This window comes from Pogoniulus pusillus, chromosome 40 (assembly GCF_015220805.1).
Source record: "Pogoniulus pusillus isolate bPogPus1 chromosome 40, bPogPus1.pri, whole genome shotgun sequence".
In the NCBI taxonomy this organism is placed as follows: Eukaryota; Metazoa; Chordata; class Aves; order Piciformes; family Lybiidae; genus Pogoniulus; species Pogoniulus pusillus.
Genome location: NC_087303.1, coordinates 7605398 through 7675508, shown reverse-complemented (window position 1 = coordinate 7675508; position 70111 = coordinate 7605398). Strand labels below are relative to the sequence as shown.

General features: G+C 49.3%; 3 protein-coding genes and 1 pseudogene across 3 annotated transcripts; all 4 read right to left on the bottom strand.

Moving 5' to 3' along the window:
- Nucleotides 1-2, bottom strand: part of LOC135191678 (feather keratin Cos1-2-like) — a 1027-nt pseudogene extending 1025 nt beyond the window's left edge.
- Nucleotides 3-28283: 28281 nt separating this feature from the next.
- LOC135191594 (feather keratin Cos1-1/Cos1-3/Cos2-1-like) lies at nt 28284-28904 on the bottom strand. The gene has a single exon (XM_064174023.1). It carries the CDS (start codon nt 28902-28904, stop codon nt 28596-28598), a length of 309 nt encoding a protein of 102 aa, XP_064030093.1. The 3' UTR covers nt 28284-28595.
- A 9715-nt stretch (nt 28905-38619) lies between these two features.
- On the bottom strand, nt 38620-39974 carry LOC135191813 (keratin-associated protein 5-1-like). Its single transcript, XM_064174413.1, has 3 exons — nt 39809-39974; nt 39247-39346; nt 38620-38959 (listed from the first exon to the last, which is right to left on the bottom strand). The coding sequence occupies exons 1-3, from the start codon at nt 39972-39974 to the stop codon at nt 38620-38622; spliced, it is 606 nt and encodes a 201-aa protein (XP_064030483.1).
- Nucleotides 39975-46545: 6571 nt separating this feature from the next.
- Nucleotides 46546-47900, bottom strand: LOC135191812 (keratin-associated protein 5-1-like). The gene is made up of 3 exons (XM_064174412.1): nt 47735-47900; nt 47173-47272; nt 46546-46885 (listed from the first exon to the last, which is right to left on the bottom strand). Exons 1-3 carry the CDS (start codon nt 47898-47900, stop codon nt 46546-46548), a joined length of 606 nt encoding a protein of 201 aa, XP_064030482.1.
- Nucleotides 47901-70111: the final 22211 nt, after the last annotated feature.

The window sequence follows — 70111 nt, the reverse complement described above, 5'->3', positions numbered from 1 at the left end:
ATGACAAATGCAAACCATCCCAGCTGAGGGGAGAGGCTGTGTCCTGCTTTCCTGCTATGCTGCCATTTACATTTCCTTCCTTCTGTCACATTCTTTCCCACTGGAAGCCTTCTGTAAGTGCCAAGGATTTCTGGGTCAGATACCCATGAGTGCAGTCAGGAGACTCAGCTCAAGCACTAGTGGCATCCCATGCATGCAGGTGATGTGCACCTTGGTCACTCCTGAGGGCTTCTTTGTGGACAAGGTGTCAGGAAATGGGCACTTGTCTTCCAGATGTCCAAAGACTATCCTTTGAGAGAAGACATGTCACAGCCTTGTCTCTTGTTCCCCTCCTCTTTCTATGGTGGTCATTCCTGGTTCCACACAGGTGGGCTTCTGGCAGGAGTCTGACATAACTGCAGCACCAACAGTGCTCTCAGGGCAAATTTTGGGGTTCAGTTGCATCTTGCCCTCTCTGTGAGCTCTCTGTGGGTCCTCAGGGAACACCAGGAGCAGGTCTGGGGCCTGCTTTTCCCTGTGTGTACTGTTCTGCTAGTGTGGTCCCCAGTATCTCCTCAGCAGGTTCCCTCATTGATGATATTTTCCTTGCTTTCTGTGAGCATACAGATTGTTGCTTGGTTCCATGCAAGCAGGCATAAGCACATAAGTTTCATTCTGTACTTGTGTGACTCGAATCATGAGGTCTTGTACAAGGTCATAGGAGGAAGACTCTCCAGTGACCTGGCCTTTGAACACAATGGATCAGTAGGTTGCTGTGGCCAGAAGTCCATTTCCAACTGAATGTTGGTGCCTTTCTCCTGACAATGAAGTGTTCAGAGAATAGAAATGTAGCCTCTGCCTCCTCAGCCCTTGCTTGCTTTATTTCTTTATCTCTTGCTTTATGTCCTGGGAACTGGATGATCCTTGAATTCTCTTCCAAGCTAAACCATTCTATGATTCTCTGATACTTTTTTTCAACCTCATCCTGCCTTGGCAACCTGATGCCATTGTCTCTGGTCCTATTGTGGTTTTGTTCAGTGAGCAGTCAGACCATTGCCTCGCTCCAGCCTCCTTTCAGGAGGCTGTAGATCTTACATGAGTCTCATTTCCTCCACGCTAAACAACCTCAGTTTTCTCAGCTGTTTCATAGAGATCTTCTACTCTAGGACCCTCACCAGCTTTGATGCTCTTCTTTGGACATGTTCCAGCACCTCACAGTATCACAGTAACACAGTATCACCAAGGTTGGAGGAGACCTCACAGATCATCAAGTCCAACCCTTTACCACAGAGCTCAAGGCTAGACCATGGCACCAAGTGCCACGTCCAACCTTGCCTTGAACTGCCCCAGAGACAGCGACTCCACCACCTCCCCGGGCAGCCCATTCCAGTGCCCAATGACTCTCTCAGGGAAGAACTTCCTCCCCACCTCCAGTCTAAATTTCCCCTGGCGCAGCCTGAGGCTGTGTCCTCTTGTTCTGGCGCTGGCCACCTGAGAGAAGAGAGCAACCTCCCCCTGGCCACAACCACCCTTCAGGTAGTTGTAGACACCAATAATGTCACCTCTGAGCCTCCTCTTCTCCAGGCTAACCAATCCCAGCTCACTCAGCCTCTCCTCATAGGGCTGTGCTCAAGGCCTCTCCCCAGCCTCGTCGCCCTTCTCTGGACACGCTCAAGCATCTCAATGTCCCTCCTAAACTGGGGGGCCCAGAACTGAACACAGTACTCAAGGTGTGGTCTAACCAGTGCAGAGTACAGGGGCAGAATGACCTCCCTGCTCCTGCTGGCCACACCATTGCTGATGCAGGACAGGATGCCACTGGCTCTCTTGGCCACCTGGGCACACTGCTGGCTCATGTTCAGGCGGGTATCAATCAGCACCCCCAGATCCCTCTCTGTCTGGCCGCTCTCAGCCACTCCGACCCCAGCCTGTATCTCTGCATGGGGTTGTTGTGGCCAAAGTGCAGCACCCTGCACTTGGAGCTATTGAATGCCATCCCCTTGGACTCTGCCCATCTGTCCAGGCAGTCAAGGTCCTGCTGCAGAGCCCTTCTGCCCTCCAACCCAGTCACATCTGCCCCCAGCTTAGTGTCATCTGCAAACTTGCTGAAGACTGACTCGATGCCCTCATCCAGATCATCTCTGAAGATGTTAAAGAGGATGGGGCCCAGCACAGATCCCTGAGGGACACCACTAGTGACAGCTGCCAGCTGGATGTGGCACCATTCACCACCACTCTCTGGGTCCGGCCCTCCAGCCAGTTCCTAACCCAGCACAGAGTGTTGCCATCCAAGCCATGGGCTGACAGCTTAGCCAGCAGTTTGCTGTGGGGGACAGTGTCAAAGGCCTTGCTGAAGTCCAGATAGACCACATCCACAGGCCTCCCCACAGTCACCAAGCGGGTCACCTGATCATAGAAGGAGAGCAGGTTGGAGAGGCAGGATCTGCCCTTCCTAAACCCATGCTGGCTGGACCTGAGCTCTTTGCCATCCCTCAGGTGCGCTCTTATCACCCCCAAGATAACCTGCTCCATCAGTTTCCCTGGCACTGAGGTCAGGCTGATGGGTCTGTAGTTCCCAGGTTCCTCCATCCGACCCTTCTTGTGGATGGGGATCACCTTGGCCATTTTCCAGTCTCCTGGGACCTCTCCAGTGAGCCAGGACTGCTGGAAAATGATGGAGAGCAGCTTGGCCAGCTCAGCTGCCAGCTCTCTCAGCACCCTGGGATGGATCCCATCTGGTCCCATGGACTTGTGGGTGTCCAGGTGGCTCAGCAGGTCCTGAACTAATTCTTCATGAATTTCCAGGGGAACACACTGCTCCCTGACCCCATCCCCCAGTTCAAGAGGCCACTTGCCCTGAACTCCTCCCTCCTTACTGTTGAAAATTGAGGTGAAGAAGGCATTCAGGACCTCAGCCTTTTCCTCGTCGTCAGTTATAGTGTTCCCCTCCTGGTCCAGTAAGCAGTGGAGGCTCTTCTTGCCCTTCCTTTTAGCGTTGATACATTTATAAAAGTGCTTTTTATTATCCTTCACAGAAGTGGCAGCCTAAGTTCTATCTGGGCCTTAGCCTCTCTAATTTTTCTCCTGCATAATCTGGCTACATCCTTAAACATGTCAGGAGAAGCCTTCCCCTCCTTCCAGAGGTGATACACCCTCTTTTTTTCCCCCAATTCCTTCAGGAGCTGTTTGCTCATCCAGGCTGGTCACCTTCCCTGCCAGCTCGTCCTTCGGCACATGGGAACTGCCAGCTCCTGTGCCTTCAGGAGCTCCTGTTTAAAGTAGGTCCAACCATCCTGGACCCCTTTGTTCTCAAGGACTGCTGCCCAGGGCACTTTGGAAATAAGTTTCATGAACAAATTGAAGTTTGCCCTCTGAAAGTCCAAGGTGTGGGTTTTGTTGAAGTGCCTCCCTACCTCCCTGCATATTGAAAACTCCACTAACTTGTGATCACTACACCCCAGGCAGCCTCCCACTGCCACATCTCCTACCAGCCCTTCTCTGTTGGAGAGCAGCAGATCAAGCTGAGCTTGATCCCTAGTAGGCTCACTTAACAGCTGGGTCATGAAGCTGTCCTCCATGCACTCTAGAAATCTCCTGGACTGTCTCCTCTGCTGAATTAAGTTCCCAGCAGATATCTGGCAGGTTAAAGTCACCCACAAGGACAAGATCTGATGATCTTGAGACAGCCTCCAATTGTTTGTAAAATACCTCCTCTGTTTCCTCATCCTGGTTGGGTGGTCTGTAACAGACTCCAACCAGGATGTCAGATTTGTTAGTCCTCCCTCTGATTTTAACCCACAAGCTCTCAATCCCTTCGTCCCTCACCTCAAGCTCAGTGGCATGGAGTGACTCCCTAATATACCTCAAGGTCCTTACTGAAGGGAAGTTCACAAACTTGAACTTAGATTTTGAGATGCAACTGCAAGAGTGTCCAGTACAAGAGGACAATCACTGCTCTACCCCTACCAGCCACATTATTGCTAATCCAGGTCAGGATGCCCTTCATGGCCACCTGGGCATAGTTTAGCTTCTATTCCACAGGTTGTTGACCATCACCCCAGGTCCCTTCCCTCCAGGAAGTTTCCATTCACTCTTTCTGAAACACAGAGCATTCATGGCATTGTCATGACCCAAATGCAGGACCCAGCACTTGACCTTGTTGAATCTCATCCCATTGGCTTCTGCCTTTCTCTCCAACCTGTCTAGATCCCTCTCTAGATCTTCCCTACTCTCCAAGAGATCTACTCTCCTGCTCAACTGCCATCTGCAAACTAACTGAGAGTGGCCTTGATCCTCTCATCCAGATCATTGATAAAGGTGTTACAGAGAGCAAGCCCCAATAGTGAGCCCTGGGGAACCCCACTTGTGACCAGCCACCAATTCTCCATCACTCCTTGGGTCTGGTTATCCAGCCAATTTGTATTCATGGCTTGGACAGGCAAAGAGTACTGCCAACAGCCCACAAAAGGAGCACAAAGAACCCAGAAGACGATGCCAGACTGAATGACAGTGATAGTGGCCATTGCTGTGAGAAAGGCTGAGCATGCCTCAGTCTTCCTGCAAAGGGTGTCAGGTCCCACCTTTCCTGATGTCTAGAGCTCATGGAGAGGATATTTTGGTGCTCAAACTTCAGAAATTTGAGTCTAAGATGTCTGAGATGTTCTGCACTGGTCTGTGTGGGAAACATTGAGAGTAAATGGTCTGGAAAAGAGAGAAAATAAGGAATGGGTGGTTGGGGAGAGAAATGCAAGTGAAGGGAATCTGAGAGAACCCATTAGCAGGTGGCTCTTCTCTGTCTCCATTTCTGATGCAGGACCTATGCTGGCAGAGCCAGAGTGAGCTAAGGAAAGTAGCTCACATGTACAACCTTCCTCCAACATGGCCTTTGTGGTCTGCTTGCTCATTTGACACTAGCACAGAAGGGCTGGAAGGCTGAGTTCTGCCCATGGTTGTTCCCATGGACACAAACACAAAGGCCAATTGACATCACTGCCCACAGTCCTCAGAGAGGAACAACAGTGGGAAAAGGAGGCTGCTCATGATGGCATGGAAAGAACACAGAAAAGAAGCTGCTGAGGAACCTTGCCTGGCTTCCAGACATGCACCCAGATGCTTTCTTTCTCCTCAACAGGACAGGAGAGGAAAGTAAGGTGGAAATGTCTATTGGTCAAGATAAAGACAGAAGCACTGCTTCCTGGTTTCCATACAGGCAAAATAGGCTTGACTTAGGAAGATTCTTTTAACTTATTGCCAACAAATAGTTGAGCAAGAAGAGGAGAAGCAGCTAAAACTATGAAATATCTTCACCTGCTGCTCCACCACAGTTTTTTCCTTGGGCTGCATGAGTATCTCTGCAGTGTCACCTGGAACCTCTTCATCATGTCATTCTTCTCTGTCCTTGGGGTTTATAGGACTGTTTCTCACACTCAGTTTTAGTTCATTCCCCACTTTGTGTGCAATGCTTTATCCTTTGTCAAATATGTTTTTCATGAAGGCTCTGCCAGCATTGCTAATGGACTCAGCCTCGGGCAGCAGCGAGACCATTTTGAAGCTGGCTGGCACTGGTTCTGTCAGACATGGGAGCATACCTTGGACTCTTCTTACAGAAATCATCCCTGCAATCTTCCTCCTCCCAGGTCGCACCATGTAAGTCCAATGCCAAGCCACCAGAGGAGAACGAGGCAGAAGCAGATGAATAAAGATGCTAGCAAAGTAGAACCAGTCCAGGCTTCAACAGGGGGTGGATGTAACTTTAATAATCTTTATTGTCACTGCTCACACTTAAAGATTGGAAATAAATGATTGAAAAACACATCACTGGCAGGTTCCTGGTAGGTTCTTTAGGAAGTGAAACAGCTGAAGCAGTTATGGTGATTTCTGTAAGATACCATCAGAATGTACCTACTGTTCTTAGAGCCAAGGCAGCTCTCAGCTCTAGCTGCAAGCCATCTGTATATCAGGGTCCAAACAGATATCAGTGAGGCCTATGGCCAGATAGAGGCACAGATGTGTCACAGCTGGACATGCTAATGAGGTCAGGGTCTAACACTGGAACCTAAGTTTCAAAGCCACTCCACTGGGAAAGAAAGTTGGACCTGTCTGAGGCCTCTCAGCAGTACCACAAGCAAGCTCAACAGAAGAAAGAGCTACTGAGCTACACTACTTCTAAGCTGGGCTAGTCAAGCTATCCTACATCTAACATCTAAGAAACAGGAAAACACTAAAAAATAAGGACTCTGCAGAGAAGCTGGGAAGCTGCTGACCACACTGGCATCTGTGGTGTTCATTTCCTGACAATCTGTTCACAAACAAGCCCACGTGAATGGCCAAGGAGCACATTACATGCATGTGTGGGATGCCACCAGCACTTAACCTGCATTGACACACATATGCCCTGGAAATCCCTGGAGCTCTCATTTCAGCACTTAAAGAAGCCTTCCAAAAAGGAAAGGAACGTAGCAGAAGGCAGGAAATGAAAGGGCAGTAGAGCAGGAAATAAGGACACAGCCCAGCCCATCATTTGAGAGGGTTTGCGTTTGTCATGAGCTGCTCAGATAATTCTTCCTTGCACAAAGGTGCTCTGGGCCTGAGGCACTGCAGCACTGCTATAAAAGGCAGCCCAGCTCTCTGCTCTCTCATCCACTTCTCTCACCTCCTTCTGCTTGGGAACCAGGTGAGTCTGCAGCTTCTGCTCCTCCTACAAGTTCAGGTCTCTCCTTAATGTATGTCTTATCATGACACTGGCTACCTAGCACAGGGCTGGGAGACACTTCTCCTGTGAAAGAAAAGGAAGAGAAGGTCTTCTGCAGAGAGAAGCTGGGACTTAGCTGAGGTGGTTGCTGAGCTTTGAGGTGGGCAGTGTGCACGGGGTCAGAAGGAGCTCCATTGTGGCATTCATGGCTGCTCCTCATGATTTTGTTTTCTATTTCCTGTCCATTCTCCCAGCTGAACTTCCAGCCCCAAGACATGTCCTGCTGCAAGCCATGCCAACCTTGCTGCCAGCCCTGTGGCCCAACCCCATTGGCCAACAGCTGCAATGAGCCCTGCTGCGTAAGGTGCCAGGACTCCACTGTTGTCATTGAGCCCTCCCCTGTGGTGGTGACCCTGCCCGGACCCATTCTCAGCTCCTTCCCTCAGAACACCGCTGTGGGATCCTCCACCTCTGCTGCTGTTGGCAGCATCCTCAGCTGTGACGGAGTGCCCATCAACTCTGGGGGCTTTGACCTCTCCTGCATTACCAACCGCTACTGCTGCAGACCATGCTAGAGCTGCTGGCAAAGCCTTTGCAAGATGCTGCAAATGCTCAGACCATGGTGTTGGACAAAAGCTTCAAGATATTGTATTTAAATCTTTGGACCATTCTTGCTTTCTTCAAATCTCTTCCCTTTGCTGTGCCAATGTCAGCTTGCTGGGACCCATTGGCTATCCTCCCTCTGCAGGACAGGCAGATGGTCACCCTGCTGCAGATCCACCTCATCTTAGTGGCTCCTGGCAGTCCCCATGAGCCACCTTCTTTTCTTTTCTAAACTCATTAAAGTTGTGCTGCATTGAAGCCTGGGTCTCTGAGTCTGCTATCCTTCTCTGGCAACTCTCCCAGTCCTATCAGGACATAAGGTGGAGGAAGGGGAGGATGGTTCTCCTAGTAGGGGATTTTGTCACTTTGGCAATTAATTTCCTGCCAAGAAACGTTCAGCTGAGTTGATGTCTTAGTCTAGCTTAGCTCCCTCGGGCAAAGACCTTCATCTATGGAAAACCATTACTGCAGACAGGAAATAGCAAAGAGGGACATGAACATTTGAACTTCTGGTCCAGAAGCTCAGGAGAAGGGAGAAGCCCCAAAGGCTGAATTTGCAAGTCTATATTAGACTTGTGTCTGTGGTGGCAGATGAATGTACCTGGAGCGGTGTGTTGATTATCAGTGTTTTCTCCCTGTTGCTTCTCTTGTGTGTTGAAAGGCTTCTCCCTGGCATCTATTGCCTGCGTCCAGCACAGAGAGTGGCCTTGGACCCATGCTGGGGTGGTGCCTTCCTGAGCTTAGTAGCAGTCCTCCTTCTCCCAGTGTAACTGTCCAGACTGGTCATGTGCCCTGCAGAGCCCAGTGTAAGGGAAGGCATCCTGCTGTAAGGGATCCTGCCTTTCCCTTTGGTATGTCCACCTGATTCCAGTGTCCACAGGGTCTGTTTCTGGACAGATCTCCAAGCAGCAGGGACTGCAGTGCTGGGAAGACCCTGGCCTGCTTGTGAGGAGTAGAAGTGGTATAAGCAGAGGTGGGAATGGGCCTGTCTCAGAGCACCTGGAGACCTCAGGCAGGGTCACCCTCAGTGTTTGTGTTGGGCTTCTTTTGAGGGTTAGTGCCCAGGGACTTCCCAAGCAGAAAAAGATGGTGCCTGTCCCTAAATGTGGGCATGAAGATCATGAAGGACACCTCACCTTGTCCATGGAGCACCTGCACAAGACACAGTTATGATCCCAGTGGTGTCCTCAGAATTTTATTTTGGGCATTTAGGAGACCTCAGACACCTGAGTGCTGTCAAGATCCAGAGTACTGAGTAGGGCTGAAGGCTAAGAACTCAAAGGGACTTTTCCAATGTCATTGAAAATCACACTGAATTGTTGGCAACCGGAGTGAAACCTGAAGTCCTTTTTGTGTGGAAAAAAGACCCCCAAAACAAGCCATGAGAAGGCTGAAGGTCACTGCACTGAGGAGCCCCCATGTTGCTGTGGGGATGCTCTGTGCTCCGCAGCCATCTGTCCATTTGCCATCTGCCTGTAGATGGTGGCTGGTGGTCAGAAAGTTTGTCTTTGTTCACTGGAACCTCTCCTGGAGCTGCAGCAACTCATGGATTTGTTGGGTTCACAGCCACAGATTTCAAAGGCTAAGGGCAATTCTTAGCAATCCTAACTGGTGATCGACCTCAGCCCTGCATATCTGGAGAGCTGTTGGGCCCTATCAGGACCTGAAGGACTGTAGAAAGTATCACTCTCATCTACCTCTGCTCATGAGCAGCTGCTTCAGAATGTCACAGAGGGGTATTCTGCCGCCTAAGCCGATTGTGGCGGAGGGGAGAAACTAATTGGTGTGAGATAATATTCTATAAAAATATATATTTATTAACTTCACTATTCTGAACTCTGCCACCCCCAACCACTGTGTATTTAATATTAAAATGGTTTCTACATGGTTATGAAAACATTCTAGGATAAATATCTACAGTAACTTGTTAATAACTAACAAACATTCAAACTATAAACAGAGAGAGGTTTTTTCCCTGCAGCTTAATGCCGCTTGGGGTCTATACACTATTCGCCCAGCAGAGTGGGCTGGAAACTCCGTTCTGCTCTATGGCAGGAGGCAACAGGTATTAGAGAGGCATTAAAGCATTCACTTACAATTTCTGCTTAATCAATAATCACCCTTCAGGGTTACCTAACAGTCTATTACTAGTGTCCAAACTTCAGGGGAGTCTTTGCCCATGGACTTTGAGGCTGGAATCCTCCTGGATTCTGGGGAAAGAAGAATCTTCCCAGTTTCTGGGGAAGTGATGGTCTCTGACCTTTTTCTCCTAGCAACAGATGTAATCTCTGCCTTTGTGCTGCTGGCTTCTTCTGGATGCTCTGTCCAGGGATACATAGGCAGGATCTCAGGTGCAGAAGTTGGATGTTGTGCTGTCTCAGCACGATGTACAGTTGGCCAGACAGGCTGATCACATGCAGACAATTCAGAGTCTGCTTCCTGGTAACTCGGTGGCAGCGGCGCTTACCAGGCATCGATAGGCAGCGGGTATGAAAGGTGTGCACGGCTGCTGGGAGTCTGAGCTCCGAAGGTAAAGGCAGGCAATACAGGATCTGGTCCTGATAACACAGTGGCATGAAAGTGTGCACAGCTGGCTGTGAGACTATGGGCTCCACATATATATATAGTCAGGCTTAAGTGACCTCTGCAAGTAAATATGCAGGCAGGCAATAGGGGAGTCCGAGCTGCAAGTGAGTCAGAGCTGCGCAGGGAGTCCAAGCATGTTGTTTACCTGTGTACCCCTATTTATTGAATGTGGGCTGAGAATAATGGCCCCTTGGGCCACTAGAATGACCAATCAGGTTGGCAGTCAGACAAACCTTACCATAATAGGCAAAAGCCACTTGCCTGGACTTTCCCAAATATGGGAATCACATGGGCCTACCCCAGGCAGACACGAGTTGGGCGTGTGGGGGCTTACACAACATGTTTACAACCAGGGGTCCTGGCAGCCCAGACTTTGTGGCACCAGGTCTGTTGTGTCCCTTTTATCCATTTAATGTGTTTATCTCTGGTTTGGGCAGAAAAACATGTCCAGGGCAAGGCATAAACAAGCCTATTTTCGGGCCTACAGGCCCTCCACAACACAGAAACAGTCACACCAGCAGCAGTGATGAATTTCAGTGTAAACAGAGTTCCTGTGATTTTCCCTTGATGCAGAAATTGCAGGGAAATGGAGAGACCTGCCAGCAGCTGGCAGCTCCTGTGGAACTGGCTGGCGTGGTATGGACATTGCCAGGCAATGGTGACCACATCCACAACTTTAAAATGGCCCTCAGGGACTAAGACAGGGTGTTGAGACTGCAGCCAGGCTGTGGCTGGGCCTGGTGCCACAGGTTGCATGGAAGGAAATTTGCCAAAGCTTGGCCAACTCACTTGGGTGATGGTGTCCACCTGGCAGAAGGCATCCTTGAGCTTTGCACACAACAGGTCTGAGGCCTCTTCCCAGGTGGACCTCTAGTGGGAAGACTGTCACCTGAGTGTGGGGCTGCAGAGTGTGGTCCACTCCTACACAAATGTCAGATGGCAGCAGTGAGCACACCTGAGAAGGAGACACTGCAACTGTTCTCATCTCATGGGATTCCCACACCTAGCAAGGTGAGTACATTCAGTTCATGCCTTTGGGCTCCATCTATCTAAGAGACTCTCCAGGGAGGAAGAGTGCTGCAACATCCACTGAGCTGGAAGGACAGGCTGGGGCAGTGTGACAGGGGCATGTGATGTGTGGTGCAGCAGCTGGATAGTGTCTAGCTGCAGTTCTGGTCCTAGCCCTGATGGGTTTCACTCAACTTTTCTAAATTCCTTCTTAATTCACCCAAGTGATTCTCACAGTGACACCACTGAGAGGGCACAGAGAGATGATGGGAGTGGTGACAGACAGTGGCAGGACTGCACAGCAGTCAGCATGATACGAGGCATTTATTGGTTATCCTTCTAAACCTAAAGTCTCAAGAGGAGCACATTTTACCTCCCCATCCTCCAGCATCACCCATCATGTGCACCAAGAATCCTGACCAAAAGCAATCCCAGAAATGGGTTTGTCTTTGTCCCAGACAGGACTAACCCCAACTGATTTCCACAGCACATTGATATGTAAAATGGAGACTTTGTGCAGCTTGTGAAAGTGATGAGGCAGGACTAGCTCAACTGACAGATCCTCTAGTGATGACTAACCAGCTAAATGTGTAACCTCATGTTTGGAGGTCCTACCACTCATCACTTTCTATGTAGTCTTTGACAGTTTGTTACAGAAACACAGTGTATTAGGTTTTGGAAGGGACCTCAAAAGATTGTCTGCCAGAGCAAGATCACCTAGAGCAGGTGTTGAGGTATTAATTATGATTATTAATAACCAGATGAAAAATTAATTAAAATATGTAGAAATATTTATTAAGTCTCATCAAAAAACTTATCTACAAGGTAGGAATGCAGGGTTGAGGTTACTTACACAGAGAAGTGGACATTCAAATGCTTGGGCAAAAGCCAGAAAGGCAAACATTAAACTGGAAAGTGATCAGTGGCAGTAGCTTTGCTGCTTGCTCATTAGAGCACTGTAGAGAAGTCTGTTTGCTAAAAAGCATCTCTATGTGTGTAGTGGAAATTAATAATCTTTATGAATTGTGACTATTAATTTCTGTATGAATATTATTTTTATTATGAATATTCAAAAATCACAAAAATTCTCTGAGGTTCATTGGATTTTCAGTTTACAGGAAGCAAATGCATAGAATTAAACAGTTTAAAAAATCAGAACTTGGAAAATAACAACACGAAAACAGGACAAATTCTAACTGTGCTTACGGAGTTTCAGCATTCACTGCAGCAGAGGTACTCGTGATGCTTTGGTCCCTGAGCAAGTCTCCTGTATGAAAGACACTTTCAAACTCGCACTGTGATCCCAGAGTAACACACAAATATTTCAGGCAGAGGAGGAAGGAGATGCTGCTGAGCCACTGGTGTGAGCTGCAACATGGGGCTGCCTGTTAATGAGCCACAAACGAGGAGAGATAGGATGGCTCGGTGCAGACAAAGTCTGAATGCACAAAAGCTAGTGTAGAAAGGCACATCATCCCCCTTTATACACTTGATTTTGAAATAGGCTAATAGGTACTGGCACCATTGTTCTGGCCAATGAATTCAAAGCTTCGTGCCTCCTTTGACCACACAGGCACAATGAAGGCAGCACAAGACACCTGACACGAGGCTCTAAGTCCCCTATCCCTCAAGGCTTTGCTCATCTACTCACTCCAGGACCTGCAACAGAAGGAGGAGAGGCAAGGTTAAATCCTGCCTGGCGGGATTTATGCCCTATTAGGACAAGGTGGACACCAAGGACCTTTAAGAGAGACTTTTAAGGTTAGATGTGCTGGGCTTACTCACAGCTCTGCTGCTTTGAAGGACACATCCCTTTGGCCCACTGGTGGCTGCTGGCTGTGACTTGGGCTTTGCTCCAGTGCTCCGATGCAGTGCGCACGGCTAGGCTCACAGGTATGCAGCACCTCTTGTCCCTGCAGCTTTCTGCATGGCAGCTGTTTGCTAGGAGAGGCTTTTTTTACCTGCAACCTTAACAGCAGCCCTGCTTGTTTCTGCAAGCAACACAAAGCAAGACAGCCCCAGGCTCACTGTTTTGGCCAGGATTGATATAACTTTCCTAAGACAATAATGACCAATAGCAGAAGAAAGTTAAAGGGAGAATCTCAGTACTTTCACCTATTCAGATCAAGTTTGCCCAAACATGGCCAAAGGTACACACAGTCCCTATGTGTACACCCATGTGCAACACATGCATTTGGTTTGCCTGGACCTAGGACACATCCAGTCAAGTCTCAGCCCTGTTGAGGTGTCGTGGAGGACCCGTTGGCCCAAAAATGGGCTTATTTATACCTACTCCTGCCTGGATATGTTTTTCTGCCCAAACCAGAGGTAAACACTTAATGAGCACAAAGGGGCACAACAGACCTGGTGCCATAAAGTCTGGCCTGCCCAGGGACCCCGATTGTGTAAGGTGGTTGTGTGAGCCCCCATATGCCCAGCTTGTGCCTGCTTAGTGTAATTGTGATTCCTATATTTGGAAGGTCCAGGCCTGTGGCTTTTGCCTATTATGGTAATGTTTGGCTGACTGCCAACCTGATTGGTCATTCTAGTGTCCAAAGGGCCATTAATCTCAGCCCACATTTGATAAATAGAGACACATTGGTAAACAACGTGTTCAGGCTCCCCTGCTCACTCACTCATGCATTATTAGGCTTAGACTCACCATCACTGCTTCTTGTTTATGCCTGCATGCCTATTTGCTTTGCTGTTATTACAGAGACAGAATCTCCCATGGTCTCCCAGCCAGCTGTGCACACCTTCACACCACAGTGGTGAGTTATAAGGACCAGATCCTGCATTGCCTGCCTTTACCTACGGAGCTCAGTCTCCCGTGCAGCTCGGGCACCCTATTGTATGCTTGCTGCCTTATTGTTGCCTGGTGTGCATCACTGCTGCTGAGTTAACCAGGAGAGACTCCACTTGTCTGCACATGACCGGCCTATGTAGCCAGCGTGAGACTGTGCTGACACTGCACAGGAACTTACTCCTTCTGCACCTGAGGTCCTACCTAAGAATCCCTGGACAGAGCATCCAGAAGAAGCCAGGAGACAAGGGCAGAGATTGCATCCTTTGCCAGGAGAAAAAGGTCAGACTGTCCTTTCCCCAGAAGCCGAGAAGATTCTCCTTTCCCCGAAGCTGGGAGAATTCCAGCCTTAAAGTCCATGGGCAAAGACTCCCCTGAAGTTTGGACACTAGTAATAGGCTGTGATGTAGCCCCGGAGGGTGATTGATAATTAATAAGAATTTGTAAGTAAATACTTTAATAACTCTGTAATTTCTATTGCCTCCTGCCATAGAACAGAAAGAGCTTTCAGCCTACCTTGCTGGGCAAGTAGCATATAGACCCCACGCTGTATTTGCCACAGGGAAACTCCTCTCTCTGTTTATAGTTTGAAATGCATACTAGTTATTAAGTTATGGTTTGATATTATTCCTAGAATGTCTTCATGACTGCGTAGATCCTTTTAATATTAAAATACAGTGGTTGGGGGTGGCAAGAGTTCAGAATATTGAAATTAATAAATTATATATTTTTATAGAATATTATCTTGCATCAATTTCTCCCCTCTGCCACAATCGGCGTAGGCAGCAGAATACCCCTCCTCAACATGAGGTTACCAGAATTAGAAACCAGAAAGCAGGTCACACAGGAATGCCTCCAGGACAGTTTTGAATGTCTCCAGAGAAGGAGATTCCACAACCTCTCTGGGCAGCCTGTTGAGTGCTTTGTCACCCTCACAGTGAAAGAGTTTTACTCATGTTCACATGCAACCTCCTCTGCTCCAGCTTGCACCCACTGTCCCTTGTCTTACCATAAGGCATCTCTGAGTAGAGCCTGGTTCCATCCTCCTCACACTGCCCTGCACATCTTTATCTACATGAATGAGGTCATCCCTCAGGCTCCCCCTCCCCAAGCTAAGGAGCCCCAGCTCCCCCAGTCTCTCCTTGTAAGGAAGATGTCCCACTCCCTTAATGATTTTTGTGGCTTTGCACTAGACTCTTTCAAGCAGTTTCCTGAAGTCCTTGCTGAACGAAGTGGCCCAGAACTGGGCACAATATTCTCAATGCAGTCTCACCAGGCCATAGTAGAGGGAGAGGAGAGCCTCTCTTGACCCACTAAACACAGTTCTTCTAATACACCCCAGAATGGCATTGGCCTTCTTGGCCACAAGACCACATTGCTGGCTCATGGTCAACCTTCTATCCACTAGGACACCCAAGTCCCTTTTCCCCTTCACTGCTCTCCAGAAGCTCAGTCCCCAACCTATACTGATATATGAGGTTGTTCTTTCCCAGGTGCCAGACTCCACACTCGCCCTTGTTGAACTTCATTCAATTTCTCCCTGCCCAACCCTCCTAAGTCTCACTGAGTGGCAGCACAGCCCTCCTGTGTCAGCCACTCCACCTAGTTTTGCATCAGCAGCAAACTTCCTGGCAGTGCCCTCTGTGCCCTCATCCAGGTCCTTGATGAACATAATGAATATACTGACACCTGAGGGACTCCAGTAGATACAGGCCTCCAGCTAGACTCCGTCCCACTGACCACAACTAACTTTTTTCCATCAACCAGTTCACATCCATCTCAATACCTCATCATCAATACCACACTGCCTCAGTTTAGCTGCAAGGATGCTGTGCAGAAACTGTCAAATGTTTTACTGAAGTCAAGATAAACAACATCCACAGCACTACCATCATCTATCCACTCAGTTATGTTCTCATCAAAGGCTATCAGGTTGGTCAAACATGACTTCCCCTTGATAAAGCCACGTTGACTGCTCTTAATGACCCTCTTGCTCTTGATATGCCTAAGGACAGCACCAAGAATAAGTTTGTTGTATTGTTCGGTGAATGATGTGTGTGTGAAAATATCTACTCATTGTCTACTCACTCTTTGGCCCAAGTGGACATGGGGCTATTTTACAATTATGTACAGTTTTCTGACTCAGTACTTTCAGAGGTGCCCATGTCACAGTAAAACTTTCTTTTAAGGGCCCAGAATCATGTTCCAGGTGCTGGCTTGGCGCATAGGAGATGTTCCCAGCCATCCAGTGATTGCTTCCATCACTGTAAGCACACGGCACTTGCCTTGGCAGGTCTCTGGAAGTGTGGTGTGGTCAATGTGCCAGGCCTCTCCATACTGATGTTTCACCTATCGTCCTCTCTACCACAGAGGCTTTAACCACTTACCTTGCTTGAAGGCAGCATGTTTCACGTCCATGCACATCCTGCATGCCCATGACCATGTTTGCACATACTTGGTCTTTGGACTTTGGACTCTTGGTCATGAGTCCACATGTATGTCACACCTCTTCCCTGATGTCCTGAAGTGTCATGGGCCTGCTGAGTCTGACCCACTCAAAGTCACTCACATGCTCACAGGTCCTCTCTCAAAGAGGACCTCTTGAACAGCAGTTGTCAGGATTCCTGTTCATATGATGTGCTCCAGGATCAAGAGGGGATTTCTGAGCAGAAACATAGCAACACAATGACTGATGCCTGCTGGCTGAGGAGAGACTAGGGATGTCTTCTCCAGCTTCAAGAAGCAGTGCCTGAAATAGGACCCACTGCAATGTCCTTCCCTCCAATACCCCTGGCAGTATTGAAGGGTTCCCCTGTGTGCCCACTGCTTTTCCCTGCTAAGCAATGGCTTTGTCCTTCCATAGCAGTACATCCGAAACCCCTTCCCCTCCTCATGAAGATGGGATGGGGAGAGCTAAGACAAGACAAACACAGCCCCCTCCAAGGACTGTGGGTCAGTAAGAACTCACATAAGCTCTTCCCCCAAGCCATACACCCTGCTAGGGTATGGAATGGCACAGACACCTTGTGTTGGGGCATGTCTGGGCAACAGAACTGCTGTTTGTTTGTTATTAGTGCCTACTTCTTTTGCCTGCTTTTGGACATGCTCTCTTCTGACAATCTGACAAAACTAGATTGATAAATCAGTTGTGCTGCAGAGCAAATGAGCTCTTTTCTCTGGGGTCTTTGCCCCAGCCACACACGTGGACTAAGTGGCAATAGCCATACAGGAAGAGTTGTCTAATAAAAAGGGATGGTAAGAGGAATTCCTACAATCAGCAAACAGTGCTGTGAGTATTTCATATACTCCTAAAGTCCCCAGGAAGCTCCTTCTTTTTGTTAGTGGGGTAATCTTACTGCCTTTGGACCTAACTTTTCCAATACAGAGCATATGAATACCTTTAGTCCCCCTCTAATCCATGAGGAAGAAGTAAGGGACCTGCTGAGACATTTGGATCCTCACAAGTCCATGGGACCAGATGGGATCCATCCTAGGGTGCTGAGGGAGCTGGCAGCTGAGCTGGCCAAGCCACTTTCCATCATTTATCAGCAGTCCTGGCTCACTGGAGAGGTCCTCGAAGACTGGAAGCTGCCAATGTGATCCCATCCACAAGAAGGGTCGTAAGGAGGAGCCAGAAAACTACAGACCTGTGAGCCTGAACTCAGTGCCAGGCAAGGTCATGGAACAGGTCATCTTGAGTGACATCACAAAGCACCTACAGGATGGCCAAGGGATCAGGGCCAGCCAGCATGGGTTTAGGAAGGGCAGGTCCTGCCTCACCAACCTGATCTCCTTTTATGATCAGGTTACCCGCCTGGTGAATGTGGGGAAGGCTGTGGGTGTAGGCTACCTGGACTTCAGCAAGGCCATTGACACTGTCTGTCACAACAAGCTCCTAGCCAAGCTGGCAGCTCATGGTTTGGACAGATTCACTCTGTGCTGGGTCAGGAACTGGCTAGATGGCAGAGCCCAGAGAGTGGTGGTGAATGGTGCCACATCCAGTTGGCAGCTGTCACTAGTGGTGTTCCCCAAGGATCAGTGCTGGGCCCAGTCCTGTTCAATATCTTTATTGTTGATCTGGACGAGTTGATTGAGTCCAGCATCAGTAAGTTTGCAGGTGACACCAAGCTAGGAGCAGGTATTGATCTGTTGGAAGGTAGGAGAGCCCTGCAGAGGGACCTGGACAGGCTGGATGGGTGGGCAGAGGCCAATGGGATGAGATTTAACAAGGCCAAGTGCAGGGTTCTGCACTTTGGCCACAACAACCCCAAGCAGCACTACAGGCTGGGGACTGAGTGGCTGGAGAGCAGCCAGGAGGAAAGGGACCTGGGGGTACTGGTAGATAATAGGCTGAAGCTGATCCAGAAGTGTGCCCAGGTGGCCAAGAGAGCCAAAGGCATCCTGGCCTGCATCAGGAAGAGTGTGGCCAGTAGGATGAGGGAGGTTATTCTTCCCCTGTACTCAGCACTGGTCAGGCCACACCTTGAGTGCTGTGTCCAGTTCTGGGCCCCTCAATTCAAGAGAGATGTTGAGGTGCTGGAAGGTGTCCAGAGAAGGGCAACAAAGCTGGTGAAGGGCCTGGAACACAAACCCTATGAGGAGAGACTGAGGGAGCTGGGGGTGTGCAGCCTGCAGAAGAGGAGGCTCAGGGGTGACCTCATTGCTGTCTATAACTACCTGAAGGGACATTGTGGCCAGGTGGGGGTTGGCTTCTTCTCCAGGGCAACCAGCAACAAAACAAGGGGACACAGTCTCAAGTTGTGCTGGGGTAGGTATAGGCTGGATGTTAGGAAGAAGTTCTTCCCAGAGAGAGTGATTGGCATTGGAATGGGCTGCCCAGGGAGGTGGTGGAGGCACTGTCCCTGGAGGTCTTCAAGAAATGACTGGATGAGGGACTCAGTGCCATGGTCTAGTTGACTGGATAGGGCTGGGTGCTAGGTTGGACTGGATGATCTTGGAGGTCTCTTCCAACCTGGTTGATTCTATGATTCTATGATTCTTTAACCTAGGGCTCTGTGTACAATGCATCATTGTATGATGAGACAATGAACATGGCAATCACATACAACAGTGTACCAACAACTCTTCATAGCACTCAAGTTCCCAGATGCTCCAGTGTCAGCGATGACAAACTCCTGAGTTACTTTGAATGGTTTCACTCACTAGAAGAATATTGTGTTCAGCAACTGCTTCATCATGGGTTACCAGAAGAGTTGATAGAGCAAACACCTTTGTGCTTACTTGCCGCAATGAAGGGACGGGGCAACGACTTGATGCAAGCCAAAAATCCACTTTATTAGAAAAATAGGCAGGTATATATTGTATCAGAAGGGCTAGCATGTTACTCACTGATTGGATAGAATTACAGTAAAAGTTAGTAACTACTACATGATTGGCTGATACTCTGCTCAGGCCGAAGACGCTGTTTCTACTTTCTTCTCTGCTCCTTGATATAAGTTGCTATGCAACTATCTGAGCAGTCCTGACCGCAGGATCTTACTTATCTTACTCTTCTGAGGTCTGTCTGACCCACACATTACATGCCCAAGGTCTATACTGTGTTTTGTTTCGTCTTGGGCAGCTGTTCCCTGCTAACAGGCCATTCCCCTATTCCTACATCTCCCCCTTTTTGTTATACAAAGGAGAACCTAACAGTAGCACAACCAATCGTTCGTTAAATACACAGCAAAATACATAGTAGCAATATAAGTAGCAAGAATATTATAAGCAATACATAACAAAGCATTTTTACACACTACAAATAAATCCAATTAGTCCCCATCCCACAAAAGATTTTATAAAAAATAAATTCTAAAAACTGACCATAACTAAACAAAGCAATTCTAATTCAGTGACATTATTTGTCCTTGTCCGTCTGATCTTCTTGAATCGATCCCTTGTAAGGACAAACATATTTTGCTGGTATCCATCTAGGACCTGACTCTGTGGAAACACAAGCATATCCTTTTCCCCATGTTATTAAAGGATAAGGACCTTTGACTTTACCTGATTCTAAATCACGAATTAAAACTGGTGGCTTCTCCTGAAGCTCAAAAAGGCGATTATTTGCAAAATGTCACACTATTGGTGGATTATCATCTGTGCTTGTGCAATTCAAAAAGTTGTAAACACAGAGTGCCTTTTGTAATCTTTCTTCAGGTGTCACTGAAATCCCTCCTCCCCCTTTTTGTTTCTGCAAAAGAGATTTCAAAGTCTGATGTGCTCTCTCAATGATAGATTGCCCTGTAGGGGAGTGTGGGATCCCAGTGACATGCCAAATTCCCCATGCTGAAAAAAAGCTTTGCAAGAATTGAGAAATATATGCAGGGCATTATCAGTTTTAATAGCTCGAGCCACTCCTAACATGGCAAAGGCTCTAAGAAAATGCTTTTTTGCATCCTTTGCTTTTTCTCCTTTGTGACAGGAGGCATATAATGCTCCAGAAAAGGTATCAATAGAAGAATGTACATATTTAAATAATCCAAATTCTGGAACATGGGTCACATCTGATTGCCAGATTTCTAAGCTGTTTAATCCACGAGGGTTAACACCTTCGCTACCTGTAGGTACAATGGTACATTGGCAATCTGGACAGGATGCAATAATATCTGCTGCTTGTTGAGTAGACAATTCAAATTGCCTTCTTAAGCCCTTTGCATTTTGATGGAAAAACATATGACTGAGCTTGGCCTGAGCCATTCGATCAGGTAAAGTCAAAACTGGTAAAGTTAGTAAATCTGCTTGACGATTCCCTTCTGCAAAAAATCCTGGGAGGTCAGTATGAGATCTAATGTGCATAATGAAAAATGAAGGTTGTCTGTTATTTAAAAGAAAAATCAATTTCTGCAGCAAATCAAAAAAGTGAGGATTGGAAACATCTTTAAGTGCAGCAGTTCAGCATGCATAACAATCCCTGCCACATAGGCAGGATCAGTGACTAAATTGAAAGGCTTATCATGATGTAATTGAAACACACGTGTTACTGCTGCTAGTTCCACTATTTGAGGGGAACCTGGACATAAAGAAACTTCTGAATTCCAACATTGCATATTAACATCCCACCAAACTATTGCTGACTTTTGTGATGTTCCTGACCCAACTGTAAAAAAGGTAATTGCATCCAATGGTTGAAAGCTTCTCTTAGGTTCCTCTGCCAGAGCGAAAGATAAATGAAACAATTTGTGGGGTGGTGGGTGATTTGAAAACTGACCCACATACCCCTGGACTGCCACTTGAAATGGTAAGGAATTCTGCATCAGCCAGATAAAATAAGCATCTGTAAGCGGGGTGTAAATGACTGAAAATTGTTTGCCCGTTAGGGTAACTACCCTATTCCTAGCTTTCATGATAATATGAGCAAACATTTCTGGCTGGGAATAAATAGCTTTGAAGGCTGATGAGGTAAAAAGACCCACTCAAGAAGTAGCAATGGATCTTTCAGGCTCAGATCCCACTGAAAGATGAGACCCAAAGGTTTAACATCATCCCACAAAATTATGAGAAACAGTGGCAGGTCAGGGTCCCAACGATGAGCCTGTCGTGATTGTATGGCTTCACAGATTTTTTGAATGGCTTTCTTTGCTTCTGGAGTCAAAGAACGGGGGGCAGACAAATTAATGTCACCTTTTAGAAGTTCAAATAGTGGGGCCAAATCAGAATTAGAAATACCCAGAAGAGGCCGTAGCCAATTTAGAGAACCTAGTAGTTTTTGAATATCATGCAAATTGCTCACTTGAGTTTGCAGCTGAACCTTCTGAGGTGTTATTGTTTGAGCTCTTATTTTCCATCCCAGGTATTACCAAGGTTCAAATCTCTGTATCTTTTCTTTAGAGATACAAAGACAGGCTTTTTCAATGGCTGCACAAACCTCCTGTACCGCCCGTTCCATGTCAAATGGATCTTTGGCAGCAATAAGCAAATCATCCATGTAAAGATACAGCAATACCTGAGGAAATTGCTCATGTACTGGAGACAATGCTTCAGCCACATACCATTGACAAATTATGGGGCTATTTTTCATTCCCTGTGGTAATACAGTCCATTGATAATGCTTTAAAGGTGCTCGCATATTAACACTTGGGATGGAAAAGGCAAACCGAGGAGCATCTTCAGGGTGAAGAGGAATGCTAAAAAAGCAATCTTTCAAATCTATGACAGTTAAAGCCCAATTTTTAGGAATCATTGTGGGAGAGGGGAGCCCTGGTTGCAATGCTCCCATGGATTCCATAGCATCATTATTTTTTCTTAAATCATGAAGCAAATGCCATTTGCCAGATTGGTTTTGAATCACAAAAACAGGAGTATTCCAGGGACTAAAAGAAGGTACTATGTGCCCTTGCTCTAGCTGCTCCTGTACTAACTGTTCCAAGGCACAAAGTTTTTCCTCAGGGAGGGGCCACTGATCTACCCATATAGGAATTTGTATTTTCCAAGATAATTTTGGGGTATCGCGCCCATCAGCAGCCCTCTCTAAAAATGTGTTTCCAATGTGAGACCCCATTGCGACAGGACATCTCTCCCCCACAGGACCATAGGTACCGGCAACACAAAAGGTTTAACAGTTGCAATCCTTCCCTCAGGCCCAACAATCTGTATAAATTCCACACTCTGCTGACTTTTCCCCACATCCCCTATTCCTGCCAGTGGCTGTAAGATTTTTGCCAGTGGCCATACCGGGGGCCATTTGGCCAAAGAAATAACAGTGACATCAGCACCAGTATCAATAATGCCATTTAAAACAACCTGCTGGTCTGCTTTTTTCATTATGCATTTTTGTGTAGGTCTTTCATTAGACACCGACTGAGTCCAATAGACCTCTGGAAGTCCTGTTGAACCGAAAGCTCCTTCACGTTTCTTCACTGTTTGAGGATTAAATGGATCCCAAGGAAGTAAAAGCAACTGAGCTATACGGCTATTTTTTGCAATCGTACAGGGAGGAAGTGGTGTCCAAACCATGATTTTCACTTGCTTTGCATCACTGTCAATAACTCCTGGTAATACAAAAAGACCAGTCAGGGTAGTTGACAATCTTCCCAAAATCAAAGCTGTTGTATTTTTTGGCAAAGGTCCCTGAAAGTTCGTGTCTAATAAGTGAACTGAAGAATCGAGTAAAGTCACTGCGTGTTTGGTTTCCAAGTCCAGTCCTGCACTGCCTGATGTGGCTCGTTGCAAGCCGCAGATTGGCATTCGGAGAGCTGCTATGCCGGCTGTACCATTTGTGTCGGAGCGTGGCGCCGGTCTGTGCTCTTCCGCCAGTTTCCCTGAAGCAGCTTCCCTTGTTTATCGTATTTAGAGTGGCACTGAGTTGCATAATGGCGACCTTTCTGGCACCGGGGGCATAATGATATGGGCTTATTCACTTGCCCCTTTTGAGCATAACAGTTCTTCCTAATGTGACCTGGCTTCCCGTAGCCAAAACAAACAGCCGCCCTCCCCCCTGTGTTCACAGCAGCAAAAGCAGCTGCCATAGTCTCGCATTTAAAATCGGACGTCCCGAAGCAATTACAAGCTTCCATCATCTCAACCAGGGAGGCTTTTGGATTCGGTAACGATTTCAGCAACTTCTTGCAGTCCACATTGGCATTTTCAATTGCTAATTGTTGAAGTAAAATCTCTCTAGCTTCCTCGTTTTCAACCTGCTTTCCAAGAGCTTCCTGCAATCTTGCTAGGAAGTCCATAAATGACTCCTTTGGTCCTTGCATGATAGTCGTAAAAGCCTTTTGGGGTTTATGGGTGTCTGGAATCTTAAGGAGCACTCGCTTAACAGCCTCCTTAGTGGCATCCAGAGCTTCTCTCGGACAATCTCTTGCCTGGGCAACGGGATCGGCTAACGGCCCCGTGCCCATCAGATGATCCATAGTTAAGGCTTGCAGGGCTGGATTATTCCTCGCTGCAAACCTTTGTAAAACAGTTTCTAAACTCTGACGCCATCCCGACTGCCAGAGCATGTATTGAGAAGAATTTAAAAGCAATTTGGCTATTGTCTTCAAATCATAAGGTGTTAAAACGTAACTTTCACAAACGGACTCAAGCAGTCCCGCAAAATAATGTGAACCCAGTCCATTATCAGCGGCAACACGGCGCAGTTCTTTGGTAACTGAAAAGCTGAGAGCTTCCCACTGGGGGTTGCCGCCATGCCCTGGATAGATCACCGGTGCTGCGATAATGCGGGCTGGTACTGTGGCAGGTCGGGGCGGAATCGTAATACACCCTGCCATGTCGGCATCCCCTTTGTCTAAAGCTCGTTGTTTAATTGCTGCCCACACCACACGGGGATCATGACCATCCGGTAGATACGGGTTCCTTTTCGGGATCAAAGGGATCTAACTCAAAATGATCTTCGCTAAATGATGTTGATTGCGAAGTTCCCACAGCAGGCTTAAATCGCACTCGCGGCTTAGGTGCCGATAGAGTAGGCAAGTCGTTAGCATCAAAAGGCAAGGGAGGGGCAGAGGGTTGAATCAGAGCATTCGTCTGCATTCCCTTCTTCTTTAAGTCTAAGGGATTAAATGCTCTCCCCGACTTCCCCTCCTGTTCTTTAACAGCCTCAAACACCTTTCGCCACGGTGCAAGCAAGCGCTGTGCTTCTAAATCACCATTTGTAGAAAGATCCCATAAACAGACCCCTACATTGTCCCATAGTTCCGACTCAAAAACCGTAATTTCTGTAGTGTCAGGGAATTTATCCTTGACCCATCTCATAAGTAATTCCAGCTCATAACCAGATATGTCTTTCTTATGTTCATATACAAAATCTTTCATGAGCTTATAAACGTCCCTTTCTTCATATGAGGTTTGATTCCCCATGTTTAAGTTCCTCTGAGCTCACCTACCAATCTCGAGGAGGTGATGAAGTGCGGGCCCACAATCTGCTTCCTTTCAGCAGCTTTCAGTTCCCAGAGGCTTGCGGCCGGTCGTCCTCATATCCCGGACAATAAGCACTGATATCACGTCGGGGTCACCATTTGCCGCAATGAAGGGACGGGGCAACGACTTGATGCAAGCCAAAAATCCACTTTATTAGAAAAATAGGCAGGTATATATTGTATCAGAAGGGCTAGCATGTTACTCACTGATTTGATAGAATTACAGTAAAAGTTAGTAACTACTACATGATTGGCTGATACTCTGCTCAGGCCGAAGACGCTGTTTCTACTTTCTTCTCTGCTCCTTGATATAAGTTGCTATGCAACTATCTGAGCAGTCCTGACCGCAGGATCTTACTTATCTTACTCTTCTGAGGTCTGTCTGACCCACACATTACATGCCCAAGGTCTATACTGTGTTTTGTTTCATCTTGGGCAGCTGTTCCCTGCTAACAGGCCATTCCCCTATTCCTACAGTTACTGAGGATGTTGACACTGAACACATTTGTAGATCAGTCATGCTGTTGGTTTCCAGAAGGGGAATAAATGCCTCCTCATGATACTGAGGAATAGCTGTCACTGTGAGAGAAATCCACCTCTATCTGGCAGGTGGAAATTGAAAAGTTCCATGCATATCTTTGATTTGGTTTCACAAAAACCAATACCCATCACCAGTCAAGGGGGTGGGGGATTAATAAAGAGTACCAGGTATTGGGCTCAGAGCAATAAAGCTCTATACTGTTTTGTGTTATGCTCTACATAGAGTACTATGGTATTACACTGTTATAGTGGCATACACTGTTTGTATAATGCATTTAGTGTGTAACCATGCATATGTGTAACCTACTGTGTTTTGTGCAGGCAACCTAATCCATATGTGATAAGCCATATTAAAGGGTATCAACTGCCAAGAAAGGCAACACAATTGTACCCCAGGTAATGCACACAAGATACTTAGTCCCCAGAGAGACAGTCAATTGCCCTCGATCTAAATGGCCAAGGGGATGGAATGTGGTAGTAGGCCCGATAAGTCCAAAATAGGCTTAATGCATATCCTGGCTTGCCCAGGTATGTTTTTCTGCTCTACCAGAGAAGCAAGCACAGGAAAAGAAGACAAAAGAACCTGGAGCCACTGAGTCTAAGGACCCTGGCCTGCCCAGACTTGTCTTGGTCCTGTGGTAAACAAGATACACACACTTAGCTTGTGCCTGCCTTGTGCAAGGTCTGTGCCTTTCCCAAATTCGGGTAAAAGTGAGCCTATGGCTTTACCTAATATGGTAATGTTTGGCTAACTGCCATTCTGATTGGCTGTTCTCTGTCCAAAGGGCAAATAATCTTGGCCCACATTGATAAAGGGAGATACGCAGGTAAACAACGTGCTCCCCTATTCTCTGCCATGCTCTGGTGCGCTCCCTTGTGGTGGTTTGGGTGTTACCCGCCCCCACACACACTTTGGAAATCACCCAGAGTAGACTCAGCTGGCTCTGGAAATTGAATGAAGCTTATTATTTATAGCTTATCACAACACACAAGCAGATATTTACAGTATATACAGTTCTATACAGAAATATACAAGGTAAAAGGTAATACAGAAACACAACAGCCCTCCCTGAAACCTGAGTCCCCAGGAGGGGCTCCCAACTGCCCTTCCACCTTCTCCCACCCCTCTACCTTACCCCAGGCATTGCCTTGTGCCCCAAGGAAAAATGGAGGGTTGGCCAGTGGGGTTAGGAGGCAAGTGGATTAATCAGAAAGACGGAGGGTGAGGTTAGAGAGAAATGCAGCTCAGAGACCAGGCAGTGCTCAAACTGCCTTATCTATGTTTATACTCTTGTTCTTATACTTCTCATCAAGCCTATGAATGAAGTAGACATCACCACTGTTTCTCTTTCATAGCCTGTGATCTAATCCTTCTCACCAAAACATTCTAGCTAGCTTCGAACTAGCACATCTCTGCTGTGATCTGCTGTTGCCTGATGCAATTGCCTACTGCCTTATTGTTTGCCAGTAAACTCCACTGTTGCAAGCTTGCCAGGAGCAGACCCTGGATGCCTGCACACGGTCAGCCTGTATGGCCAGTGTGCCATCATGCTGAGACTGCACATTGCAACATCCTGCCTCTACACCTGAAATTCCTGCTTAGAAGTCCTGGACATACATAGGTTGTTCAGAGGAGCCAGGAGACAAAGTCAGAGATTGTCTGCCTCTTTTGCTCAGAAGCCTGGGAAGAAGCATCTCAGCAGCTGACAAGACAGTGTCCTCTGAAAGCATTTGGGCACTGTCTGGACTGTAGCTAGCCCCCACAAGAAGGGTAATAATAATAATTTGTGAGTAAATGCTTAAAAGCCTCTTTGTAATTCTCCATTGCCTTCTGCCATAAGTGGCATTTGACTGCAGGAACTTTCTCTTCCACTTCAATCAATGTTTATATATTTTGCTGGTTATTACTAGATCCAGATATTAACCATAGAATGTTTTCATGACTGTGTAAGAATCTAAATATTATTAAATTTAGTGGTTAGGGGTGGCAGAGTTCTGGATATCAAAATTAATAAACAATATTAATTTTGGAAAAATATTTCAACTCACATTCATTAATGTACCCTTTGCAACACCTGTGCAATCCTGCTGGAGCAACAATTGCTCCACATCCAGTTTGGTAATAGAGCATCACCCTCAGCAGTCAGCATGCTGAGGGAAAGACCACCTCAGGGACATAGGAAAGGTTGCAGCAGTTTTTTAATGAGTCTAAAAACAGAAATGAGATCACTTCAAGTGGAGGTGCACAGCAAGAAGAATAGAAGCAGCCAAGAATGTAATTACCTTTTCCTGGAACAGAGTTCCTGCAGGGAATCTGTAGGCCTGCCTGGCAAAGGGAGACAGGTTGGAGGATTGGAATAGACAGGTTTCTGCAGTACTTACAGCAGCTTATGAGGAGTGCAAGACAAAGAAGGAAAGAGAAGAGCACAGGTGAGTGGAAGACAGGAAGGGTGACATTGGCCATGTTGTCAGAGTGCCAGACCTTTCAGGCTACCCTTGCAGGACAACCAAGAGATGAACAGCTCTCTTAAAGCAACGGCCCCATGTTTGATCCATTATCAAGCATAGTGCTTCAAGTTCTTTGATGGCTTTTTCTCATGCAGTTGCCAGCAGCTCTAGCAGGGTCTGCAGCAGTAGCAGTTGGTTATGCAGGAGAGGTCAAAGCCCCCAGAGCTGATGGGCACTCCATCACAGCTGAGGATGCTGCCAACAGCAGCAGAGGTGGAGGAGCCTATGGCAGTGTTCTGTGGGAAGAAGCTGAGGATGGGTCCGGGCAGGGTCACCAGCACAGTAGGAGGCTCAATGACAACAGTGGAGTGCTGGCACCTTACGCAGCAGGGCTCATTGCAGCTGCTGGCCAGTGGGGTTGGGCCACAGGGCTGACAGCAGGGCTCACAGGGCTTGCACCTCGTCTCATCTTTTTTTATTGCATTGGCTTTGTAACAGCCTCATACTTCAGTGCCTCGTGTACGCTGAGGGAAAGTAGCCAAGGTCTTTGATCAATGGAGCTAACACTAGGGTGTGACACTCACTCAGCTGAGCATCCCCTGGCAGCAGTGACCATCAGTTCATTCCTGAAAACAGGAAATAAATTGACCATGTTGCCAAGTGACACAAACTCTTGCATGGAATCTCCCCATCCTCCACCTTTTACCCTGAGAGCACTGGAAGAGCTGCCAGAGAAGGAAGGATGACTCAGAGGCCCAGGTTTAGATGCAGCAGAGCTTTAATGAGTCTAGAGAAGAAAAGGAGATGGCTCATAGGGAGCACAGAGCTTCAGCCACTGAGATGGAGTGGACCTGGTGCAAGGTGTCCCATTTGCCTGGCCCACAGAGGAAGGGAGGCCAATGGGTCCCAGTAAGCTGACATTGGCATGGAAGAACAGCAAAGGGAAAAGAGAGATACAAGAGTGGAAGAAGGCAGGAATGGTCCAAAGATTAAAATACATTGTCTTGAAGCTGTATCCAGCACCATGTTCTCATCTCTTGGGAGCTCTCAACAGAGGCTGTTGCCAGCAGCTCTAGCAGGGCCGGCAGGGCCTGCAGCAGTAGCGGTTGGTGATGCAGGAGAGGTCAAAGCCCCCGGAGCTGATGGGCACTCCGTCACAGCTGAGGATGCTGCCAACAGCAGCAGAGGTGGAGGAGCCTATGGCAGTGTTCTGTGGGAAGGAGCTGAGGATGGGTCCAGGCAGGGTCACCACCACAGGGGAGGGCTCAATGACAACAGTGGAGTCCTGGCACCTCACACAGCAGGGCTCATTGCAGCTGTTGGCCAATGGGGTTGGGCCGCAGGGCTGGCAGCAGGGCTGGCATGGCTTGCAACAGGACATGTCTTGGGGGTGGAGGTCGACCTGGAAGAAAGGACATGGGGGAAGCAAAGAATGGAGGCACATGAGAAGCAGCACTGACTCCAAGTGTCAAGTCATTCATTCTCAGATCAGCATACACTGCCCAGCTCAAGCCTGGTGGTCACCTCAACTAAGCCCCAGTTTCTCTGTGCAGAAGACCTTCTGTCCCCATCCCTCTCAAAGGAGAAGGAACTCAAAGCCCATAGGTATCAACAGAATCACAAAGGTCACAAAGAGACCCAATGTTAAAGGAGAATCAGAGGCTTCAGACTCACCTGGTTCCCAAGAAGGTGGCAAGAGAAGTGGATGAGAGAGCAGAGAGCTGGGCTGCCTTTTATAGCAGTGCTGCAGTGCCTCAGGCCCAGTGGCACCTCTGAGCAGCTCATGACAAATGCAAACAATCTCAAATGATGGCATTGTCTGCGTCCTGGTTTCCTGCTCTGCTGCCTTTTCATTTCCTGCCTTCTGCCACATCCTTTCCCATTAGAAAACTGGAAGTGGTAGAGTGAGAGCCCCAAGGTTTTCTAGGGTAGACACACATCACTGTAGGCTGAAAACTCCTCTCAGGTGCAAGCATCATCCCATGCAGGCAGGTGATGTCAGCCTGGATCCTTCCTGAGGGCATGTTTGTGGCCACATTGTCAGGAAATGGGCACTGCTCTTGTATTTCTTATTCAGCTGCCCAAAGCTTGTTGCATAGTTCCACGCAGGGCTGCATAAGTAGAAGTGTTTCTATTTGTGCTTATGTGACCCTGGTTTGGCCTGTCAGAAAGGTGCTCAGATAACTGCAATGCAGCCTCTGTCTCCTGTGCCTTCAATTTCTTGCTTTATGTCCAGAGAGAAAGCCAAAGAAACCCCATCCTTCTATGCAGGCCTTGCCCTGTGTGGATCTCTGCAGAGCTGCTGGTGAATGAGGTGGGACCCAGGATCCTCATGTTCTTGTCAATATCTCTCAGCATTGTGTGGTGAGTGAGGGAGAAGACACAACGTCCCTGGAGGTGCTCAGAAAAAGACTGGATGGGGCACTTAGTGCTGTGGTCTGGTTGATTGGATAAGGCTGGGTGCTAGATTGGACTGGATGAGCTTGGAGGTGTCTTCCAACCTGCTTGATTCTATGATTCTATGAACCTTGCACCAGCTTGCCTAAAGGGACCAAGGTTCAGATGTTGCTCTGCTGTGAGATGTAGGATATATGAACAGACCCATTTTAGACATAACGCAGCTGAGGGCTGCCTTTTTCAGCTTGTTTAGCTTCCTGAGATCATTGCCAGGTGTGTGCTACAGGGAAGCTTCAACCAGAACCTACACCTCTTTCATGGGGGAGAAACTGTGAAGCTTAATTTGTGATGCTTGGCCCCAGCATCACTTCCCTCTCCAGCTCTAACACATCTGTGCCTGTATCTGCCCCTAGAGCCACCAATGATACATGTTTGCACCCTGACATTGGGGTCAGCTTCCCAGATTCAGCTCATGAATGTCATGGGTTGAGTTAAATCTGCTGCTGATAGTCAGTAGCATGCTGCTGCCATGCCAGCTACCAAAGGAAAGTGCTGCCTGGATGGCACCGTTTCAGGCCAGGAGCTACCCAGAACTGGACAGCAAAGGTGACTCTTACTCTTTTAGAGAGTGAGAATGAAAATACTGCAGACTGATTGGAAGTTTAGAGAGATTCTATTTACTAGTGCATATATGCAAAAGGCAACCAGGTAGAATCAGGCGGAACCAAGTAGAAATCAGGAAACCAGGTAGAACCATCTACAAGCTAAGCCAAGTCTGTCGGACTAAATCCATCTAGAATCCTCCCATTCCACCTTCAGCAGGCCTGACAGTAGGTCACAACTGCTTCCCCACCCCAGTATTAGACCTACAAGGCCTCAGCAGGTCGCATCACACAGCTCAAAATTCTCTGCCAGCCAGTAGCCATCTCCCCACACAAACCATGAGACAAGAAGAAAAGCTGCTTCTGCGTGGAAAAAGAGGTGAAGGCAGAGGAGGCAGGGGGGGAAGGAGAGCAACATCAGCCAGGCACTGCCGTTATGAGCTGTGATACTGGAAAATGGAACGGAATAACAACATTACAACATCCTGGGATGCCCAGATTCGTCCCCTGGGATGGGTCTTAGTCTCTGTAGTTTTCTTAGGAGACCCCGGGACCCCTCAAACTACGACACTGGAGCAAAGGATCATGGGTCTTGACGTTCAGATTGTAACATAAGAGGCTTCCTGTTCCCAGGTTGTGATGTTGATCTTTTCTGCTGGGTTGGATTCTGCACACTTGGGCGTGTGTCGTGGAGGGGATTTCTCTGTTCCTCCTCTGTTAGGGGGAGGTGAGAAATTAATCTGAGGCGGTTTTGATTTTTTATAAAATTATTTATTAAAATTAATATTTACAAATTTACACCACCCCCAGCCACTATGAAATCCAGGGTTCGTTTGCAAGTTTATGAAAATAGCTTGGGATATTTACAGGGGTTGATTATTAAGTGGAAATATCACATTATCAACAATTATTGACAGAGAGAAATATTTTCTTAGGCTTAATGCCTCTTAACAACTCTAGTGTTGGCCCAGCAAGGGCTGAAACTGTGTGTACTCTTTAGATAGAGACAACTTATATTACAAGAGAATTGAAGCTTACGTATGTGTGCTGTTCTTAAGTATTAATCATTAATCACCCTTCCGGGAATCTGCCTCAGCATGTGCCTCAGTCTCTGGGGACTTAATGGAGCTGGGGATTTGTCCCGGCTTGCAAGGGATGATAAAGCTTTCCCAGTCTCTGGGGTAAATTGAGTTTTCTCTAACCTTCACTCCTGGGGTGATCTCTGTCTCGGTGCTGCAGCTTCTGGATGCTGTGCGTGTCCAGGGATGGTCAGCTGGCAGGTTTTCCCGATGCAAGAGAAGGATTTGCCCGTGTAGCTTCTGGCACAGTCGGGCAGCTAGCAGGCTGCGTTTGCAGGTTTGCAGACCATCTGGAGAGGGGTCTGCTGGCTCTGGGTCTTTCCAGAATTACAGAATAGCTGGCAAGCAATATCTATGCCGTGCTGCAGGGAGATTTAACTCCATAGCTGAATCAAGATAGTTCTAGGCTTTAGGCAGGGGGTCTCAGCTCCCCATATATGTATGGTGCAGGCATGAATATGCTCTGCTTCTCAGAGGGCTTGCAGATAGCTTGGCTGCACCTTGAGATCAATGCATGAGGTCTAAGCCTCTGCAGTGCTTGCAGGTGAGCAAGGCCTGATCCTGTGTCTAGGCCAATGCAAGTGGGTCAGGGCAGCAGGGTGCTGCTGTGGATCAGAGCTGAGTCTATATGCTCTAAGCTCTGAACTGGTAAACAGTCTGGATCGTCTGATCGGACTGAACTGGACTGACTGACCACGTGGTGCTGCTATGCACCCCTCTTTATAGGCTCTGGGGCGAGATTCGTGGCTCGTTGGACATCTAAAGTGACCAATTAGGCTGGCCATAAGCCAAACCTTGCCCCAATAGGCAGTAGAGACATGCCTGGACCCTCCCAATAGAAGATTACCTGAGCAGACACCAGGGGCACATGGGCTGGGCGTGTGTGTGTTACACAATTTGTTTGCTGCCTCGTGGGTCCTGGCAGAAGAACATGCCTGGGCATGTAGAGGCATAGAAATGCCTCAGTTTTGGGGCTACTGCCCCTCCACCACAGTGTGGGGAGTCATTTTATTGATGGCTTCTGCTTTTTGCTGCACGTTTCTGCAAACAGCCCAAGGTAACTGTGCTTTGCATCATTTCCAGTAAAACTCTTTAGCTCAACTCTTCATCGCAACCCAGATGGTTTCTGTATGTTACTTACCCTCCTGTCTGTGTGGGGGTAGAGGGGAGCTGGTTAGAGAGGGCTGTGTTAAGCCAGCTGCGCTGGTTTGAGGCTAATTGGAATATTTTAATGAGAGAAATTAGATCATTGGCTGTGAAAAGAAAATAATGATGAGGCCCGTATCATTCATTGGTCTGCTGCAAGGGATAAAAAGCTAAAATGTAAACAATCTTGCTCATTCTACTCTAATCACTTCCTCTTAGCTCCATTCTACTCCAATATTGCACCTCTGGTCTCAGCTAACAACTAACCCATGAGCTTTGCTGGCTTTTGGGGTTTTTTCCTCTCTGAGATAGAGAGGGAGAAAAAAGAAAGTAGCTTTGAGCCCTTCTGAGCAGTTTTTTTGTCCAGGAAGGAGTTTGGATTTCTGTATTCTTTCTAATTTGTATGTAATTGTAAATAATTGCAAATGTTACATACATGTACTTGTAAATTTTGCCATGCTGTAAATATAGCCTCATCTTATTTCCAAGCCATCTGAGCTAGTCTGGTAAACTTCAAATACTGGGGGGGGGGGGGAGGGGGGGGGAAGTTCCTAATCCACATCACCAGCACAGTCCATAGCTGGCACACAGAGTGGTGTTTGAAAGCACCTGTCTTAAGATAATTCATTTTGGCAGGAGACAAAAGGCTTGAGATAACAAGGAGTGAGATATCAAGAGAATTCATTTAAGTCTTGAAGCTTGTTAAGAGTTTAAAACACATTCTCAACCTGTTATATATTTGCTATGATTATGTAGCACTGACTAAGGGTGGCTGCAGTCGATGTGCTGGAGTCCTGTATGTGCTCCCTCTGGTGCTGTTTGTCACCTCAGGGGGAATGGCTTAGAGCTGTGCTGTTGCTGTGCTGTTGCTGGGCCAAGTTTTGTCCAGAGCAACACATGACGCTCCCAAGGATACCACTGAAAGATATGCCCTGATGCTGGAGAATCGAGTGGCAGCGTGTGGGAGTGGATGGGCAGGTGCCTGAGCCAGTAGTCAGCTCTGGTGCTCTGGAATTTCTCCCCTGAGCAAGTGCAAAATCCTGACCAGCTGGTTTGGAAGAAGTCTATTGTCAGCCTGAAAGTTCCTGAGAAACAGAAATCACTGTGATGTGTTTGGGCACAGCAGATACCTATCAAGTCCTTCTCATCACTGTCGAGAGTGCTCAGGGGCAAGAGAAGGTCTCTGGGCCTACAGAAAGACATGACATGGCAGCTTCACCGGAGAACCAGCCTGTGCCAGAATCAGCTGCCCCTCTATGGAAAAAGAAACACTTGAGGAAAGCACCTCCTCTGGCAAAGGATGAAGCCATCGTGGGAACAGGATGAATAGCCAGGGGTGGTCACTTGGTCTTTATCTCTGGCCTTGGAAGAAAGCCAGGGACAAACAGTGGATGAAATGAGTGGCAAGCCCCAGCAAGGCAAGGGAGGTCTCTCTTCCTCTGTACAGGCCTGCATTATGGCTGTGAAGGAACTGTCCTGGGAGGTCGAGAGAACTGAGGAGAACCTGTTCTAGTCCCCACTTACACGGTCCCATGTCTCACCCACTAGGAGCAGGCATTTCCCTGTTCAAGGGAGAGAATCTGGGAGATACCATGGTGCACCCTTGTCTTGGGTTCTAATGCAAGTTCCCAGAGACTCTAATAAATTTGATAGACCAAATAACAATTTGTAGGGTGCCCTCCCCTCTTCCCCCTTCTTTCCCAAAGGAAGGGATTAGAGATAGGGAGAGAGAGAGGTAAGCACACCCGAAGAAATCAATCTCACTCGACTTGGAAGTTAAAAGGAAAAACTTTAACAATAACTTAGGCATTGGAGGTAGGGAAGTTTACAAAGGCTAGGGAAGGGATAGTAGCAAAATACAAAAAAGTATAAATACAACCCGAGCTGTGTGATGGTGGCTTTGGCTGCCTCATGGTATGCTGGTATGCAGGCAGAGGTGTGTAGAGTGTGGTGTGTGGCGAGAGAGAGAGAGAGAGAGAGAGAAAGAGAGAAAGAGAGAGAGGGAGAGAGGGAGAGAGGGAGAGAGGGAGAGAGGGAGAGAGGGAGAGAGGAACAGGAAGCCCCTCTCCTTTATAGGACAGGAAGTGGGGGGGAGTGGGCTAACCATCACCTGGTGGTGTGACCTAGCCCTGGGGAGGGGTCAAGACCCCTCAGGTCAGGTTCAGGGTTACTCCCCCTGGAGTGTTAACCCTATACAACCCTGTGGTTTTACTTGAGTGATCATGGGGAGGACATGAGGAAGTGGGATGGAAAACACACTCCAGTCCTGGCAGCACGAATCTGTGAAGTACAAAGGAATTCTCCCCCAAAGAATAACACCTCAGTTTGTAGTGGAAAGTCACCCAAAAAGAGCAGACGAGATGATCCTCCAGAAGGGATTCCCAAAGAATCTTCATAAGGTGCAAGTGATTCCAGTCAGAACTAGAAGGAACCTGAGTCCAACTAGGTGGAGGAGAGGGACAGCTGGGTTTATTGGCCTATACAGAACCGACGGCTTGGCAAGCTGAACCCTGAGTATAAGACTTTAGTAGATATAGGGACACACTGCACTCTGATGCCATCAAACTACAAAAGGTGAAACCCATCTGTGTTTCTGGCATGACAGGGGCCCCCAACAGCTGAGTGTGTTAGAAGCAAAGCATGGGAATACACATCACAGTTTGCTTTCCCTTGGAGGGGTGGAAGGAGTGTGCTAGTTTGAGCCTAGCTAGAATGTTTTGGTGAGAAGGATTAGATTACAGGAAAACAATGGTGCTGTCTACTTCACTAATAGGCTTGCTGAGATGTATAGGAACAAGAAATGAAAACACAGATAACCACTCTCACTTGGGCTGCTGGCTCAGCTGCATCTTACTCTCTAACCTCACCCTCTGTTTTTTTTTTTTTCCTTTGGCTAATCCACTTTGCTTCCTAACCCCCTGGCTGAACCTCCATTCTTCCCTGGGACTGGGTAAAGTTGAGAGGGGTAGGGGGAAGGCGAAGGGGTGGTTGAGAGCCCCTCTCAGGGACTCAGTTTTCTGGGAGGGGAGTTGTGTTTCTGTATTACCTTTTACCTTGTATATTTCTGTCTGTAACTGTATATACCGTAAATATCTGCTTGTACACTGTACTAGCTGTAAATATAAGCTTCATTCATATTTCCAGAGCCGACGGAGTCTAGTCTGGGTGATTTCCAAAGGGGGGGGGGGGGGGGAGGGGGGGGCGGGGAACACCCAAACCATCACAAAGGAGTCACTGGAATCAGGTGCCCCAGGGGTGGAAATACAGCCCCACAATTTGGACTGGTTACGGACTGATCCAGACCATACTGGAACACGGTGGAGCTCCAGAGCATCTGCAGAGAGAAGGCTTCTGTATACTCTGTACAAAATGAGCGATCTCATTTTGAGTCAGAGTGGGCAGTGACTCTATGCTGTGTGTTGTGTGATGTTAATTGGTGCTGGGCACGATGCAGATGTAATAGAACAAGAGGTGAAGAATGTCATGGTTGAGATGAATCTGCTGCTGATATTCAGTACCATGATGCTGTCATGCCAGCTTCAAAATGCAAATGCTGCAGAGCAAAGTACTAGAAAGAAAAGCCTGGATGAGGCATCTGGTGCCATGGTCTAGTTGACTGGATAGGGCTGGGGGATAGGTTGGACTGGATGATCTTGGAGGTCTCTTCCAACCTGCTTGATTCTATGATACTATAGGGCTTGAAGTTCAGCTTGTAACATGAAGAGGCTTCCTGTTACGATTTCCGCTTCCAGAGCCCTTTTATTTGGGAATGTTGTTTTCCACCAGGCTGGCTGTGTGTGCTTGGGTGAGGGGAAAGAGTTTTGTTGATGGCTTCTGCTGCTGCCTCTCCATTTTGCTACACTTTCCTGCAAACAGCTTAAGCTAATTGTGCATTGTATCACTTCTAGTAAAACTCTTCAGCTAACTCCACTCTTTATCTCAATGCAGAGGGGCTCTTTGTATTACCTTCCCTTCCATCTCTGTAGGGAAAGAGGGGGTCTTGTGAGAGTGGACTGTGTTTACTCAGATCAATGAAGCTATCTGGTGATGACTAAACCTTTGTTATTGTTGTGAGACCTCATTCTGACCTTGATTCATTGGCTGACAGATTTGCCTTTCCTCGGAAGCACACTGTTGCAGAACGGACCCCCTCTTGTGAGACATTACTGCTCCTGTGGGTTTAATCTTCGAGCCAAAATGGCCTGAGGAAGCAAAATCCCTTCAGAGCTGTACATCTGGGCAGCAGCCAAACCTCAGCATGTGAACGACTCATCATCCCAAGACTGCATAAGGAGGTAAAGCAGATGAGATGCAACAGCTTCATGAGGTGTGGGAGATTGCAGACATTGGAAAGAATGAAATCCCACAAGGGAGAGCAGCAGGGCTCAGAGCCCCAAAGACCAGTTTCAGAAAATCTTCTCATTATCTTCTTTAACCTGTCAAGAGCAGCAGGTTAGGGCTAGCTGAACTAGAGAGAACTGCATCAGACTTTCCTATTTTTAGGGCAGCCTTAAATTCAAAATGATTGGTTTTTGGATTGCACATTCAGAGCAGGCTCAAAGTGGGTGACCATGGAGGTGACTCTTTGCAGTCTGCAGATGAAATTTGGTTTAATAATTAGAAGATTCCTTAGGCAAAATGTTAAGTAGCTGCTCTTGCAAAAAGACATTTGAGAGGAGAGCTGGTATCTGATGATGGAGCAGCTTGAGAGGCCCAGAACTGCTGCCTCAGTCTTGGGGAAGACAAAGTGTCACAGAGCAGCCATGGACCTTTGGGTACTTGGTGCTCTTCTGCAGCTCGAGTGGCCCATGGAGCTGTGGGGTTCAAAGGCACTGGAAACTGTATTTTGTACCGGATACAAGTCTCACTGGTGAATGACCTATGGAGAGCATCTGGGCTCTGACTCAAGGACAGTACGAGGTTGCTCTTTCATCTGCTCTGTGCATGTGGTGCTGCCCATGAACTCTGATGGGGTAAACGGAAGGGAAGTGAAGAGGGAGATGTGACTGCGCAACTATTGCCTCAGCATCCCCACTGCAAACATGCTTTAGAGACATCATCGATTTGAACTTCCCCACTCAGTAGACATTCACCCAGAGTTAGAGGAGATCCATTCTGCAACAGCCACAGGGAATGCTGACCTCATCCATTGACCAGCTGCAGTCATTACCTCAGCAACCAAGAGCAGCAGTAGTTAGATTCCCCATCCAAACAACATGCTCCAAGGACCAATGCTCACGGCTCATCTGGGAAGAGTGGTTAACAAGGCTGCAAGACTGATGGCCATTGTCTCTGGAGTAGCCAGGAATGTCTTGCTCAGCTCCAACAAAGAACACAAGGGCAACACAGTGCACTGAATCCTACCTTTTCTAACTCTGCAAACAAAAAAGGATCCTCCTTTGCACCCAACAGAACCCTCTCCAAGACCAGCTTTTCCTCTGAGCACAATGGAAGGGACACCAGAGAAAGAAGGAGGACTCAGAGGCCAAAGCTTGGATGCAGCACAACTTTAATGGGCCCAGAGAAGAAAAGGAGGTGCACCGGGGGCAGCCACTTAGATGGTGTTGGGGTGGGACTGGTGCAGGGTGCCCCCCTGCCTGCCCTGCTGAGGAAGGGAGACAAACAGGTCCCTGCAGGCTGGCACTGGGAGAGAGCAACAGCAAAGTGAAGGGAGAGAGAGGAGAGTGGAAGAAGCAGATGTAGACATTGGCCACACTTGCAGACAGCACAGGCTGACCACTGCCTGCCAGCCTTTGCAGGAGGAGTCAGGGATGGAGAAGAAATCCAAACACAGTGGTCCAAAGCTCAATCCAATGGTCCAGCGTCATGGTCTGAGGTATTGGAAGCTCTTGCCACGGCTTTGCCAGCAGCTCTAGCAGGGCCTGCAGCAGTAGCGGTTGGTAATGCAGGAGAGGTCAAAGCCCCCGGAGCTGATGGGCACTCCATCACAGCTGAGGATGCTGCCAACAGCAGCAGAGGTGGAGGAGCCTATGGCAGTGTTCTGTGGGAAGGAGCTGAGGATGGGTCCGGGCAGGGTCACCACCACAGGGGAGGGCTGGATGACAACGGTGGAGCTCTGGCACTGCCTGCAGCAGGGCTCATTGCAGCTGCTGGCCAGTGGGGTTGGGCCACAGGGCTGGCAGCAGGGCTCACAGGGCCTGCAGCTTTGGCACTTCTCAGGGCAGGACATGGTTTTGGGTCTGAAGGCGCACCTGTGAGAGAGGGCCATGGAAGCTCAGCATGGGGAACCCTCGCAAGCAGCGCTGCGCCAAGCACAGCGGAGACAGGTTCCCTCCTGCACCAGCATAACCTGCTCTCCTCAGAGCCCATGAGACACCTCAGAGACATCCCAGCCTCTCTCTGATGAGGACCTTCCCTCCCTTCCTTGCTCCCAGGACAAGCAGCTCCCAGCCCACTGCTAGCAGAGCCCCCATCAGATGAGATTCCATCAAGGAGAGACCTGATGTTGGAGGAGGAGCGGCACAGGCTTCAGACTCACCTGGTTGTCGAGGAGAAAGAGGCGAGAGAACGGATGAGAGCGCAGAGAGCTGGGCTGCCTTTTATAGCAGTGCTGCAGTGCCTCAGGCGCAGAGGCAGCTCTGTGGAAGGAGGAATTCTCTGAGCAGCTCATGACAAATGCAAACCGTCCCAGCTGATGGGGCAGGCTGTGTCCTGCTTTCCTGCTCTGCTGCTGCTTCATTTCCTGCCTTCTGCCACATTCTTTCCATTAGCAAGTCTGCTCTCAGTGCTCAGGTGGGACCCCCAGGGCTGTGCAGGGCAGACGCGCGTCACTGTAGGCAGAAGACTCAGCTGCAGCGCTGGTGGCATTGCATGCAGGCAGGTGATGTGTGTCTGGGTCATGCCTGAGGGCTTGCTTGTGGCCAGGAAATGGGCACCGCTCTCGTGTTCCTCGTCCAGCTGCCCAAGGCTTGTTGCATGGTTGCATGCAGGCCTGCATGAGCAGATGTGTGTCTGTGCTTGTGTGCCCCTCATGGAGGCATGTGTAGGTCGTAACAGGGGGACTGCTACTGTGCTGCACCTATCAACAGGTTCACACTGACGTAAGGAATGGTGCTTGGCATGAGACGTAGAGGTAAGTAGGGGTCTGCAGCAGTAGCGGTTGGTAATGCAGGAGAGGTCAAAGCCCCCAGAGCTGATGGGCACTTCACTACAGCTGAGGATGCTGCCAACATGAGGATGCTGTGGTGTCGTCTCCAGCATCAGCATCAGGCCCACCAAAGCTCTGCAGACCCAAGAGGTCACCCCTCCCCGACACAGCTGTAGGGATTGCCCACCACACCTAAGACCTCTCCTGCCACTCGCACCCATGTGTTGTGAAGGGCAGTGTCAGACGGATGGAGCCAGGATGGAGCCAGGCTCTTCTCAGTGATGCGTAGTGATAGGACAAGGGGCAATGGTGCAGGCCGGGGCAGAGGAGGTTCCATGTGACTATAAGGAAAAACCTTTTCACTGCGAGGATGACAAAACAGCAGGCTGCCCAGAGTGGTTGTGGAGTCTCCTTCTCTGGAGCCGTTCAAAACCACCTGGATGCATTGATGTGTGACTTACTCTAGGTGATCCTGCTCTGGCAGGGCCGTTGGGCTGGATGAGCTTTCGAGGTCCCTTTCAATCCCTAACATCCTGTGATTCTGTGATAACCAAGGAAACAGCAGTGTTAGAAAACCACTCACTTGGCACGTTGCTAGTCTTGTTTGACTGCTTTGTAAACATGCTCAGATACACAATCCTCCAATTTCATAGTCTCCTCTTATGCTAGAGCTTAATCTCAAGAAGTTAGCTAAAGTTCTACCTCACCATGTGAAAGGGAACTCGAGGTTACCAGTCTCTTCAAGTATTCCTTGTTGTGACTGGTTTTGAGACAGAGAGCTTGTTGTACATATCATCCTTAACCGCAAACACTGAACCTTTGCTGTTGAAGTAAGGTCCTGGAGATTGAATGAGTACTTGATCCAGACACTTGTAGAAGTACATTTTGGGGCTCAAAAGAAAGTAACTTTGTACCTCAAGAATGAAATGTACAAAGCAGAGTTACAGTGTTGATGATCTGAGCTTGAAAGCTATAAAGAGGCCTTTGGGATGAGAGTCCTGGGTCCCACCAGTCCCTGAGGAGATGTTGCCTGTGCCTGGCCCTACTTCCATCTAGTCAGTATCTATAGACAGAGTGGATACAAGTGGGCTTGAAGTGGGCCTTCTCCACTCTGAGGATGCAGACCTCATGCCTAAGCAGACAAAATCATCATGGAGGCCCATCTTGATGGGGAATGATATGGTTTAAGATTGTCATGATACATAAGATACTGTAACCTCCCAGCACCTTTCTGTTGCCTGACAGTGGACAGCATGTTCCTTTGCCTACTACATAAATTTTCAGGTGCCCAATAACTCTTTGACAAGGTGACCTGGAATTTGGAGGCAGTGGTTCTACTGCAGATACACCTGCTTGAGAGGGTGGCTCAAACACCTTCTGACTTAGAGGGCTGTGAAAAGCCCAGATGCTGCCATGCTGCTCAGGCAAAGATCTGCAAGTGCTGAAAAACCCAGCCCAGGCCTTAGGCAGCCTGTGGCACAGGAAAGATTGCAACTTGATTCCTTTTCTTGGGCTGAGCACCAGTCTGTCATCTCTCTAAAGAGCCTCCCTGGGTCAGCAGTGTGGAGATAGAAGCAGATCTGTCTGGAGCAAGTCAAAGAGGTTTTCTTCACTTTCCACAGTGTGTTTTGGAGGATGACTTAAGCTAGCAGACGAAGGAGAAGACAGGAACCAACTCAGTATTTCCAGGAACTCTGGGCAACGTGCAAAAGGGAAGGGAAGACACAGTCCTATTTTTTTCTAGCAACTTGGTGGGACTTGCAGATTTAGTGAGACGTCATTCAGCATGGCAAGGACTGGAGCAGGAACAGCTGCTGACTCAGGCCGCTCAGATGCCACTGTGGATGGATAAATCCTTGAGTAGACTCATGGAGGCTATCCTCGGGGCTGTGTGTAGAGAGCTTCCAGGTGCTCCTCTATGTGTGGGATGCCAATCTGCACAACAGCATCACCTGTCTCTCTGCTGGGCCCACATTGGTACCCAAAGCATACAGCTTCACACAGAAAGAGTGGCTGTGTGTATGTTCCCTGTGGAGTGTTTCCCTTCTCCACACTGTTTGTGCATAGGTCTGACCTCAGCTTCTCTAGAAATGGTCTGATGAAGTTGTGCTGAGGTTGAGTCTGTCCTCCCACCCTCTGCAACAAAGACAGATGTCATTCACAGCATGCACTGGTGTGACTTTTTTGCCTGAATTCAGGCTTGGGGAAAGAGCAAAATAGTCCAATGAAACTGTGCCAGGAGCTGAGGGGGAATTATTGAAGGATGCCACATGAACCATACCAGACTCTGTCAAACCCGCTAAGCTGAAACTAACTGTGCCATGGGAATGAGTACAGAAAAGCTGCGTCTGACTGCTTTGTGCTGCCCTTCTCTCTGCAGCCTTCTCTGAAGCACACTGTTGTGAAGGGACCCCTTTTCGTGAGACAGGACTACTCTTGTGGGTTTATCTCCCAGCCAAAGTGGCCTGAGGAAGAAAAATCCTTCTGAACTGTGCACCTGGGCGTCAGCCAAACCTCAGCATGTGAACAGACTCCTCAGTCCTGAGAGTGGGTAAGATGTTCTCTTCAACTGTATTCCCACCCATGCCCTAAGCTATTCCTCGGCTTTTCATGTTTTTCAACTATCTCAGAGAATTACAATTGCATTGCTTGATGGAATCTCTGTGCCTCAGTCTCCTGACAGAATGCAGCTGTCCACTCCAGTCCTAGGAAGGAGCTTGTCCCTCAGTGTAGAGTCATGCACTGTCCATCTGTTGGAGCAAGAAGATGATGTTGGAGAGCAGCTGTGTTGGATGCTAACAAAAGCAGGCATGGTGCCTGCAAAGAAGTTTTAGCTGAGTTCTTTCTGAAGGAGTAGAAATGTTCGTTAGCAGTGATGTCTTCTGGAGTGACAGACAGAGCTTAGTTTTTGTAACCAAACTGGGGTGTGTCATAAAGAGAGACGGAAGAGGGAGAAACCCAGGGAGGCAAAAAGGCACCTGAAGAACAGAGATGTCCTTTGCTTGTGAGGGATGGGACTGTGGATGGTCAGAGAAGTACAGACAAAAAGCCTGCACTGACCTGCTCAGTTAACATGATCATAGCTTCAGTGCTGCCTAGTCTGCACTTGCATCTGGAAAGCTGGATGCATGTTGTGTCTGCAGAGAGCTCAGAGGATGATTCTTCTACATGGCTGTTTGCAGGATCAGATCCCCCGCCAGGGTGTCCTCTATGAAGGTGTTAAATGGGACCAAAATGACCCACTGACAGAGTAGGAAAAAACAGAGAGGGGGTGCTTCAGGCAAGAGAAGAACAAATATTTTTTCTTCTTTGCTTTCTTCACCTCCCCTGCTGAGTCAGTCCCAGAAGCTCTTCCCTGGGGGCTGGAAGGTGGTTTTCTGACTCTCACACACAAAGAGGAGTGTTGATCTTAGTGTGCACCTCCGCTGAGTGTAAATTCCACTGTGCAAAATTGCTGCCTGCTGCCTCCTGCCAGGCTGTCCCCAGAGGGAATCTGCTTTGTGCCACAATTCTCGGTTTTCCCACTGCCCAGAGACTCCAGAGAACAGCATCTAGTGCCTGGACCATGTGTGCTGGTACCAGGACACCTCCCGCAGGTTGAGGGTCCCAAGGAGCCAGTATGAGAATATTCCATCCCACTTTCAATTCCCTCTTATCTGGCATGACTCCTGTGTCCTCGAGTCTACACTCAGGGACTGCACCTTCCTTCCACCCAACCTCGCACTTTAGTCAGCAGAGCTTAGTGTGGGGAAAAGTACCCTGCCCTGATGGCACGGATCTGCCCTCCATTGTGTCGCTGTGGATGTGAGGTTTGTTGGAGGACAGGTTCCCCCTGAAACAAGCCTCTGGTGTCCTATGCAGGGTGAAGAGACGGAGATGCCCTAACACTGATGAATCACCCAGTGCCACTGCTTTCAGGTCTCCAAAAGGAAGAAGTGAGGCCTTGGCCTCTGGGCACAGGAAGAAGGTGCCCACTCCCAGGGTGGTGAGTATTGACAGTGCCCAGAAGAGCAGACAGGAGGAGAGTGAGGGGAGTATCCCCTGATCCATGGGACTCTCTACATGCCTCAGGCTTTATTCAAGCTCAGTGATGCCTTCAGAGCTTTCTCTTCTGGACCTAGGAGATGGTTTCTTACAGGTGACAAGTCTGGAAGTCATTACCAGCTCTGAGAATGGAGGTCAAAGAAATTGTGAAGTATCACTGAAAGGCATTCCTAAGTCCCTGCAACAGGCTCATGGAGCACTGTGTGCCGCTTACATTATTTTATGCACCAAGCAGACCATGGACACGCAACACATGCCAGGGTTCAGAAATTTCAAAAGGTCAACATCCCAGAAGAAATGCTCAAGTCTCACTGCAAATCACTCCTAAACACTGGCATTAAGAGTGAAGCCACAGGTTGCTTGCACAGGCTCAGGGGAGGTGGGATCCTGGAGCAAGCCATGATTAGGAAGAGAAGCACTGGGGCTGTGCAGAGTCCAAGTTGCTGTGGGGATGATGTGTGCTCTGCTGTCACCTGCCCAGTCACCCTCCATCTCTAAATTATGAGAGGATGACCAGAACGTGTGGATATGCTGGTGTGATGTTCAGGAAGCAAATGTTCTTGTGGCCCTTAGGGCCTGCAGAGCTGGGCTTACGCGGGCCCTGACAAAAGGGAAGATGGTGCCACTGCCTCAAGACCTTCATCATCCCACTTTACAATTTAGTGGCCAGGAAGCAGATGAAAACTGTCACAAGCGAGTGTCGAGACAGAATTTAGAATTTGCCCAGATTTCACCTTTTCCTCTGCAGAAGTCAGTCTCCAGTGCTCCAGGAGGTCACCATTCTGCCTTCACATGAACTCTTGGCCCCTGATATACCAAGAAGGAGAGCATCTAGGCCTTGCCCGGTGCTCAAGGACTGTATGAGGATCGTCTCTTATCTGCAAGTGTCCATGAGTGCTGGCCACGGATGTGTCCTGGAGGGTGGCAAAGCCCCTGAAAGGTCCCCATGTCATGTAAGTTGCAGTGTCTCACATTTTAAGCCAGAAGCATCGTAAAACCAAAACAATCTTCTAGTCCCATGAGAAGTTTCCTCCCTAGGGAAGATAAAAGGTAAACATTGGCCTTGTTTTCCAGTTTTCGGCCTTGGTTCTCATGCACACTGACCACCTGCTGATGGGCCGAGCTTTGGGTGGTCCTACAGGTTGTTTTGGTAAGAACTGTCCAATTATACAGGTTAATGATAACTTTGTACCAATCTGTAAAAATATCGTAAAAACTGTCAGAACTGGTGAGCACAGCTCTTTTGGACATTATAAATGGTGTGTCTGCTTGGATCGGTGTGCGCTGCTGCTACTGTACCTTGCGGGCCACCAACCTACCAGCTACCAAGCCAGCTGCCTGCCCGCGGCCCGTTCCGACCGTTCGGCCTACTCCAGCACGCTCGCCTGCTTCGGCCTCAGCCCGGCGAAAGACTGCTGACACCCAATCCTCAGAGGCCGAGGGCCTGCTTGGGCCCGATCCTGGCTGGAGAAAAGGGACAACGCCCTAGTGGTGCGCCAAAACCCTGCTAAGCTGCTGACTGTGAGTAGACTGATGAACTCTTAAAAATCAAGACTGAACAACTCCAAAGACTCAAAGAACTCTTTAAAGAATCATAGACTCTCTTTTATTTACCATTTTTCTGAAATGTTACTCTAGCCTCATCAAATAATTCACGTGGGTAACTCGGTTCTCGGGAAGGGGATCTTCACATTTCAGCAATAAATCACTTGGTCTCTGCAAGCCAGCCTCACGTGTTCTCCCCATGAATTTCTCGTGAAACTGCGTTCCACAACAGGATGCTAGATGGGTAAGAGAAAAAGGAGATGAGACTGTGGATTTCTACAGGAATTCTTGAATCTCCATCCTGTTCCAACCACTTCTGGAGACTTCCTCTATTGGAAGATCTTCCCCCAGCAAGTATCCATCCAGAGCTGGAGGAGATGTTACACAAGAGCCACAGGGATCGCTAGGCTCATTTATTACCTAGCTGCAGACATGAGCTCTGCAGACAAGGTCAGCACAAGTTTGGCTCCAAGGTTCAGTGCTGAAGGCTCATGTGGGAAGAGATGCAGCAAGACTAAAAGAGTGATGCCCGTTGGCTCTGGAGTAGCCAGGAATGTCTTGCTCAGCTCCAACAAAGAGCACAACGCAGTGCAGTGAATCTTCCCATCTCTCCCTCTGGCAGAAAGAAGGATTCTCTTTTGCAGCCAACAGAACCCTCTCCAAGACCAGCTTTTTCCCCATAGCAATCTGCAGGGGTCACCACAGAAGGAAAGAGGACTCTGAGGCCAAAGCTTGGATGCAGCACAACTTTAATGGGCCCAGAGAAGAAAAGGAGGTGCACCGGGGGCAGCCACTTAGATGGTGTTGGGGTGGGACTGGTGCAGGGTGCCCCCCTGCCTGCCCTGCTGAGGAAGGGAGACAAACAGGTCCCTGCAGGCTGGCACTGGGAGAGAGCAACAGCAAAGTGAAGGGAGAGAGAGGAGAGTGGAAGAAGCAGATGTAGACATTGGCCACACTTGCAGACAGCACAGGCTGACCACTGCCTGCCAGCCTTTGCAGGAGGAGTCAGGGATGGAGAAGAAATCCAAACACAGTGGTCCAAAGCTCAATCCAATGGTCCAGCGTCATGGTCTGAGGTGTTGGAAGCTTTTGCCAGCCGCTCTAGCAGGGCCTGCAGCAGTAGCGGTTGGTAATGCAGGAGAGGTCAAAGCCCCCGGAGCTGATGGGCACTCCATCACAGCTGAGGATGCTGCCAACAGCAGCAGAGGTGGAGGAGCCTATGGCAGTGTTCTGTGGGAAGGAGCTGAGGATGGGTCCGGGCAGGGTCACCACCACAGGGGAGGGCTGGATGACAACGGTGGAGCTCTGGCACTGCCTGCAGCAGGGCTCATTGCAGCTGCTGGCCAGTGGGGTTGGGCCACAGGGCTGGCAGCAGGGCTCACAGGGCCTGCAGCTTTGGCACTTCTCAGGGCAGGACATGGTTTTGGGTCTGAAGGCGCACCTGTGAGAGAGGGCCATGGAAGCTCAGCATGGGGAACCCTCGCAAGCAGCGCTGCGCCAAGCACAGCGGAGACAGGTTCCCTCCTGCACCAGCATAACCTGCTCTCCTCAGAGCCCATGAGACACCTCAGAGACATCCCAGCCTCTCTCTGATGAGGACCTTCCCTCCCTTCCTTGCTCCCAGGACAAGCAGCTCCCAGCCCACTGCTAGCAGAGCCCCCATCAGATGAGATTCCATCAAGGAGAGACCTGATGTTGGAGGAGGAGCGGCACAGGCTTCAGACTCACCTGGTTGTCGAGGAGAAAGAGGCGAGAGAACGGATGAGAGCGCAGAGAGCTGGGCTGCCTTTTATAGCAGTGCTGCAGTGCCTCAGGCGCAGAGGCAGCTCTGTGGAAGGAGGAATTCTCTGAGCAGCTCATGACAAATGCAAACCGTCCCAGCTGATGGGGCAGGCTGTGTCCTGCTTTCCTGCTCTGCTGCTGCTTCATTTCCTGCCTTCTGCCACATTCTTTCCATTAGCAAGTCTGCTCTCAGTGCTCAGGTGGGACCCCCAGGGCTGTGCAGGGCAGACGCGCGTCACTGTAGGCAGAAGACTCAGCTGCAGCGCTGGTGGCATTGCATGCAGGCAGGTGATGTGTGTCTGGGTCATGCCTGAGGGCTTGCTTGTGGCCAGGAAATGGGCACCGCTCTCGTGTTCCTCGTCCAGCTGCCCAAGGCTTGTTGCATGGTTGCATGCAGGCCTGCATGAGCAGATGTGTGTCTGTGCTTGTGTGCCCCTCATGGAGGCATGTGTAGGTCGTAACAGGGGGACTGCTACTGTGCTGCACCTATCAACAGGTTCACACTGACGTAAGGAATGGTGCTTGGCATGAGACGTAGAGGTAAGTAGGGGTCTGCAGCAGTAGCGGTTGGTAATGCAGGAGAGGTCAAAGCCCCCAGAGCTGATGGGCACTTCACTACAGCTGAGGATGCTGCCAACATGAGGATGCTGTGGTGTCGTCTCCAGCATCAGCATCAGGCCCACCAAAGCTCTGCAGACCCAAGAGGTCACCCCTCCCCGACACAGCTGTAGGGATTGCCCACCACACCTAAGACCTCTCCTGCCACTCGCACCCATGTGTTGTGAAGGGCAGTGTCAGACGGATGGAGCCAGGATGGAGCCAGGCTCTTCTCAGTGATGCGTAGTGATAGGACAAGGGGCAATGGTGCAGGCCGGGGCAGAGGAGGTTCCATGTGACTATAAGGAAAAACCTTTTCACTGCGAGGATGACAAAACAGCAGGCTGCCCAGAGTGGTTGTGGAGTCTCCTTCTCTGGAGCCGTTCAAAACCACCTGGATGCATTGATGTGTGACTTACTCTAGGTGATCCTGCTCTGGCAGGGCCGTTGGGCTGGATGAGCTTTCGAGGTCCCTTTCAATCCCTAACATCCTGTGATTCTGTGATAACCAAGGAAACAGCAGTGTTAGAAAACCACTCACTTGGCACGTTGCTAGTCTTGTTTGACTGCTTTGTAAACATGCTCAGATACACAATCCTCCAATTTCATAGTCTCCTCTTATGCTAGAGCTTAATCTCAAGAAGTTAGCTAAAGTTCTACCTCACCATGTGAAAGGGAACTCGAGGTTACCAGTCTCTTCAAGTATTCCTTGTTGTGACTGGTTTTGAGACAGAGAGCTTGTTGTACATATCATCCTTAACCGCAAACACTGAACCTTTGCTGTTGAAGTAAGGTCCTGGAGATTGAATGAGTACTTGATCCAGACACTTGTAGAAGTACATTTTGGGGCTCAAAAGAAAGTAACTTTGTACCTCAAGAATGAAATGTACAAAGCAGAGTTACAGTGTTGATGATCTGAGCTTGAAAGCTATAAAGAGGCCTTTGGGATGAGAGTCCTGGGTCCCACCAGTCCCTGAGGAGATGTTGCCTGTGCCTGGCCCTACTTCCATCTAGTCAGTATCTATAGACAGAGTGGATACAAGTGGGCTTGAAGTGGGCCTTCTCCACTCTGAGGATGCAGACCTCATGCCTAAGCAGACAAAATCATCATGGAGGCCCATCTTGATGGGGAATGATATGGTTTAAGATTGTCATGATACATAAGATACTGTAACCTCCCAGCACCTTTCTGTTGCCTGACAGTGGACAGCATGTTCCTTTGCCTACTACATAAATTTTCAGGTGCCCAATAACTCTTTGACAAGGTGACCTGGAATTTGGAGGCAGTGGTTCTACTGCAGATACACCTGCTTGAGAGGGTGGCTCAAACACCTTCTGACTTAGGGGGCTGTGAAAAGCCCAGATGCTGCCATGCTGCTCAGGCAAAGATCTGCAAGTGCTGAAAAACCCAGCCCAGGCCTTAGGCAGCCTGTGGCACAGGAAAGATTGCAACTTGATTCCTTTTCTTGGGCTGAGCACCAGTCTGTCATCTCTCTAAAGAGCCTCCCTGGGTCAGCAGTGTGGAGATAGAAGCAGATCTGTCTGGAGCAAGTCAAAGAGGTTTTCTTCACTTTCCACAGTGTGTTTTGGAGGATGACTTAAGCTAGCAGACGAAGGAGAAGACAGGAACCAACTCAGTATTTCCAGGAACTCTGGGCAACGTGCAAAAGGGAAGGGAAGACACAGTCCTATTTTTTTCTAGCAACTTGGTGGGACTTGCAGATTTAGTGAGACGTCATTCAGCACGGCAAGGACTGGAGCAGGAACAGCTGCTGACTCAGGCCGCTCAGATGCCACTGTGGATGGATAAATCCTTGAGTAGACTCATGGAGGCTATCCTCGGGGCTGTGTGTAGAGAGCTTCCAGGTGCTCCTCTATGTGTGGGATGCCAATCTGCACAACAGCATCACCTGTCTCTCTGCTGGGCCCACATTGGTACCCAAAGCATACAGCTTCACACAGAAAGAGTGGCTGTGTGTATGTTCCCTGTGGAGTGTTTCCCTTCTCCACACTGTTTGTGCATAGGTCTGACCTCAGCTTCTCTAGAAATGGTCTGATGAAGTTGTGCTGAGGTTGAGTCTGTCCTCCCACCCTCTGCAACAAAGACAGATGTCATTCACAGCATGCACTGGTGTGACTTTTTTGCCTGAATTCAGGCTTGGGGAAAGAGCAAAATAGTCCAATGAAACTGTGCCAGGAGCTGAGGGGGAATTATTGAAGGATGCCACATGAACCATACCAGACTCTGTCAAACCCGCTAAGCTGAAACTAACTGTGCCATGGGAATGAGTACAGAAAAGCTGCGTCTGACTGCTTTGTGCTGCCCTTCTCTCTGCAGCCTTCTCTGAAGCACACTGTTGTGAAGGGACCCCTTTTCGTGAGACAGGACTACTCTTGTGGGTTTATCTCCCAGCCAAAGTGGCCTGAGGAAGAAAAATCCTTCTGAACTGTGCACCTGGGCGTCAGCCAAACCTCAGCATGTGAACAGACTCCTCAGTCCTGAGAGTGGGTAAGATGTTCTCTTCAACTGTATTCCCACCCATGCCCTAAGCTATTCCTCGGCTTTTCATGTTTTTCAACTATCTCAGAGAATAACAATTCATTGCTTGATGGAATCTCTGTGCCTCAGTCTCCTGACAGAATGCAGCTGTCCACTCCAGTCCTAGGAAGGAGCTTGTCCCTCAGTGTAGAGTCATGCACTGTCCATCTGTTGGAGCAAGAAGATGATGTTGGAGAGCAGCTGTGTTGGATGCTAACAAAAGCAGGCATGGTGCCTGCAAAGAAGTTTTAGCTGAGTTCTTTCTGAAGGAGTAGAAATGTTCGTTAGCAGTGATGTCTTCTGGAGTGACAGACAGAGCTTAGTTTTTGTAACCAAACTGGGGTGTGTCATAAAGAGAGACGGAAGAGGGAGAAACCCAGGGAGGCAAAAAGGCACCTGAAGAACAGAGATGTCCTTTGCTTGTGAGGGATGGGACTGTGGATGGTCAGAGAAGTACAGACAAAAAGCCTGCACTGACCTGCTCAGTTAACATGATCATAGCTTCAGTGCTGCCTAGTCTGCACTTGCATCTGGAAAGCTGGATGCATGTTGTGTCTGCAGAGAGCTCAGAGGATGATTCTTCTACATGGCTGTTTGCAGGATCGGATCCCCCGCCAGGGTGTCCTCTATGAAGGTGTTAAATGGGACCAAAATGACCCACTGACAGAGTAGGAAAAAACAGAGAGGGGGTGCTTCAGGCAAGAGAAGAACAAATATTTTTTCTTCTTTGCTTTCTTCACCTCCCCTGCTGAGTCAGTCCCAGAAGCTCTTCCCTGGGGGCTGGAAGGTGGTTTTCTGACTCTCACACACAAAGAGGAGTGTTGATCTTAGTGTGCACCTCCGCTGAGTGTAAATTCCACTGTGCAAAATTGCTGCCTGCTGCCTCCTGCCAGGCTGTCCCCAGAGGGAATCTGCTTTGTGCCACAATTCTCGGTTTTCCCACTGCCCAGAGACTCCAGAGAACAGCATCTAGTGCCTGGACCATGTGTGCTGGTACCAGGACACCTCCCGCAGGTTGAGGGTCCCAAGGAGCCAGTATGAGAATATTCCATCCCACTTTCAATTCCCTCTTATCTGGCATGACTCCTGTGTCCTCGAGTCTACACTCAGGGACTGCACCTTCCTTCCACCCAACCTCGCACTTTAGTCAGCAGAGCTTAGTGTGGGGAAAAGTACCCTGCCCTGATGGCACGGATCTGCCCTCCATTGTGTCGCTGTGGATGTGAGGTTTGTTGGAGGACAGGTTCCCCCTGAAACAAGCCTCTGGTGTCCTATGCAGGGTGAAGAGACGGAGATGCCCTAACACTGATGAATCACCCAGTGCCACTGCTTTCAGGTCTCCAAAAGGAAGAAGTGAGGCCTTGGCCTCTGGGCACAGGAAGAAGGTGCCCACTCCCAGGGTGGTGAGTATTGACAGTGCCCAGAAGAGCAGACAGGAGGAGAGTGAGGGGAGTATCCCCTGATCCATGGGACTCTCTACATGCCTCAGGCTTTATTCAAGCTCAGTGATGCCTTCAGAGCTTTCTCTTCTGGACCTAGGAGATGGTTTCTTACAGGTGACAAGTCTGGAAGTCATTACCAGCTCTGAGAATGGAGGTCAAAGAAATTGTGAAGTATCACTGAAAGGCATTCCTAAGTCCCTGCAACAGGCTCATGGAGCACTGTGTGCCGCTTACATTATTTTATGCACCAAGCAGACCATGGACACGCAACACATGCCAGGGTTCAGAAATTTCAAAAGGTCAACATCCCAGAAGAAATGCTCAAGTCTCACTGCAAATCACTCCTAAACACTGGCATTAAGAGTGAAGCCACAGGTTGCTTGCACAGGCTCAGGGGAGGTGGGATCCTGGAGCAAGCCATGATTAGGAAGAGAAGCACTGGGGCTGTGCAGAGTCCAAGTTGCTGTGGGGATGATGTGTGCTCTGCTGTCACCTGCCCAGTCACCCTCCATCTCTAAATTATGAGAGGATGACCAGAACGTGTGGATATGCTGGTGTGATGTTCAGGAAGCAAATGTTCTTGTGGCCCTTAGGGCCTGCAGAGCTGGGCTTACGCGGGCCCTGACAAAAGGGAAGATGGTGCCACTGCCTCAAGACCTTCATCATCCCACTTTACAATTTAGTGGCCAGGAAGCAGATGAAAACTGTCACAAGCGAGTGTCGAGACAGAATTTAGAATTTGCCCAGATTTCACCTTTTCCTCTGCAGAAGTCAGTCTCCAGTGCTCCAGGAGGTCACCATTCTGCCTTCACATGAACTCTTGGCCCCTGATATACCAAGAAGGAGAGCATCTAGGCCTTGCCCGGTGCTCAAGGACTGTATGAGGATCGTCTCTTATCTGCAAGTGTCCATGAGTGCTGGCCACGGATGTGTCCTGGAGGGTGGCAAAGCCCCTGAAAGGTCCCCATGTCATGTAAGTTGCAGTGTCTCACATTTTAAGCCAGAAGCATCGTAAAACCAAAACAATCTTCTAGTCCCATGAGAAGTTTCCTCCCTAGGGAAGATAAAAGGTAAACATTGGCCTTGTTTTCCAGTTTTCGGCCTTGGTTCTCATGCACACTGACCACCTGCTGATGGGCCGAGCTTTGGGTGGTCCTACAGGTTGTTTTGGTAAGAACTGTCCAATTATACAGGTTAATGATAACTTTGTACCAATCTGTAAAAATATCGTAAAAACTGTCAGAACTGGTGAGCACAGCTCTTTTGGACATTATAAATGGTGTGTCTGCTTGGATCGGTGTGCGCTGCTGCTACTGTACCTTGCGGGCCACCAACCTACCAGCTACCAAGCCAGCTGCCTGCCCGCGGCCCGTTCCGACCGTTCGGCCTACTCCAGCACGCTCGCCTGCTTCGGCCTCAGCCCGGCGAAAGACTGCTGACACCCAATCCTCAGAGGCCGAGGGCCTGCTTGGGCCCGATCCTGGCTGGAGAAAAGGGACAACGCCCTAGTGGTGCGCCAAAACCCTGCTAAGCTGCTGACTGTGAGTAGACTGATGAACTCTTAAAAATCAAGACTGAACAACTCCAAAGACTCAAAGAACTCTTTAAAGAATCATAGACTCTCTTTTATTTACCATTTTTCTGAAATGTTACTCTAGCCTCATCAAATAATTCACGTGGGTAACTCGGTTCTCGGGAAGGGGATCTTCACATTTCAGCAATAAATCACTTGGTCTCTGCAAGCCAGCCTCACGTGTTCTCCCCATGAATTTCTCGTGAAACTGCGTTCCACAACAGGATGCTAGATGGGTAAGAGAAAAAGGAGATGAGACTGTGGATTTCTACAGGAATTCTTGAATCTCCATCCTGTTCCAACCACTTCTGGAGACTTCCTCTATTGGAAGATCTTCCCCCAGCAAGTATCCATCCAGAGCTGGAGGAGATGTTACACAAGAGCCACAGGGATCGCTAGGCTCATTTATTACCTAGCTGCAGACATGAGCTCTGCAGACAAGGTCAGCACAAGTTTGGCTCCAAGGTTCAGTGCTGAAGGCTCATGTGGGAAGAGATGCAGCAAGACTAAAAGAGTGATGCCCGTTGGCTCTGGAGTAGCCAGGAATGTCTTGCTCAGCTCCAACAAAGAGCACAAAGCAGTGCAGTGAATCTTGCCATCTCTCCCTCTGGCAGAAAGAAGGATTCTCTTTTGCAGCCAACAGAACCCTCTCCAAGACCAGCTTTTTCCCCATAGCAATCTGCAGGGGTCACCACAGAAGGAAAGAGGACTCTGAGGCCAAAGCTTGGATGCAGCACAACTTTAATGGGCCCAGAGAAGAAAAGGAGGTGCACCGGGGGCAGCCACTTAGATGGTGTTGGGGTGGGACTGGTGCAGGGTGCCCCCCTGCCTGCCCTGCTGAGGAAGGGAGACAAACAGGTCCCTGCAGGCTGGCACTGGGAGAGAGCAACAGCAAAGTGAAGGGAGAGAGAGGAGAGTGGAAGAAGCAGATGTAGACATTGGCCACACTTGCAGACAGCACAGGCTGACCACTGCCTGCCAGCCTTTGCAGGAGGAGTCAGGGATGGAGAAGAAATCCAAACACAGTGGTCCAAAGCTCAATCCAATGGTCCAGCGTCATGGTCTGAGGTGTTGGAAGCTTTTGCCAGCAGCTCTAGCAGGGCCTGCAGCAGTAGCGGTTGGTAATGCAGGAGAGGTCAAAGCCCCCGGAGCTGATGGGCACTCCATCACAGCTGAGGATGCTGCCAACAGCAGCAGAGGTGGAGGAGCCTATGGCAGTGTTCTGTGGGAAGGAGCTGAGGATGGGTCCGGGCAGGGTCACCACCACAGGGGAGGGCTGGATGACAACGGTGGAGCTCTGGCACTGCCTGCAGCAGGGCTCATTGCAGCTGCTGGCCAGTGGGGTTGGGCCACAGGGCTGGCAGCAGGGCTCACAGGGCCTGCAGCTTTGGCACTTCTCAGGGCAGGACATGGTTTTGGGTCTGAAGGCGCACCTGTGAGAGAGGGCCATGGAAGCTCAGCATGGGGAACCCTCGCAAGCAGCGCTGCGCCAAGCACAGCGGAGACAGGTTCCCTCCTGCACCAGCATAACCTGCTCTCCTCAGAGCCCATGAGACACCTCAGAGACATCCCAGCCTCTCTCTGATGAGGACCTTCCCTCCCTTCCTTGCTCCCAGGACAAGCAGCTCCCAGCCCACTGCTAGCAGAGCCCCCATCAGATGAGATTCCATCAAGGAGAGACCTGATGTTGGAGGAGGAGCGGCACAGGCTTCAGACTCACCTGGTTGTCGAGGAGAAAGAGGCGAGAGAACGGATGAGAGCGCAGAGAGCTGGGCTGCCTTTTATAGCAGTGCTGCAGTGCCTCAGGCGCAGGGGCAGCTCTGTGGAAGGAGGAATTCTCTGAGCAGCTCATGACAAATGCAAACCGTCCCAGCTGATGGGGCAGGCTGTGTCCTGCTTTCCTGCTCTCATGACATTTCAATTCCATTAGAAAGTCTCATGTCGGTGGAGGAGTAAGAGGCCCAAGGCTGTGCAGGGCACACACCCGTGATACAGACAGGAGGTGCAGATCAGCTGCAGGCAGGTGATGTGCACCTGAGCTATTGCTGTGTGATTATTTGTGACCAAGCTGTCTGGGGTCTCCCAGCAGTGCCCCAGATTCTCCAGGCAGAATTCCCTTTTTAGTTTTTTGAAGTTGCTCTCAGATTGAGGTAGGATATTGTCACTGACTCAGTTCAGAGGTAGCACGGCTGAGGACCAGCCAGTCCCTCTCTGGCCTTTCTGAGAGCATTGCCAGTCAGTGCCACTGGCAGTCTTCAGTCGCGACCTACTGCCCATTGCCTTTAAAGCTGAAGTTCTTGTATTGAACCCCAACCTGTGTTGCATCTCCAGCTGTGACTCATCTACGTCTACACCCGTCTGTGGACCCCACTGACGTCAGTATGAACCCCAACACGCAGGTGGCTCGCCAACTCCATGTGGGAACTGCCTTGTCTCTGTGAAAACAGTTGGTAATGGCTGGAATCTGAGCTGGAGAAAAACCTGAATGAATGGCTGCCCCCAAAGAATGGGGTGAATGGGCTTAAATCTGGCTGGCACCCAGTCCCTAGTGGTGTTCCTCAGGATTCAATACTGGGACCTGTATTTTTTTATATCCTTGTGAATTATCTGGATGAGGGGATTGAGTGCACCCTCAGTAAGTTTGCAGATGACTGCAAGTTTGGTGGCTGTGTCCATCTGCTAGAGGATAGGAAAGCTTTACAATGGGATCTGGACAGGTTAAGCCCACAGGCCCAGAGTGATTGTATGAAGTTCAACAACCCTGTGGTGAACTGCAGACTTGTGGTTGTGTAATTGGAAAGCTGCAACTTGTAGAGGGATCTGGGGTTATTGTTTGACACTTGAGTGAACATGTATCATCAGTGTGACCAGGTGTCCAAGAAAGCCAATGGCAGCTTGGCTTGTGTTAGAAACAGGGTGTCCAGCAGGAACAGAGCAGCCCTGAGGAGAGCGACTTGGGGGTGCCACTGGATGAGAAGCTCAACATGAGCCAGCAGTATGCACTTGCAGCCTGGAGGGCCAGCCAGAGCCTGGGCTGCATCAGGAGAAGTGTGGCCAGCAGGGCCAGGGAGGGGATTCTCCCCCTTTACTGTGCTCTGCTGAGACCCCACCTGGAGTACTGCATCCAGTTCTGGAGCCCCTGGGACAAGAGAGATGTGGAGATGCTGGATCGTGTCCAGAGCAGGGCCAGGAGGATGCTCAGAGGGCTGCAGCAGCTCTGCTGTGAGCACAGCCTGAAAGAGTTGGGGCTGTGCAGGCGGGAGCAGAGGAGGCTCCCAGGTGACCTTCTTGTGGCCTTCCAGCATCTGAAGTGGGCTACAAAAAAGCTGTGGAGGGACTTTTGAGGCTCTCAGGAAGTGCCAGGACTGAGGGGAATGGAGCAAAGCTGGAGGTTGGGAGAGTCAGGCAGGAGGTGAGGAGGAAGTTGTTGAGCATGAGAGAGGTGAGAGGTTGGAATGGGTTGCCCAGGGAGGTGGTTGAGGCCCCATGGCTGGAGGTGTTTAAGGCCAGGCTGGATGAGGCTCTGCCCAGGTTGATCTAGGGTAGGATGTCCCTGGGCATGGCAGGGCGGTTGGCACTGGCTGGTCCTTGTGGTCCCTGCCAACCCTGACTGATTCTATGATTCTATCATCCTCCCTGTACTCAGCACTGGTGAGGCCACACCTGAAGTGTTGGCCTCTGTCCCAGGTTGGGGACTATAGGGTTAAAAATCCTCTAGGGACTAGAAAATTGATCTTCAATCCCATAATTCTGCTACCTCTGTATAAACTCAGGGTGAGGGCAGCTTGCTCACCTTTCCTCCCCCTCCAGCTCTGGCAGGAGCTGCCTTTGTCAGGTCAAACACCTAAGGAGCAGGCCTGTTTGGGGGCCTCCAGAGTTTTGTGTTTAGGCTATGGATGACAGAGGTGTGTGGGGGGGGAGAATTGGTGCACTGGGGATTATAGGTTGAGTTTTGGGTTGGGGGAAAGTTCAAGGGGGTTGCTATGGATGCTGTATCTGCTTTGCAGTTTCCTTCTGTATCTCTCTTACCAAGTATAATTCTGTTTTCTCTCCAACTTGTTTGAGAGCTTCATTCTGTAACTCTTTATAAAACACAGCAGCCCCTCACTCCAGAAAGGACACTGAGTGGCTGGAGCAGGTCTAGACACAGGCAACAAGGCTGGAGAAGGGCCCGGAGCACCTGGGCTACAAGAACAGTATGAGGGAGCTGAGGGTGTTCAGGCTGGAGAAGAGGCTGAGGAGAGACCTCATTGCTCTCTACAGCTCCCTGCAGGGAGGTTGGAACTAGGAGGGTGAATCCCCTGCTCCTTGCTGGCACCAGACAGGACTATAGAAAATGTGTTACAGTCGGTGCTAGGCGAGGTTCAGGCTGGATGTTAGCAAATATTTCTTCACTGAGAGAGTTCTCAAACATTGGAAGAGACTGCTCAGGGCAGTGGTGGAAGTGCTGTAGACGAATGCGCTTAAGCACCCTGTGGCCCTGGCACTCAGGGACATGGCTTATTGTTGACCTTTCAGTGCTGGGTCAAAGTTTGGATTGGATGATATTTGATGTCTCTTCCAACCAGACATATCCTGTGATCCTTTGGAGCACAGTAGCAGTCTCATCTCATTTCCCACCAAGGTGGCACAACAAGGCCTACACAGATGGGCAGGATTTCTGGACTTTCTCTCCAGAAACAGAGAAAGAAATGGAGGGGGCAGGTGGGGAAGGCTGCATCACAGTTCCCTGAACAACTCTCTGACGGGGTAAAGCCACAACTACTTACCTCTACGTCTCATGCCAAGCACCATTCCTTACGTCAGTGTGAACCTGTTGATAGGTGCAGCACAGTAGCAGTCCCCCTGTTACGACCTACACATGCCTCCATGAGGGGCACACAAGCACAGACACACATCTGCTCATGCAGGCCTGCATGCAACCATGCAACAAGCCTTGGGCAGCTGGACGAGGAACACGAGAGCGGTGCCCATTTCCTGGCCACAAGCAAGCCCTCAGGCATGACCCAGACACACATCACCTGCCTGCATGCAATGCCACCAGCGCTGCAGCTGAGTCTTCTGCCTACAGTGACGCGCGTCTGCCCTGCACAGCCCTGGGGGTCCCACCTGAGCACTGAGAGCAGACTTGCTAATGGAAAGAATGTGGCAGAAGGCAGGAAATGAAGCAGCAGCAGAGCAGGAAAGCAGGACACAGCCTGCCCCATCAGCTGGGACGGTTTGCATTTGTCATGAGCTGCTCAGAGAATTCCTCCTTCCACAGAGCTGCCTCTGCGCCTGAGGCACTGCAGCACTGCTATAAAAGGCAGCCCAGCTCTCTGCGCTCTCATCCGTTCTCTCGCCTCTTTCTCCTCGACAACCAGGTGAGTCTGAAGCCTGTGCCGCTCCTCCTCCAACATCAGGTCTCTCCTTGATGGAATCTCATCTGATGGGGGCTCTGCTAGCAGTGGGCTGGGAGCTGCTTGTCCTGGGAGCAAGGAAGGGAGGGAAGGTCCTCATCAGAGAGAGGCTGGGATGTCTCTGAGGTGTCTCATGGGCTCTGAGGAGAGCAGGTTATGCTGGTGCAGGAGGGAACCTGTCTCCGCTGTGCTTGGCGCAGCGCTGCTTGCGAGGGTTCCCCATGCTGAGCTTCCATGGCCCTCTCTCACAGGTGCGCCTTCAGACCCAAAACCATGTCCTGCCCTGAGAAGTGCCAAAGCTGCAGGCCCTGTGAGCCCTGCTGCCAGCCCTGTGGCCCAACCCCACTGGCCAGCAGCTGCAATGAGCCCTGCTGCAGGCAGTGCCAGAGCTCCACCGTTGTCATCCAGCCCTCCCCTGTGGTGGTGACCCTGCCCGGACCCATCCTCAGCTCCTTCCCACAGAACACTGCCATAGGCTCCTCCACCTCTGCTGCTGTTGGCAGCATCCTCAGCTGTGATGGAGTGCCCATCAGCTCCGGGGGCTTTGACCTCTCCTGCATTACCAACCGCTACTGCTGCAGGCCCTGCTAGAGCTGCTGGCAAAAGCTTCCAACACCTCAGACCATGACGCTGGACCATTGGATTGAGCTTTGGACCACTGTGTTTGGATTTCTTCTCCATCCCTGACTCCTCCTGCAAAGGCTGGCAGGCAGTGGTCAGCCTGTGCTGTCTGCAAGTGTGGCCAATGTCTACATCTGCTTCTTCCACTCTCCTCTCTCTCCCTTCACTTTGCTGTTGCTCTCTCCCAGTGCCAGCCTGCAGGGACCTGTTTGTCTCCCTTCCTCAGCAGGGCAGGCAGGGGGGCACCCTGCACCAGTCCCACCCCAACACCATCTAAGTGGCTGCCCCCGGTGCACCTCCTTTTCTTCTCTGGGCCCATTAAAGTTGTGCTGCATCCAAGCTTTGGCCTCAGAGTCCTCTTTCCTTCTGTGGTGACCCCTGCAGATTGCTGTGGGGAAAAAGCTGGTCTTGGAGAGGGTTCTGTTGGCTGCAAAAGAGAATCCTTCTTTCTGCCAGAGGGAGAGATGGCAAGATTCACTGCACTGCGTTGTGCTCTTTGTTGGAGCTGAGCAAGACATTCCTGGCTACTCCAGAGCCAACGGGCATCACTCTTTTAGTCTTGCTGCATCTCTTCCCACATGAGCCTTCAGCACTGAACCTTGGAGCCAAACTTGTGCTGACCTTGTCTGCAGAGCTCATGTCTGCAGCTAGGTAATAAATGAGCCTAGCGATCCAGCACTCATGGACACTTGCAGATAAGAGACGATCCTCATACAGTCCTTGAGCACCGGGCAAGGCCTAGATGCTCTCCTTCTTGGTATATCAAGGGCCAAGAGTTCATGTGAAGGCAGAATGGTGAGCTCCTGTGCCGGTGGAGCACCTGCGTAACAATATGTTTAGATGGTCATAGTCCAACTTTATTTCCATGTACAGTGAGTTAGATGCTTTCTTGCAAGAGGAGTGCTCCAGTAAGATTGGTTACAGATAGAGGGTACAGGGTTACATGGAAGGCATGGATAGGGTAATATACCATAACAATCTAAGGGTCAGCCTCTGGGGCTGGCTAACTCTGCCCACATGCAGCTGGCACTCCACCCCCTGCAGCTGCATGTGGGGAGTGCTACCCAGCGCCTGATATCTTAACTCCCAAGATGGGCCCAAGGACATGGGTTGCTCATGTTTATCATTTCATGTCCTGTTAGCATGAAATTCTCCAACATTTCCCTCTCTTTCTTTTGAGCAACCTGGGCTTGATCTTCAACTTTACATAGGCTGTTCAACGCAGGGGTAAATGATACAGCTACAAATCAACAGTGCTAAACTCAGAAAGAGAATAAACCTATTAGAGCTTTCACTCATAGCATTAGTTTGTCAAATAACAACCCAAGCTTAGCTAGCAATCCTAAAAGCTTTTTCTGCAAGCGACAGGAAGCCATGTGTTCAAAAGCCCAAAAGTCCAGACGAACATCACAGTCACAGGAGAGTGCAGGTGTGCCACGTCTTCATTGGCTCTGTGTGGCAGTCAACGTTATATATTCACAGATGTATCTGCTGTCCAATATTCCTCCTCAGACTCCCATAGTTCTGGATTCACTCTATAATTCTCAGAAATCTCGATGTCTTCATCACACTCCATAGCTATGAGCTGCGTCTGGCTATTGTGCTTAATAACTACTAATTTCTAAATATAACACAAAGATATGCCCTGGATGTTACTTTCAGGCTATTCTATTAGGCCTTTTCCCACAATCCTTCATTTGCTTTAAGAATTTAATACAGTGTTTCTTATCTTTTTGCAGGGCCCTTACAAAGAGATAAGCACGTTGCCATCTGTGCCAATTAAGTGGGTATGGCCTTTACAACAGGTGCTATTAAATCTCGTGAAAATACCCAAATTCATCAACCATGATCAAAACCTTACAATCCATACACACATAATCATCATGTCAGTACTCCTTTAGAGTTCTTTCCACAATTCTGCCATCTGAGCAAGACTTCTGCTCACTTTAGGAAAACAGGCTGGTCATAACCAAGTTGGTCTCCATTTAAAGGCCTGTGAAGATACATGGTCAAACGCACAAACAAATACAAAAACAAATGCAAACATACTCACTGCCCAGGCTAACAGATCCATTGGCCTGGTCTGTATGATGTAATTACAGAAATTTTAAAAAAAAAAATCCTTCTTCTACTTTCCTCTCTATCCCATTTTCTCCCTCTTTTTTTTTTTTTTTTTTGTGTGTGCCCCCAGTGATACCCAGATATACAGAAAAAAAAAAACCAAGAAAAAACATCCCATGATATCCCTATATCCCACAATTTTCATATTACAAACCCTTAGTCTTAACTTATCTATCAAATCTAAGAATCTATCAGCTCAAGGAAATTCAAGAAAAAGCAAAGAAAATTCAAGAAGATAATCCCATGGTACTCTCAGAAAAAAAGAAAATCAGAATTGTCACAAAACTCATCCCATTGCAATTAGCATCTTCTCCAGTAAACTCATAAACTCCAAAATATGTACCATCAAAAAGGCTTTCAAAAATACAGGACTGTCTTTATCTGTTTGAACACATTTATTGGGGGAACGAGCTGACTGGCGCTCATGAGCTTATCAGCTCTATCATTTCCTTCTCCTAATCCAGAATCTAGCTGGTGACTTGTAATGTGGATTACACAGTGCTCATGCTCTCACTGAGAGAGGCAATGTCTGAGCTCTAGTAAAAACTGTGCTAGTCTTTCCTGTTTTGGTGCTTTTAGCAATGAATCTTCAATTCTAGCGATGACACCAATAGGTGATGATGCCTCAACCACTGTTACGCCATGTACATGCTGCTTTCCTTTTTATCCTTCCCACGTCTATGTATACTGTCTGTCTGGGTACAGGTATGGGGCTTAATTTTGGAATTCTAAACCACTGTAGGTCTTTACCTGCCAGGTCATTCCAGCTGGATAAGCATTACTTATGTTCCCTGTAAACCCCAGCAGGGCATCCTGTAATGGTGCAGAGTTGTAGAGACATCAGCCCAGCTGATCACTGGTCAGTGGTACACAAATCATAGCTGGCTCCTTTCCATCAATTTCAATGACTCTAAGCCTACCCCTTTTAATCAGTTCAGCAAGTGCCTCTGCACAGGTCTGTACAGTGTTCTTTGGATGAGTGGGCAAGAATACCCATTCTATGATTTTCCACTCATTGTCAGTGGCACTGGCATCTCTCCTACCCTTGGTAATTTCCCTCTCTTCTTTTTGCCACTGAGCAATGAGTGCAAAAGGATGTCGCTGACACATAGAAGCAGTAGGAATTGATCAGCAAGGTGACAGTTGGATACACCAGTCAGGAATTTATTGGCTATCGTCACGACTACCAACTGCTGTTGGGTGGTTAAGGAGATGCGCCTGTGCGCATCCATGCCCTGCAACAGAGGCAGCAATGGTTCTAAGTCCTCATTGGTTTTTCTCACTATCTTTCAAACCCACTGAACATCATCCATAAACTTTTTAACATCTGGCAGTGTTTTCAAGTCTGTATGTAAGTCAATCTTTTGAGGTCTGACTGTGGCCTCAGTAATTTTCCAGTCCAAACAGTTCCAAGGGCTCTGCTGCTCCAGCAAAACCTGCAACGAGATAAGAAGGGAGGAAGGAGGCGGGGGGGGGGGGGGGGGGTGGGAATGGACCTCGCGAGCCGCTCCGCAGGTGGAGGGTGGGGGGAGGAGGAGGGCTGGCATACTCAGCAGCAAATTTTGCCGCTTTTTGCCTCTGCTCTCCAGCTCGCCCCACCCCCAGGCTTTTCAGCTTGTCCACTGATGGCTGTTGTTTCTTTCCTTCCTTCTCCCTCATATTTCTTGTCCTTTACCTCAGTATTAGATCTACTCTGAAAACTTCTAAACTGCTGTTTTCTCTGACACACTCAAGACAGAAGGCAGAACATGAAGGAAAAAAAAGAAAAAAGGCAGCAGCTAAGCAATTTAACAAGGCTGTGTAAGCCATTGAAATGGTAATCAGACCCCGTAGGTTACAAATGTAAATTAGCCTAACACTCTGAAACAACTCAGGCTCAGGCAGACCCATAGATTTTTCCCACTGATTTTGTTCCCTAATGCACCCATTCCCGTGACTCCCCTCAGTCCCCATAGCACAGCACCGAGAGAAGCAAGGCAAAAAGTCTGGCAGACTCCGTCCCAGCTGCATTCAGCTGTCTAATTTCTGGAGATTTGTCAGGAAGCTTTGTAGTCATGCATCTCGTCTGCGGGGTGCGTTCCTCTTTGGGGGGGGGGAGGGTGCGCTATGACGGTGTGGGGGATGGTGAAGGGTGGATCTGGACTGCTTGCTGAGCCGTAGAAAGTGTGGGGAGTTCCGGTTTCTCTGGCACGGTTGCTCTGCCATCTTTTTTTTCTCTCTGCTTTTTGCCCCTCTGTCTCTTCAGTAGTTTATTCCTTTACCGCATAAGAGCAAAAAATCTCTGTCCTGCATTGCATGCTGTCATTGGGGGGGGCACGGAGGGCACGGGGGGGGAGCTGCATTTCAGACGATAAATGGACCCTGGCAATTGCGGTAAGAGGTGCCGCAGCACTCGGTAGATTCGCCGCAGCATGCAGGCTGTAGTGCCAAGCCACTTCACGGCAGTCCCGAAAACTTTTTCAAACTGAGAAGCTTTCGCGGCTTCTACCACTGAGTGCCTATCAGCAGCCACCATTACGGATGTTGGTCGGGGCGGTTCCCGGTCACGCGTGGCAGCCATTGCACCTGTCGGCAGGATTTTCATCCGCTAAGGCAATGATTTATGTCTCGCCAGGCGGATTTGAGCGTTTGAGTGATTTTAACGGCTCTACAGTCAGCAGCAACTCAGTCCCAAGCGCATCTCCACATCTCCAGCGCTCTGGCTAGAGCCAGTACACAAAGTCCTCTAGCCTCCTATGCGCTCAGCTCACGGAGCTTATTCATGTCTGACGGAACTTCTCTCTCAGAGACTATGCACGTCAGTGGGGACAGTGCCACATCCATTTCCATAGTGGCCTTACCTGTTTCACTCGGAGTGTCCAGCCGCAGCTCTGAGCATCCAGCTATTGTCCCCTTCCTTAGGCAACGCCCTCCAGTCCGGTGTCATCGGCTGACATTATTTTTCGATATGAAAACGTCCGCAGGGTGGTTGGCATGTTTGCCAACCCCGGCCCTCTTGAACGTGGTCCTTCCCGCTGCCAGCCTGCTGTGGTCTGACCCGCATGCCTGATTCACTGTTCGGGCACCATTTGCTGGTGGAGCACCTGCGTAAAATGACTCTTTGTTCACCAATATGGTTAGATGGTCATAGTCCAACTTTATTTCCATGTACAGTGAGTTAGATGCTTTCTTGCAAGAGGAGTGCTCCAGTAAGATTGGTTACAGATAGAGGGTACAGGGTTACATGGAAGGCATGGATAGGGTAATATACCATAACAATCTAAGGGTCAGCCTCTGGGGCTGGCTAACTCTGCCCACATGCAGCTGGCACTCCACCCCCTGCAGCTGCATGTGGGGAGTGCTACCCAGCGCCTGATATCTTAACTCCCAAGATGGGCCCTAGGACATGGGTTGCTCATGTTTATCATTTCATGTCCTGTTAGCAAGAAATTCTCCAACACCCCTGGAACACTGGGGACTGACTTCTGCAGAGGAAAAGGTGAAATCTGGGCAAATTCTAAATTCTGTCTGGACACTCACTTGTGACAGTTTTCATCTGCTTCCTGGCCACTAAATTGCAAAGTGTGATGATGATCATTAAAGTTGTGCTGCATCCAAGCTTTGGCCTCTGAGTCCTCCTTCTTTCTTTGGTGTCCCTTCCATTGTGCTCAGAGGAAAAGCTGGTCTTGGAAATGATTCTGCTGGGTGGAAAGTAGAATCTTTTTTTTGTTTGCAGAGTTAGAAAAGGTAGGATTCACTGCACTGCGTTGCCCTGTCCTGTTGTAGCTAAGTCAGATATTTCTGGCTACTCCAGAGCCAATGGCCATCCCTCTTGCAGCCTTGTTAACTTCTCTTCCAAGATGAACCTTGAGTACTGGGCCTGGGAGTACTGGATCTAGTAGCACACTTGTGCACTCTTTCTGCCCTTAACTGCAGAATGACGGTGTATGGGGTTGAAGATCTCTGTGTCTCTCATGAAATGGATCTTCTCTAGCTCTGGATGGATCTGTCCTGGGGGAAGAGGTTCAAACAGAGGGTGTGTCCAAAGGGTGACTGCACTGGGAATCTGCTGGACTGTCATTCAAAAACACACCAGGAAGCCAGAACACTGTAGCTTCATCATCAGTAAGCAGTATCAGATCACCTCCAGTCAGAGAACTTTGTGGTTGCATCTGACCTGTGTGAAAACCTGTCCTGGAGCTGCTTTAGCTCTGAACCTGACCAAGGTGTTTTGTGGACTTTAATTCAGGGATTTCTGCCATGTGGTTCTGTGTGCATCTCTCTTGAAATAATGGGTTGCACCTTTCCCCCCCCCATCCCCCCAAAACCTCTATTTCAGAGATGCTTTCATCAGAGGCTGTTGTCAGTACCTCTTCCTATTTCTGTGTCCGAGTCCAAAGGTCTATACCAGCAGCTACTTTTTGGACTCTGTGGGCAGCAGGAGATTCCTTTGTTTGTGCACCCACCAGATGAAATAATACATGAGTTTGCTCTCTCTCCCTTTGCAGCTCTCTCTGTGAATGCGGTGTTCTGCTCTTGAGCTTTTCAATACAGTCCTGTGCCTGAAGAGAGCAAGCACATAGTATGGCACACACAGGTCCTTTATCCGTCATGCTCTAAAACTTTACAAGGCTTAGCTCAAGCATTTCCACAACTGCTACAGTGTCAGGCCAGTTTACGTTTGGCCATTTGATATCTAGGACTGGAAGTGCACAGTTGTGTTTATACACAAATCCCTCAAAAGACATCCTGCTTGATCTAATCCAAAAATGTCTCAAAGGAGGCAGACAAAACAGGTGTCTAACAGCCACCATTGTTACAATTATGTCTGCTCTCCTTGCAACACAATAAAATTACAGCTTTGGATCTCAGTTGGGAAAATGCTGTTGCAGAACTAATTAAACTAGTCAACTATTTGCATCATGTGACCCAAAATGTGCACACACCTCACTGGTGAAAGGAAAATCTCCTGGGAATATCCAGCATATGGATGTGTACTCGCCAAGCAGCGGTGGAGGGTGAGGTTCCTTAGGTTCCATTCTAAAAGGGAGAAGTTCTGAACTGCACAAGCTGCTTCTGTGGAGCAAGAGTGAGAGCAAAAGCCCGAGCCAAAGTGCCATTTGTACTCCTGTCAGTTTGACTGTGGCCAATTGCTTAATTAGTGTGTTCCCCAAGCAAAGAAACAGACCCTAACAGACAAAGGGGCACCAGAGATCTGATAAAGAACATCTCCTTCAAGTCTCACCTCCTGCCTGGGTGGGGGTTAGTTTGCAACTGCCACAATACTCCACTGTACCCACTGCTAGAAAATCCTGCTGTCGATAAGATCAGAAAGAGACAGGAGTGGTGCTCCAGAAGACATTGCAGAGATTGCCCTTCAGCTGGTGGAAGAGAGCAAGGTGGAGCATCCACACTGCAGATAATGGAGGACATCACACTGTTGTGGGGCACTCCAAACCCCTTCTTCCCCCACCTCCATTGCTGGAAGTTTGAATGGGAGAAGAAAAAGGCACAAAACTGTTCCCCCCACTTCAAGCTTCAGGCATAAAGGAGACAAAGTGTCATAGAGCAGCCACAGACCTTTGGGTACTTTGTGCTCTCCTGCAGCTGCAGTGATGCATGGGGTGGTGGGGTTCAAAGGGAATGGGGACTCCATGTTGTGGCTGACACCAGTAACACTGATGAATGACCTGAGTCCTGCCTGTCTGGAGACTAGTTGGGCCCTGCCAGGTGGTCAAGTACTATGCGAAGTTCCCTCTAATCTGCCTCAGTCCATGTATGCTGACCATGGAACTTTTATGGGGCAATGGAGGGGATGGGAAAGGGGATATGTGACTGTGGCCGTCCACAGGAATTATTGCCTCTTCATGCTCACTAAAGGCATCCTCTGGAGACAATCCCCATGTCAAACTCCTACTCTAGCACGCATCCATCCAGAGCTAGAGGAGACCCATTCCACAAGAACCAGAGGAATTACTGATCTCATCCACTGCCCACCTCCAGACATGACCTCTGCAGCCCCAGGCCGTCTCTGTTCACACAGAGTGCTCCAAGGCACAGTGCTCAAGACTCATCTTAGAAGAGTTGCAGCAAGGCTACAAGAGTGATAGCCACTGGCTCTAGAGTAGCTAGGAATGCTGTGTACAGCTCAAAGGGACCACACAAGAAGGACAAAGCAGCACAGAGAATACCACCAACTCACTCCTCTGCAAACACGAAGAGTGGTCCTCATTGGCACCCAAAACCACCTTTTCTCCATGAGACTGATGGAAGGGATACCAAATAAATGAGGACTCAGGGGACCAGGCTTAGATGCAGCACAAATTTAATGGGCCCAGAGAAGAAAAGGAGGTGCACCAGGGGCAGCCACTTAGATGGTGTTGGGGTGGGACTGGTGCAGGGTGCCCCCCTGCCTGCCCTGCTGAGGAAGGGAGACAAACAGGTCCCTGCAGGCTGGCACTGGGAGAGAGCAACAGCAAAGTGAAGGGAGAGAGAGGAGAGTGGAAGAAGCAGATGTAGACATTGGCCACACTTGCAGACAGCACAGGCTGACCACTGCCTGCCAGCCTTTGCAGGAGGAGTCAGGGATGGAGAAGAAATCCAAACACAGTGGTCCAAAGCTCAATCCAATGGTCCAGCGTCATGGTCTGAGGTGTTGGAAGCTTTTGCCAGCAGCTCTAGCAGGGCCTGCAGCAGTAGCGGTTGGTAATGCAGGAGAGGTCAAAGCCCCCGGAGCTGATGGGCACTCCATCACAGCTGAGGATGCTGCCAACAGCAGCAGAGGTGGAGGAGCCTATGGCAGTGTTCTGTGGGAAGGAGCTGAGGATGGGTCCGGGCAGGGTCACCACCACAGGGGAGGGCTGGATGACAACGGTGGAGCTCTGGCACTGCCTGCAGCAGGGCTCATTGCAGCTGCTGGCCAGTGGGGTTGGGCCACAGGGCTGGCAGCAGGGCTCACAGGGCCTGCAGCTTTGGCACTTCTCAGGGCAGGACATGGTTTTGGGTCTGAAGGCGCACCTGTGAGAGAGGGCCATGGAAGCTCAGCATGGGGAACCCTCGCAAGCAGCGCTGCGCCAAGCACAGCGGAGACAGGTTCCCTCCTGCACCAGCATAACCTGCTCTCCTCAGAGCCCATGAGACACCTCAGAGACATCCCAGCCTCTCTCTGATGAGGACCTTCCCTCCCTTCCTTGCTCCCAGGACAAGCAGCTCCCAGCCCACTGCTAGCAGAGCCCCCATCAGATGAGATTCCATCAAGGAGAGACCTGATGTTGGAGGAGGAGCGGCACAGGCTTCAGACTCACCTGGTTGTCGAGGAGAAAGAGGCGAGAGAACGGATGAGAGCGCAGAGAGCTGGGCTGCCTTTTATAGCAGTGCTGCAGTGCCTCAGGCGCAGGGGCAGCTCTGTGGAAGGAGGAATTCTCTGAGCAGCTCATGACAAATGCAAACCGTCCCAGCTGATGGGGCAGGCTGTGTCCTGCTTTCCTGCTCTGCTGCTGCTTCATTTCCTGCCTTCTGCCACATTCTTTCCATTAGCAAGTCTGCTCTCAGTGCTCAGGTGGGACCCCCAGGGCTGTGCAGGGCAGACGCGCGTCACTGTAGGCAGAAGACTCAGCTGCAGCGCTGGTGGCATTGCATGCAGGCAGGTGATGTGTGTCTGGGTCATGCCTGAGGGCTTGCTTGTGGCCAGGAAATGGGCACCGCTCTCGTGTTCCTCGTCCAGCTGCCCAAGGCTTGTTGCATGGTTGCATGCAGGCCTGCATGAGCAGATGTGTGTCTGTGCTTGTGTGCCCCTCATGGAGGCATGTGTAGGTCGTAACAGGGGGACTGCTACTGTGCTGCACCTATCAACAGGTTCACACTGACGTAAGGAATGGTGCTTGGCATGAGACGTAGAGGTAAGTAGTTGTGGCTTTACCCCGTCAGAGAGTTGTTCAGGGAACTGTGATGCAGCCTTCCCCACCTGCCCCCTCCATTTCTTTCTCTGTTTCTGGAGAGAAAGTCCAGAAATCCTGCCCATCTGTGTAGGCCTTGTTGTGCCACCTTGGTGGGAAATGAGATGAGACTGCTACTGTGCTCCAAAGGATCACAGGATATGTCTGGTTGGAAGAGACATCAAATATCATCCAATCCAAACTTTGACCCAGCACTGAAAGGTCAACAATAAGCCATGTCCCTGAGTGCCAGGGCCACAGGGTGCTTAAGCGCATTCGTCTACAGCACTTCCACCACTGCCCTGAGCAGTCTCTTCCAATGTTTGAGAACTCTCTCAGTGAAGAAATATTTGCTAACATCCAGCCTGAACCTCGCCTAGCACCGACTGTAACACATTTTCTATAGTCCTGTCTGGTGCCAGCAAGGAGCAGGGGATTCACCCTCCTAGTTCCAACCTCCCTGCAGGGAGCTGTAGAGAGCAATGAGGTCTCTCCTCAGCCTCTTCTCCAGCCTGAACACCCTCAGCTCCCTCATACTGTTCTTGTAGCCCAGGTGCTCCGGGCCCTTCTCCAGCCTTGTTGCCTGTGTCTAGACCTGCTCCAGCCACTCAGTGTCCTTTCTGGAGTGAGGGGCTGCTGTGTTTTATAAAGAGTTACAGAATGAAGCTCTCAAACAAGTT

Excerpts from the sequence above, each read along its gene's own strand:
- LOC135191594 (XM_064174023.1), bottom strand. The coding sequence starts at position 28,904 with ATGTCCTGTTGCAAGCCATGCCAGCCCTGCTGCCAGCCCTGCGGCCCA.
- LOC135191813 (XM_064174413.1), bottom strand. The coding sequence starts at position 39,974 with ATGCTGATGCTGGAGACGACACCACAGCATCCTCATGTTGGCAGCATC. Across the intron at positions 39,347-39,808 it reads TGCCAAGCACCATTCCTTAC|AGCTGCCTCTGCGCCTGAGG; the intron begins GTCAGTGTGAAC and ends CTCCTTCCACAG. Across the intron at positions 38,960-39,246 it reads TCTTTCTCCTCGACAACCAG|GTGCGCCTTCAGACCCAAAA; the intron begins GTGAGTCTGAAG and ends CCTCTCTCACAG.
- LOC135191812 (XM_064174412.1), bottom strand. The coding sequence starts at position 47,900 with ATGCTGATGCTGGAGACGACACCACAGCATCCTCATGTTGGCAGCATC. Across the intron at positions 47,273-47,734 it reads TGCCAAGCACCATTCCTTAC|AGCTGCCTCTGCGCCTGAGG; the intron begins GTCAGTGTGAAC and ends CTCCTTCCACAG. Across the intron at positions 46,886-47,172 it reads TCTTTCTCCTCGACAACCAG|GTGCGCCTTCAGACCCAAAA; the intron begins GTGAGTCTGAAG and ends CCTCTCTCACAG.